This window comes from Uranotaenia lowii, chromosome 1 (assembly GCF_029784155.1).
Source record: "Uranotaenia lowii strain MFRU-FL chromosome 1, ASM2978415v1, whole genome shotgun sequence".
NCBI classification, from domain to species: domain Eukaryota; kingdom Metazoa; phylum Arthropoda; class Insecta; order Diptera; family Culicidae; genus Uranotaenia; species Uranotaenia lowii.
The window spans coordinates 105,001,639-105,072,951 of record NC_073691.1 but is presented as its reverse complement, the minus strand read 5'-3'; the positions used below and the strand labels follow the sequence as shown (position 1 = coordinate 105,072,951).

Genomic DNA, 71,313 nt, shown 5'->3' with positions numbered 1-71,313 from the left:
TACATGTTGCTTTCGGCGATTTCGGACCGTTTCCAGCTTGGCAGGTTCTTTGGGCGGATGCAGTAGAGGCACTAAAAAGAAAACAGATGCTTATTATTTATCATCAGAATTGAATTCTTTTAGCGTACGGAAGCAGCGGTGTTTTGGAGCAGCTCATATAGAACGGTGTATTCGTAGATCGGATTCCCCCGGATGTTTCATTAGGCACATTGGGTAGCTCCAATCGGGGGTATTTTTTCTCATGCAAAGCCCTTAACATATTCTGAGCACTAAACGGTGGATCCTTCCGATTTACGGGCGAGGAGCTTTTCGGAGTTGTGCGAAAACTGTGCTCTCTTTAGTGCGAAGAATGATTTCTTCCGGCGGCTGTAGAACAAAAAATTGTGTGGGCATTTTCTCTAAAAACGAACAATTACGTTTATGAATTAAGTTACATTATTGTACGTACCTTCTACGAGTTAAAATTGACGATTGCAACTTAAAAAACGATGGATAACAAAATTATCCTAACAACTTCGTAAATTTTCATGCTTTGACATCCTCTTGAAAAAGCTTTCCAACAACAACAAACTTTTTATACAGAGCTGAATAATTAAATTTTACTCTACATCTGTATATTGGTGACCCTAAACTACCCAAAATTGAATTGGGGATATACAATTTTTGAACAACAAGAGTTTAGTTTTTTTGAAGGTGTAATTGCAACACATTTCTTGAATAACTCAATTTTTCCGTGTGACTACGACGTCTGGCAGCCCGGATCGAAAAATCGGCCCAAAATCGGTAGGATTTCGGCCCGTTCAACCCGTGAATCGGTTAGAATTCTGACGAGAAATCCAACCGATTTCCGACGAATTCAGTGCCCTGGTGAAACAACTTTCCTGACGACGATAAGTTTTTGCGAGTGAGCTGTCAAAACAACCGGGTCGTTTCAAGACGGAAATCGGTTAGATTTCCTACCAAAATCAGATGGTTTTCCCATCAAAATTTGACGGTTTTCCGATCAAAATCGGACAAAAAATCCGAACGCTTTGCCCTGTTGTTTTTGTTGTTTTTCTGCCCTGATGTTTATTTTTATTCGGATTCCAAATTTTTGGAAATAAAACAAAAAAAATCTATGAATATTTTTAATAAATTTTGGATGCCATATTTTACAATACATATACAATATTACAATATTTTAAAAAACATTTTTGATGTTCGAAATTTTGATAGGATTTGCCCAATGGGGCAGATGATCGGCTGCTTAGAACACCAAAAATTCGCCATCTGTGTTTTGAGAGCCGCGGCTCAGGATCTGTAGCACATAGAGGGAAGTATTCTCGATATTTTTGCGTCCGGGGAATGGTATGAAGGTGTCAAGAATAGGCTTCGTCGATGATGTACAGAAGCAGCCTTAAGAAGTCGGATTTGCTGTTGACTTGTAGAAAGATGTGGAAACCGGGTGGGGAGTTTTCTTCACAATTGTCCCCCGCGGCAGTCCAAAACTTGCCGATGGTGACTCGGTGGCCCAAGTGCTCGATTGTTCGTCAACACATCCAGCTACTTGGTGATGTCCAGTTCCCCAAGAGATCGACGATCTTGTGAAGCAATCCATTGGCGACCAGACCATCCGTGTAAGAGGTTATACGCTGGGTTATTTCCTATGAATTTTAAAAATAATTTTGAACTCGCAATGAAGGTTTTCGTATTTTTTTATATTAGGGTAAAAGTACCCGAACTTGGCCCCTAAGGCATGGTTGACTATATTTCCCATGATTGTAGTCTCCCTGTTATATGTACCTTCAAAAGTCCTTCGACAAATATGATTGCTTACTAGCCTGAAATGTAGTAAAAATATGTCCTTGCTTTAAAGCGGTGGATAATTTGAGATAAACCTGATCAAACTATTGATTGAAATGCTCCTTATTGTGGCCCCCGTTCCGAATTGTGGCCCTTTATGAATTCCTTAAATTGGCCGCCTCTAGAAGAAATTTGCCTCACTAATACAACAACAGCCTCCACGAATTCGTTGATAATATCCTGGAAGGAAGCACAACAATGTTCTGTGTTGTTTTCAAAAAGTCGAAAGTACGAAATGTCAACCAATTTTTAGAATTGATATTTCCGTGCAGAATTATAAACTAACGTAAAAAAGTTTCACTTGTTCGTTTCAGTTTTTGGTGTGTTTAAAATTTCTATTATCAGAATGACAATCTAGAACAAATAGGTTCCAAAATATTGCATTGGTTAATATAAATTTGTTTATTAACCGTGCAAACAAATCGTTTGTTCAATTTTTTAAAATATAATCATGATAGATCTGTTTCCATTGAAGTTAACATACGATAGTGAATGTTCATATTCTTTTTATTCCACTCCCATAAAAGGAGGAAAGACATTTTAAAAACCATTATGACCGAGGCAAGAAGCAAGCTAAAGCTAAAACTCAAGTAAGCGAACGATTCTTTGAATCATACCTACATATTTAAAATGTCGCCCTTAGGAATTTTCTAGCAATCGTTTGCGTACACCCGGATAGCAAAACAAGACAAACTATCGCTCACTCCAGCCAGCCTGATTGAAATAGATTGCATCTCACTCGTTCGTTTGGGGACTGTAGCCAATGGAAGCGAACAACAAATTTACAAGCTGGGTGAAATTCAAGCTGCATCTCACTCGCACTCATGCAAAATCATCATCCAAATTCGGCAGCGCTTCCTTCGCATATTCCTTTCCTACGGAAAACAAATGCTTCACCTCTGCTGATGCACAGTGATCCATAATATAAAGCAAACTTGGTCAAAATATAATTTTTGATTTCACATGAAATTGAAAACAATAAAATTTAGCTCTGAATAACATAATTTTTCAACATTGTAATGCCATTACTTTTTTCAATAAACATAATATTTAGAATGTCATAATTTGAACTTTGTAACCATTCCTTTCAAAGCGACACATATACAGCAAATGTTCATCTCCAGCACAAATAAAATGAAATAAAAATACGTTGAACCTTATTTCCAATTGTAATTTTTTTTTGGTATGGATAAAGTTACTTCAACGTTGAGATCCAAGATATCGTTTCGGATCCGAATCCTGTTGATTTCGTGCTCAGAAGTTGAGAGGAAAAGTTCTAGAAATTTACCAAAAAAAAGGCAGCTAAACTTTCAGTATTATAATTCCAACTAAGATGCCAAATACGCTTGAGAGATAAATAAATTGATTATAGTCCGAAATACATTAATGGTATTTTTAAGTTATTTCAATCATTCTTTTTACTTTCGATCGGTTTTAAATTTCCAGACCACTGTGCACTAACGGCCGACGATTCGGCTGCCGGCTGCCAGCTACCGTCTGCTTTCTGATTTCGTTCTCACACATACATACAAATTTCAATTAGTGGAATTTCATGCCAAGATTAGGCGAAAAAAATGTTTATATTTTCTTCAATTTTAGATCAAATATTTACGTTGTTTGGAGTAGGCTAAAATTTTATATTTTTTGCCACGTTTTGCTGTAACCAACGGTATTTTTCAGTGATTTTTTCATAGGAAAGTGTGTTTTTAAAATCGATCCGAAAGTGACAGATGCACTAGCAAGGTAGGTTCATTTCAGATTTTTTCCGAAAATCGTTATTTTACTTCCAGTTCGTCATGTGAAAAAAAATTATAACGCAGTTATTTATATTCAATTGCGGACAAATGCTATGCAGAATGTAGACAGATGCGATTTTCTTTTATGTTTGATTTATTTTATATTTTTAGGCATATGTTTGACATATAAATTACCAAAATGCATTTTGGCATGCCAAGATAAGGAGCATGCCAAGTTAAGGCTCACATACCCTACCTGTGACGCATCGGTGTACCAACTGACTCCGGTTCGCGCTTGGAAAAGTTCTTTCTTGGTGGCCACAAGCGACTTCCTACCGTCATAATACACCAAACTGCGCGGCAATTCCGGGTGGTTCGGTATCTGCTGCTGGACCTTGGGCTGGGGAGTTGACTTGTGAAAATCAATTCACCATCAGGATGTTCATCTAGCGAAGGAATCGGTCCATCTCGTTGTTCTTAGTTTCTGTGAGTGTTCTACCCCGGTTGCCTTTCCAACTCGGAACTACCTTTTCGTTCTGGCATGGATTATTCCTCTCGACATGTGTGCCCAAATGAATATTATAATCTCGTCGTTAAAGTGGCTCCAAAGTTGAATCGAATTAGACCTCGGTTTTGGCCGTACACTCCATACAAACGTAGGAGGAAACATATAACGGAGCTAGAAACATCGGCTTTAAAGCATCTGTGCCTGGACCACTATATATCCACTATATATCCTCCAGCTGTAACAGAAATGGATTGCCCTCTTGCATGTTGGCTCCGCGATCAAATTGAAGACACATCCGGCCAATTTTTCAACCCACTCTGGTTTCCTCACATTTTTTACCGTTTCTTCTAGGGATTTCAAACATTTTTCGGAATTATTATAAACTTGTTCAATAGACTTCAAGACCTCAGTTTTGTCCGTATACTCCATACAAACGTAGGAGGGAACATATTCCGGAGCTATAAACATTGGCTTTAAAGCATCTGTGCCTGGACAACTGTAATAGCTGTAATAGAAATGCATGGCATTCTTGCATGTCGGCTCTGCGATAAAACTGAAAACACATCCGGTAGCAAATAACCCTTGTGGTTTGGCCTCAGCTGAAATTTGCGAAAAACAAAGTTTGTAATAAATGAATGTTAGCTGTGTTGCAGACGTAACAAACCTATCGGCAAACAGCACCGGTTCCAGGTACTCAATTCGTCATCATCATTTTAATCCAATTTTTTTGGTTTGGGGAAAACTCATCTGCTTGCCAGACGGGCATTTATAGATGTAGCTGAGATGTTTGTCGTTCAAGTGGTTTCGAAGTTGAATTATCGAGACAAATAGTACAACTGAAACATTTCACATCCTAGGGTTCTATAGATTGGTTGCTTTCAAATCAATCTGCTGCGGTACACTGGCAACTGCCGGAATTATTTGATTCGATATTTCATGCAAACAGTTATGGATGACATAGACCGTCTGCAGTCGATTCAGAACCGTTTACTCGGTGAGTATGCGATCCGAAAGCAGCTTTACTCGCATAATTTTCAGCCACGTAAAGCTCAAGTGTATTTGGTTAAACTCTAGTACGCTTACACGGGCATTCGAGACCTTCTGCTCCATGTGTCCTTTTCATTTGTCCGACAATTCTGCAACGCCAAAGCTTGAGAGTTGAATCGTTTGATAGCTCCACAGATAACAATCCCTGCGGCTGTTGGACCGACCCCTAACATCGAATGATACACAAAATCAGCAATGAACTTCCAAATCGGTCGCACCAAAGAATTCCCGGTCAGCTGGGTGCCTAAACCAGTGCCCTTGATTGCGCAAGCCATCTGTAGGCAGGATGTGAAAAACTCACGAACACGTTTGACTACGAAGATCGCTTCCAGCACTTTGGGTGGAAAATCAGAACCTTAAATGAAAAAAAAAAAACAATCAGAATACCTATTCAATTCTGAAACCGAAAAACCGCCTGCAGTTTATACCGCTCACCCAGGAAGTAAACCTCCCGTTTCAGCTCCTCCACGACCTCCAGCGACTGTCCGTGGGCCGAAGGAATACTCATCACGGCGCACTGCATGTGCTGGTTTAGCTCGTTCAACAACTCTTCGTGGGGTGTTATTTTTGCCTGAAGATTGGACACCGAAGAAATCTTCAAGATGATGGACTGATTTTCGGAAATGATTCCTCGCATCGTGTTCGTCATAGATAGCCACACATTGCGTGAGACACTTGAGGCCCTTGGCGAACATATTCAGATAACGTGTTGTTGAGCTCAAGTGGATGCTTTTGTTTTCGAATAGAATTTCCGACATGGTGTTCAGTTGAGCTCCGGCCATATAGAAGTCGGCTTCATTAGAAGATAGTTTTGGCTCAGAGTGGAACATAGCTGGAGAGCTGCACAAACCAGAGTCGTTGCTTGTCCGTTGTGATTCGGATTCCCACCGTAGGTAACAGTTAATCGAGGCGAGCGCATCTTTGTAAACCTGGTCCAAAGGCACGGTGGGCTCGCTGAGTTCCTGGGATCTGTACCCCATTAGCTCTGACAACTTGAAACCACACTCCCCGATATTAAATTCGACAATTGATAAGAGAAAGCAATGTTATTTTGCTGATCGGAACTCTGCTGATTGACGGAGTGCAGATATTGTTAATAGCTTCGTAGGACCTAAAAATTATTAAATTTTATTAAAATGGAACTGCAACTAAGTTATGCATGAACCAACCTCCTGGAACGTTTGCTGCGAATTCTGTTCAAGTAAAGTCTAGAATATTTGTAATCCTGGAAGTTTTGATCGTAATCGTTCGGATAGTACCGGATGATTCCGCCGTAATGACAAATTATGAACGTTTGTATCAACAGCAGCTACTGGTACATGTTGTCACGATTGTGGCTCCACTCGCTTTTGATCTCCGAAAAACGTATGGCCAATGTATCCCGGTTAACCTTCCGTTCCAGTTGCCGTTTTTTAAATGCTGCGTGGTGACAAAACCAAAATAAAAACCGAAAACGAAAACAAAAAAAAACCCGTCAAGAAAAACTGACAGAAATCAAATCGAAATCTTACCGATTCGAACTGATCGATTTCGATTTCTGTCATTCTTACAGATTTGCATGACAGCGGAGAAATGGTCAGAAAATCCAACAGAATTCCAATAAAAATCGAACGGATTTGAACTGACAACTAAAATTGTGACAGTTATCGGTCCGGTTGCGAATTCGTTCCGATCCGGGAGGAGACGGCGTTAACTCGTGCAATGCGCGTTAGACTGGTTCAGCTTACCTATTCGTGTTTTTTTACGAGCGATAAAAGTTTTTGCAAAAATGTTTTTTTTTTCCGGAAATCGTCGCTTTGTTATTCTAACATTTTGTTGTTGTCAAAGTTGCAATTATTTCTTAGTTAAATGTTTTTGGGTTCGAATTTTTGGGAAATGACGTAAAGGTATTCAACTAAAATTAAACTTTTCGACTTCTTTCATTCAAACTGTAATATGTCAAAAACGACAAAACATCTTTTGTTGCAAATTCACTGAGAATATATAAAAATGAAGCAAACATGAGTCAAGTTTCAAAACTTATATGGTAAGAATCAGAATATTAGCAGGTTCGATTTTGTTGGATTTTGAACGACTGTACACCCAAAATTCAGCCTCTGTGCCAATGGCGTGTAGTCAATTTCATAGCACCATTGGTACAAGAAGATAACGCGACCGGCACTGATTCGATTTGCGCCCACCGGCATTAACCTCCCAGCGCAACCGAATTGCGTATGTCTGAATGAAACAAAATAAAAACGTTTTCGCATCCCTCCCCATCGCATCACAAGCCGAAGAAGGATGGAAATAAATACCGGCCAACACCAGGCAGCCAGCGAACCGAGCACTGCGCGTGTGAATGTAGCAAAAGCAACAACAAAAACATCCTTCTAAATCAATCAACCGGCAAACACGGCTAAGCTGTGCGTGTGTATGTAGCAAAAGCAACAACAAAAACATTCCTTCAATTCACCGGCAAACAACACCGGCCAAGCTGCCCGGCTTTAGCAGCTGTGTATATGTAGCGTGTGTATGTAATAGCAGGCAGTAAGCAAAGCACAGTTCTCATTCAATGGGTTTCCCGTTTCCTTCACTCCCGTTCCCTTTCCCGTTTCCATCTTAAGACAAAGGAATGCATTGAAAGGAGGCCAAACGCCGGGAAGCCGCCGTTGTACGTTTTTTTGTGATTGATCGGTAACAGAAATCCTATCACAAATATACCTCATCCTGCATGAAGCTCGAATAGTACACTGGTTAGAATGTCGGACTGGCAAAACGATACAATTGGTGATGTGAGTTCGATTCTCACTACAGCGCTGTAGTTTTAAGTTTTATTTTCTTGTTTCTGGGATGAATTATCCAATAGGAAGGAAATCCCATAAAATGTTTTTCTTGTTTCGCTTGAATGTAGTGGTCATCATTTTGGTTGGGATCCGAGTCCTTATGCCAGTTACGGTTTTTCAAACATACCGTCTTCGGCACAGTGCACATTTCAGCGCATTATCGGCACAGAGATTTGCTAAATAGGCATTGGATTTTTGCAACCTCTTTTATGGGTGTATGTATTGTGTGTATAGCACCAAACCGAATAGCGACAGTTTTACTAGCGACACTTTTTACTAGCGAGATTCCTGTCACTCGAAGGCTTGTTGTTCTTTTTTTCAGTCCAGTAGGCGATTTTCATGTAGTACATAAACTTTGTTTATGTTATTTACTGTTTATTTTCCTTAGGCCATCAATCGCATACTCCAAGTCTCCTTGGAAACTCACTATACGTCGTTATGATTTTCAACGTCGCGACGTATGCGCCGTGTCGCTAGTAGACAAAGCTGCTATGATTATTAGCGCTCATATTTTGGTTTATATCTGCATGTATAATACAAAAATCATATGTTTTCCATGCATCGTTACAATTCAGTAGAAATCGAGGTTTTCTGTGCAGGAATTCAAATGTTTTCCTCGAGTAGTTAATATTAATTCCAATTCGAAGAATCTCTGAAAACTGGAGAAGTTTTAGTTTTAGTTTTCAAGGATCTCTCAGTGATCATTCTGTATAGAAGCGTTTGGTCGTATGTGAGATATTGTAGTTTGAATGAAAGAAGTTCAAAAAGTATTATTTTCATAGATTTGATGTGTCTTATGTTTCAAATACTTCAGAAAATGTTTAATGTCATCAGATAATAAAACCAAAAAAAACAAATCTTAAAATATAAAGTTTTAAAGAAACAATGTCATTGGAGTTGAACGTTAGATATGTGTAAAGTACACACATAATCTTTTCTCCTGTGGTCGGGACGATTTCGTCCTGTGTTTTCAACAGCTGAAATTACAGGACGATTTCAAGACAGCAAAATCGCTCAGGAAAACAACTGTCAAATTGTCCTGTACACACTTAATCTTTTCTCCTGTGGTCGGGACGATTTCGTCCTGTATTTTCAACAGCTGAAATTACAAGACGATTTCAGGACATTAAAATAGCTCAGGAAAACAACTGTCAAATTTTCCTGTAGGTTCGAAACGGTTTCCTCCTGTGGTTTTCTGTTAGCTCGAGATTCTTTCCTTCCGCGATTTACAGGGAATTCTGATTTTTCCCCAGGTTCCCAATTCCAATTTAAGATTTTTCTCGTTTATAAATAAAAACAATGTTTTATTCATTCACACATAAATTAATTTATTGTCACACTTTTGTTTTATCACACAACACAATTGTATACTTACAAAATCGATGCAATTGACTAAAAAAACGCTTTTTCCGACCCATTTTGAAAAAGAAATTGTTCAATCGGATCGACGGGAAGGCGTTAGTGATTCCTCGAAGATGTTGACAAATCGGCTGAACAAGCTGCTGTACGTGTGTGTTTAGCGGTGCTACTACTGCTTAGACATTCTGAAAAAACCCCGCGGGGCGTCTGGTGAAGAAGTCGACAGATCGATCGTTTAAGCCAAAGAAATTATCTGCGGGACACAATTTTGTAAATCATGAGTATTTATGAGCCACCAGATTACCAAAATGGAACATACCGTTTCTCATCTGGATGATGCACTCAGCACGGCCGACGGAACCGGCAGCGCTTTACGAGACTCCCGTTGGGTTTGTCGTCACTCGCAGTTTGAACAAAAAAAAACATTAAACTATTTAAAATTTGTTAAAACTGCTACGAAAAGCAAATGAAAGAAAATAACGATGAACTGAACTCTTTCGCGGGCGAACTGAACTTTTTAGTTTAAGCACGTTTAAGCAATGGTACACCCATAGAAGAGGTTGCAAAAATCCAATGCCTTTTTAGCAAATCTCTGTGCCGATAATGCTCTGAAATGTGCACTGTGCCGAAGACGGTATGTTTGAAAAACCGTAACTGGCATAAGGACTCGGATCCCAACCAAAATGATGACCACTACATTCAAGCGAAACAAGAAAAACATTTTATGGGATTTCCTTCCTATTGGATAATTCATCCCAGAAACAAGAAAATAAAAATTAAAACCACAGCGCTGTAGTGAGAATCGAACTCACATCACCAATTGTATCGTCTTGCCAGTCCGACATTCTAACCAGTGTACTATTCGAGCTTCATGCAGGATGAGGTATATTTGTCATAGGCTTTCTGTTACCGATCAATCACAAAAAACGTACAACGGCGGCTTCCCGGCGTTTGGCCTCCTTTCAATGCATTCCTTTGTCTTAAGATGGAAACGGGAAAGGGAACGGGAGTGAAGGAACGGGAAACCCATTGAATGAGAACTGTGCTTTGCTTACTGCCAGCTATTACATACACACGCTACATATACACAGCTGCTAAAGCCGGGCAGCTTGGCCGGTGTTGTTTGCCGGTGAATTGAAGGAATGTTTTAGTTGTTGCTTTTGCTACATACACACGCACAGCTTAGCCGTGTTTGCCGGTTGATTGAATTAGAAGGATGTTTTTGTTGTTGCTTTTGCTACATTCACACGCACAGTGCTCGGTTCGCTGGCTGCCTGGTGTTGGCCGGTATTTATTTCCATCCTTCTTCGGCTTGTGATGCGATGGGGAGGGATGCGAAAACGTTTTTATTTTGTTTCATTCAGACATACGCAATTCGGTTGCGCTGGGAGGTTAATGCCGGTGGGCGCAAATCGAATCAGTGCCGGTCGCGTTATCTTCTTGTACCAATGATGCTATGAAATTGACTACACGCCATTGGCACAGAGGCTGAATTTTGGGTGTAGAAAGAGAAAGAAATCCTTTTGTTTTTTTTATTACAGGAGAGTAAGAGAAAAAAAACGACAAGAAATGTGTATACAGGAATTCAGGAGAATACTGTCCTGAATTCACGGAGTTTCTTTGAGTTCCTATGCACTCGTAGGAATGTCGACCTTAATTTCAGGGGAAATGAAGTATCAGGAAATTCGGGTGGTTTCACGTACGAGTTTCGTGAAAATTGAGCAGTTCCCCTGTGGTTCGGAGAATCGAGGTTCCGAGCGGAATATATGCAATCTAAGTGTGTATGAGATATTCTTGTGTGCACCATAACGTCTATTTGCAATTATGCACGGTAAATAATTTGTAAAACACCAACCACTTTTTTACTTTTTGTTTTACTCGGTAGGTTTAAATAACAAATATAAAATCTGTTGAAAAGTTTTCTTAAATTCATTTTTTCATTTTAGTTGCTAACTGTTGTCTCAGAGAAAAGAAACCGGTTTTTCCAAGCCAATAAAACGGCTCGATCAGCAAGCCCTAACATCACTGGAAACGCTATGCGGAAACGTTTCTCCTGTAGTGTCGACGAAATTTCCCCCCATTAGATCAATCCTGACCGGATGTTTCATATACTGTTTTTTTGGAATAAGCAAAATTTCGCTGATTGAAAATAAAAAAGAAATATAAAGTGTGATATTTAAAATAACTAGTAGAAAAAATGGAATTATTAGTCAGCTTTTTTGTGTTTGCCATATCGTTTTCTAGTCACAGGCAATAATGATAAAACCTGGTAAATCTAAATCAATCAAATTAACCTTCCTAGGCCGTTCGGGTCAATATGACCCGAAGCGAACTTTAAAATCGTCATAACTCTTTTGAAAAAAATCGGAAAAATATGAAATTTGGAACATATTACTAAAACCACGAGATACATAACCTGTAGAAAAAGCAACTTCCTGTGACCACCGGAAATGCCACAACTGGCAAGCCGAAAAAAAAAGTTACACAAAAGCCGTTCGGGTCAATATGACCCGAGAGTTTGCGCGCGTTCCCCTGATGATATATGTAAACCGATTTTCATGATTTTACATTCATTAGTTAGGAAATTTTTTCTAGTTTCTGAATGTATAAAATTTCAGTTGATGTAACTTATCCGAACGTCTGAATTCTGCTCCGAATGGAAAAAACCCCCGAAAATAATGTCTTCTCAGAATTCCCATATCTTCTCATTGCTTTGACGTATTGAAATTATTTGATAAGTTTTGAAATTGTGAAAAATAAATCTTTTTAAACATATAGAAAAATTGTTGGTCATATGGAATTTTTGGTCGCTAGCGTGGAATTTCTGAAAAAAAGCTTTTTTTTATGAACTTTTGCTTTGCAGTGTTGTATCTCATTCTTAACTGAACCGATTCCCAAAATTCAAATTTTAGTTTTATTTTGATAACATGATAATCATTTTCACTGAATACACTTAGTATCTCAAATATTACTGTTATTCGTAATACGAGAATGAAAACAAGAAAAAAATCGTGATTTTCGAACCCGTCTGTTATGATGCGCACATTTCTCATTTTGTTATCGTGATTTCTTAAAACTTTTCATCAAACCTGCCCATTTTTTATATACCCAATGATAGATTTTAATCTCTACAATCGATTGATATGCTGTTTATGTGGTTTTTCAAAAATTTGTAGCAACGTTTTCCGAATTTACTAAAAGATATCGGAATTCGTCCAGATTTTCAAAAGTTTTGTAGCAAGCAAGCACAACCCCCCGAGAGAGCGTAAATCGAACAAAATCCATGGCTCTCCCAGTCGTGCTCTCGAAATCTGCCGTTCTATGGCAGACTGAAGGAATCGCCAGCATGGTTACTTAGGGTGGTTTGTGCTGATACGTATGAATATTTTTACGTACCTAATTCATAGCTAAGTCATTGTCTTCATCATTTTGATTGTTTTTCAGCTTTTCAAAGTTACAGAGACCTAGTTCAGAATTTATTTTATCTTTAATGCATAGTGTGGTTTCAAAACGACACTTAATTTAAATTATTTCGGAAGCGCGTGGATATTGTTATATGAAAAACAATCACAACCAATATTACAACGATTTAAATCTTTAAGTTTATAATACTATAAATATCGAGTTCTAATTTACATGTGAAATATAAGACAAAATGTGCATAAAAGTAATTTAAATCATAATTTGAACTCTTCGTGGTGTTATGAGAATTAAAAGAAGCTTTGAATGAACTAGTGATTGCCATATCAATTTAAAAAAAGTCGTGTTTAAAAAGGTTAAGACATTATGTTCCAGAAAATTGTCATCGACATCTTTTGTTTCAGTGATATTTTTTAAATAGACATTCTTCATTTACATAAGTGTGATTTTTATGATTTTACTCATGTTTTCTTCAAAAAGATTCATAATTTTAACTTATTATAAGGATTAAAAAAAAACTCCAAATAAATTATAAATAATTTATGATTAAAACTTCAGAAATAGTTTTATGTATTCATAATGCTGTGCTTCGAATTGTGAGACCTAAACTAGTTTTTCGGATTTTATTATTTTAATTTTTGAATTTCCAAATATGAATTTTGCAATTCAAATTAACATTTTTCTAAGAGTTCAGAATTGGAATTTATAATGAATAAATAAGTAATTGAAAACTAAGACAAAAGAATTGCTTATTCTTAATTTCAAATTCATAACCCAACAAAAATCAGAATTCAAATTTAAATTTGATAGTTTCGATTTTAGTATCATAAATATGAAACTTACAATTTTGTAGTACGAGTTTTTAATCGTGAGTTTGTTTTATTTTTTAAATAAGGGTTTAAAAAAGAATTTAAAATTGTGGACTTTTTATTCAAAATTCACCATTGGAAGCTTAGTATTGTGAACAATTTCGATTTAAGAGTTTTGAATTCAGAAAAAATAAATTGTGAACATAGAAAAATGAATCATGAATATTGAATTATTTATTCTAAAATTTTATTCTTCATTCGGATTTGAAGTTCAAATTTGTAATCTGAAATATAAACAGCAAATCTTATTTTAATACGTATTGTTTTGAAATAATTCAAAAATTAACATCGAAATCATTCACAGTTGTGTAAAAGTCTTATGTATGTATGTAAATTTTATGTTACAAATAAAAATCAAAAAAGATGCCACCGAAATTATTTTGCCAAATGAGAATTCCAAAACATTTCTGAACTTGGTCTCTGTAACTTTGAAAAGCTGAAAAACAATCAAAATGATGAAGACAATGACTAAGCTATGAATTAGGTACGTAAAAATATTCATACGTATCAGCACAAACCACCCTAAGTAACCATGCTGGCGATTCCTTCAGTCTGCCATAGTACGGCAGATTTCGAGAGCACGACTGGGAGAGCCATGGATTTTGTTCGATTTACGCTCTCCCGGGGGGTTGTGCTTGCTTGCTACAAAACTATTGAAAATCTGGACGAATTCCGATATCTTTTAGTAAATTCGGAAAACGTTGCTACAAATTTTTGAAAAACCACATAAACAGCATATCAATCGATTGTAGAGATTAAAATCTATCATTGGGTATATAAAAAATGGGCAGGTTTGATGAAAAGTTTTAAGAAATCACGATAACAAAATGAGAAATGTGCGCATCATAACAGACGGGTTCGAAAATCACGATTTTTTTCTTGTTTTCATTCTCGTATTACGAATAACAGTAATATTTGAGATACTAAGTGTATTCAGTGAAAATGATTATCATATTATCAAAATAAAACTAAAATTTAAATTTTGAAAATCGGTCCAATTATGAATGAGATACAGCACTGCTAAGAAAAAATGTTACCTCTTTTGAAAAGTGAGAATTTTTTTTTCCGGTAATTCCAAGATCGCGACCAAAACTCCCATGGGACCCTAAAATTTTTATATATGTTTAAAAAGATTTATTTTTCACAATTTCAAAACATATAAAAAAATTTTTTTACACCAACCTATACTGCAGATATAAGAATTTTAAAATGATGTCTTTTTTCTGTTCAAAGCGTTCTATAGGTCATCTGCTAAGTCAAATCGATTTAAATTTTATATATTTAAAATCTTGAATAAATTACCTAAACAATGAATCTAAATTCATAAATATCGGTTAAGATATGTGACCAGTGGAACGAAATCAATTTTCTAGTCAAAACCAGCGAAAAATAATTTGTTCAAAATTTTGCGAACGGCCTAGGAAGGTTAAATGTATTTAAAACAACCTTATTAAAATCTTACTGAACTAACTCTAACTCCTCCAACCCGTAACTTAAATCAATATGATAGATAAGTAAAAAAAAAATGCTTTCTGAGGAAAGCCGTAACAAGTTTTGAGAAAATCAAAAAAGATGAGGAAATATGAGCGTGCAAATCATGAAACGGATTTGCGATCAAAATCGGTCACTATGTCATAGATCGCAAATCGCATTGCATTTCGCTAATTTGCTCTTCCATAACAATTCGCATCGCATCGCATCGCATTCACTATGTCATCGGCCTTAGACAAAAAGGCCATCAATTCTTTGTTCATTCAAAACCATGCGTTATAAGCAATGCTGAATACATTCAAGTATTTTAATAATATAAATAGACTTTTTGCACTTATATCCCAGCGTATTAAGTTCCCAGCTTGAATGAGGTCAAATAAACAAAATTACTTGGAAATCAATTATGTTCATTCTTTATGAGTCCGACTGTGGTCAGCAAAAAATAGTAAAAATAAACCGGTCTAATTCCAATTATTGCAAAACGGTTTCCTATGCTTGTAGCAAAATTACGACAAATTATGGGATCCGAGCGATTCGATTTCAAACAAAAATTGACAAATTTACATAAATCAAGTTAGTTTGAGATAATTTTTCTAATTTTATTTCAACATTTTCCTGTTGGATTTTATGATTATGATCGTTAGCGGCATTGATAGGAAGCATTAAAGCAAAGAAACAAGAAACAATTATTGCGGTTACTGGGAAAATTTCTAATCGAGCGACGGTAGCCTTCCGTGCGGTAGGCTAGCCGGAGCAGTAAACACAGTTAAAAAATTCACTCTTACTCACTAATTTCATTGAAAAGTTAAGAAGTAAATTCTTGAATCAATCTTCAAATCATTATTTTGCAAGAGAGGACAAAACATGAAGTCATCGGAATTAAATATTATTATTCTTAGTATTCATTGAGATTGAATTAATTACGAGCGTTAAAATCCCAGACAAAACAAAAAATATTGAACACTATTGAAAACACATTTTTCCATAGCCTGAGAATTAACGAATTTGGCATGACGAAGATTTTTGATGCGATAAATGCGTCTTTGATACTTTATGTGCTGGTCGAATTCAATTATGTTGTCGTTAAAATGTAACAAATCGTATATGAGAAGTTAAAAAAAAGGAGTTGTGTACGGATAATGATCTATTATAGGTACCATTCGCATCGCAAAAAATTGGACTGCGCACTCATAACTGCGAAACTTGTGCGATCAGTCAAATCAGTATAAAATCTGTCGGTTTTCTACACGCTAACCGCTTTTCAGTTAAACCACAGATGAACAGATGTACAAGCTCGAACAAAAAATCTTCAGAAACTTGTGTAAAATTTCCAGTGCTCTATTTTAAAGAAGCCGTTAAAAAATGACGAAAAACAGTGCCATCTATTGCTAGATTTCTAACTTTTGAACGGCGCAATAGATGGCACTGTTTCTAGATAGCTCTTTTAAATGTAACAATTTTTCGAAAGGACGCAATGGTATTTGAATTCAAAAATGAATAAATTTAAATACAATAAGACGAATTATTCTATACAATTAGATTAACCACGAATAATTTTAAGCTGGGGAAAATAGCATTATCATATTTTTTTTTCACTACAGAGATTGCCGAAATAACAAACAGATGTACAAGCTTGAATTATTATATTCGTATATGATCTCGTATATAATCTCAAAAATTGATAAATTAACATCGTAGTAGAATGGACGGCTTCAATATATTCACAGCAAGGTAAATTTGCCTGTTTCATTTTATCTTCATTCTTTTTACTAAAAAAGACTAACTAAGAACTTCGGACAAGCCAGACGAAAATTAAAAATCTCATGAAACAATACCGATTCTAGGCTATTCTGAGCGAGCATTTTATCGTATCATATCTGTTTCTAATTAGTGCTTCATGCTAGTTTGAAACAATTAGAAAAACAGCTTTAAGCTAAAAAATTCCCATTACGCAAATCATAAATGTGTTGCGAATCTTCAAAACTCGTCAAATAGTAATTCGACATATTCATAACTGACTAATAGTTTGTTATTTTGTTTTGTTTACATTTCACTTTCTTCTTGACAGTTCTCTCTGGTGTCCTTGGAGACATCTGGTGGCTCAACCAAAACACATAAAATTGATTGAAAACGGTCGTTGGAACTTTACACACGTTTCAAGGCTTAGCTTGTACATCAGTTCATCAGTGGTTAAACTTTATACGGATAACTCCGACTGCAAAACATAGCACGAAATCCAACATTCAATGAATGATCGCTACCGTGTCGTCGAACTCTAAACTTATTTAAACAACTACAGCGTTTTCTTTTTTTTCGTGAATTTGTCCGCTGATTGACCCCATCGCAAACAGTTTTTTTTTATTATTCACTTTTCCGTGATTTCGACCGCTGATTGACCAAGCTCAAGGCAAACACAATTTTTTGTTTTATAAACAATAGATAATCCGATAATAATATTTGGTATACATGTTTGTTTGACAACTTTTTATTAAATCATCTTTAAATGTTTTCCGCTTGTTCATCCGATTTAATTTCAGTCGATAAATAATCCTTATGTACACACAACGAAAAAAATCTGTAAAATCACATCACATGTGATGTAAATAAAAAGAAGCATCATATATGACGGAATTTTCAGTGCTAGTTGGAAATTACACGCCAGTGAAATTTTGCAACGTGTAAAATAAAAATGATGTAAAATTTTGCAACGTGTAAAATAAAAATGATGTAAATTATAATCTCACTGAATATTGAAAGGGAAACTTTCCAATTGGAATTTATTTTGTTTTATTTTTTGTTTATATGATTCAACAATGGAATTTTCTCATCTCTTCATAAAAATTAAACCTTTTTATAACTAATTTAATTTATTTTACTTAGCGACAAACATTTTTTAGCAAACATTTTTTTTTATTAGGATTCACTTCACCCTTTTACTTTCTTCCCCGGATCCTAAGTTGATTTACGTGGAGCCGCTTCCGGAACCGCATCCCTGCTTCACGAAGATCTCCGGGAACCTCACTCGCGGGAAAACTGCTTAAACTTTGGTGCACGACTTGACTTGACACTTTGTTTACATTTGTCTATGGTCCTGTTCTTGACAGTTCATAATTTTACATGACATTATCATGTTCAGTGTTTGTCATATTGATTAAACACAAATTCAATGTCGTCATCACATTCCATGACGTGTAATTTTAAGAAATTTCTTATTCAGTGTTGTTAAGAATTGTGTATGACCAAAAACATTTGTAAAATTACATCACATATGATGTAACGAAAAAGAAGCAACACATATGATGGAATTTTCAGAGCGAGTTGAATATTACACGTCTATGAATTTCAACAGACGTGTAAAATTTGGAAGACATGTAAATATTTAAGACGTGTAATATTTAATTCGCACTGAAAATTCCGTCATTTGTGATGCTTCTTTTTATTTACATCATATGTGATGAAAATTTACATCAAATAATCGCATTCCGTGTCATGTAATATTCATGTCCTTCGAATTCAGTGCTATTATGGATTCAACTTTTTTCAATCTGTAAATTTACATCAACAAATAGCGTTCGACGTCATGTAATATTAAAGGTTTTTCAATTTCAGTGTTGTTAAGGATTCAGATTTTTTTGCTGTGTAGAACAATGCTCATTTTTTTCTTGAATACTGTAATTTTTTTTACAGTGATACCCTACGGGAGCCCAAATCAGCTATCGCAGAAATAGAAAAAAGAGTGGATCAGCAATAATTAAAGTGGAAAGTGATTTTTCGGCTCTTAAACATGCATTCATGAATTAAGACGAATCAGAGGGATACGATGGAGGTTGGTGCACCTACCCTAATAGAATTCAAAACTCTTTGGCGAGATTTATAATCATTTGACTATATTAAATCCAATTGGATACTGTATTCAACAATGCATGTTTGGGTACAAATAATTCAGTTTACTGCTTTTCAGGTACTATTAGTTATTCAGGTAAGTAATACACATTTTCGATAAATAGGTAATTAATTCATTTTCTCTTATAATTTATGTATATTTTTCCTGACTACTCTCCCTTCTAGTGCTTGCGATTTCTATCTACATTCTACGTGCAGTGCGTTGGGCCGATTGACGATTTCGAAAAACCAGCGCTTACTGTACCGAACAGCTAAAGTTTGTTTATGTTTCGGTCGTCATCTATGACCGAACCATTAAATAATGTTTTCGTATACGTTTTTAGTGCTGTTGGTTCGATTCGGTACGATTCTTAGAACGGAAGATTCAGTTTTCGGCGGGTTCAAAGCGAATTTTGTGTTATTTCGGAAGTGTTGAAAAAAAAGTGCCCCATTTAGTGATGCGCGAGCGCTCAAGAACCGCTCATTTGAACCGGTTCTTCAAAAAGAACGAACGACCCGTATCTCTTGGTGTTATAGAGCAACGTTCTCTGGCCAAAACATTAAAACGAAGAAGAAGAAGAAGAAGAAGACCCGTATCTCTTAAAAAAAAGAGCCGCGGCCAACGATGCCACATTTTGATCGGTATTATCAGTGTATCTTATTCTCACCCATAAAAGTCTCAATATAAAAGAAATCGATTCGATCGATTCGATCCGCCGTGTGATACAGACGTGTTTTCGCGCAGTTCCTTAAGTTAAAATTATTTATTTCTCCGTCATAACCGTCAAGTGCTCGAAGTGCCTTCGTCAGTTTTATTCTTTTTTCCAAAGTTGTTGTACAAAAAAAAAGTGTTATAGAAACATGCCGTGTCATATCGCCACATGTAATATCGTTGATAGCGTCCACCTTTGGACGTGTACTGGACCATGCCACCGAAGGTACCATGCTGCCTGTATTGGAGTGCAGCGGAATTGCGAAGAATCGATTAGGCGGTTCATGCTCCCGATGTGCCATGACTGCCAACTTTCAATGAACGAGCAGATTGACCATACAAGATTGATGACCCAGCAAACACAAATATTGGATCAGCTCAAATTGCAAAATACGGCACATGAGAAGTTGAGCTCTAAAGTTTCAAAATTGTCATATATTGAAACTTTGATTGAGGGTATCGATACACTCTCGAATCAAATAAGTATCCAAAAAAATGAACTCTCCTCATTGATAAAAGCCGCCATGCGACCATCTTCGTCAGCAGATAATCTAATTGACACGCTCCCATCGTATATGAAAGAGCAATACGTGTCAACTTTCGACGGACATAAAAAGAAGATGGCGCAAACCTTCGAAATGCTGGAAGAAATGATCTTAGGCCATCAAAATTGCCTTATGTCCATGGTGGAGGAGCAGCACAAAAATTGCTTCTCCAATTTAGAACAGGAGCTTACTCCGTCGCTCCAGTCCATTGCCCTGGAACTTAATGCACTAAGGGCAACAGTCCAAAACCCATCGAGTAACGTGGACCTGATTGATGAACTACGGTCAATTCACGACGCTGTTGCAGCAAAACCAGTCACCCCTTTGCCTGAACCAGGAACGTGCTTGGCCGAGGAATTGAATCAACAAATAAGTCAAAAAAATGTCTCAGGTTGGCGCCTTCTGGGTACCAGAAAGGTTTGGAAAGCCGATTGGACGGAGTACGACAATCGACAGTTGCGCCGCAAGAAGCAGCAACTAAAAGCCGATAAAGCAAAAAAAAAGACGGCAACGAAAGGCGCGTAATATTAACAACAATAATATGAACCCCTACATTAATAGCCGTTCTACCCACAACATGAATTATCCACTACCGCCTGATCGAGAGCTTCTTGCGGCGGCCAAAAACCTTTTTTCGCATCCGCCAGCCAGCCCCAGTAAACGCAGAAGCAAACGAGGTATCCAATTTATAAGGGGTGAAACTTTAAACCCTCCAAAGGACAAAGTTCGAGGAACACCAAGCCCCGTGCCCCGTTATAGGCGTCCGATAATTACTGCACCCACCGTCCCACCAAATTTGCCAACAAATTCTTCGCCTGAAGTATCACCGCGCCGTAAAAGACGTCCGAGAATTACTGTACCTGCCGTCCCACCAAATTTGCCAACGAATCATAACGGAAACATGACGCCTTCAGTGCCACCTGTCTCCCCACAAGCGACGTTTTCCTATCCGTTTCTCAATCCGTACGTCACACCGTTTGCTGCCCCATGCTGCCATCGCACTCCAACAGCTCCCACGGCGTTTGATTACCCGGTAATGTATGGGCAATATAATTTTCTGCCCCAACGACGCGTGCCAATGTAGGTACTAGATCCTCTATCGAAATTCTAGCTTATTGCCAAAATGTAAACCGTATGAGAAGCGCGGTAAAAATGAAGGAAATAAGCTTGAAACTTTTAGGCTCCTCTTATCAAATTGTTCTCTTTACTGAAACTAGCTGGGACGCTAGCGTTAACAGTGAAGAAGTTTTCGGTTCGAGGTTTAATGTGTTCCGCAGTGATAGAAATTTAGCATTGTCCAAAAAAAAGTCAGGTGGCGGCGTTCTTGTAGCTTTGGATTCTATTCTTCCCTCAGAAGAAATTGCAACGCAAACATATACTGAATTTGATTCTATCTTTGTAAAAACATTATTGGCAAAGGAAATGCACATTTTTGCTTCCGTGTACTTTCCACTTGAATATGCCACTTCACATTATTTTGAATTATTCTTCCAAATTCTTGAAAATACATTAGCTGAACAACCGGAAGCAAAATTACACATTTATGGCGATTTCAATCAACGCAACGCTGACTTTATTTTGGATGATGACAATGAAGCAATTCTACTTCCAGTCGTAGGCGAGAACGAAACGTTATAATTAATCTTCGGCAAATCTTCTATTTTGGGCTTAAACCAAGTGAATCATGTTAAAAATAGTAACAATAATTATCTTGATCTACTTTTTACTAACTGTACAGAAGACTTTTGCGTAAACGAATCGACTGATCCACTATGGAAAAACGAAGCATTTCACAAAGCGATAGAATACTCGCTCTTCATCCATAACTGTGCAATACCTCGCGACTGGGAGTACGAGGAAATGCCAGACTATCAGAACTCAAACTTCGAACTTTTGAAACTAGAACTAATTAATATAGAGTGGTCAAGTGTATTGAAGAATGAAGGAAATGTTGATACAACAGTAGAAACCTTTTATAACATAATGATTAATCTAATAAACAGTCATGTTCCTTCAAAATTTAAAAGACGGTCCTACAGCTCTAAACACCCTGTCTGGTATAACAAAGATTTGAAAAACTTACAAAATAGGAAGCAAAAAGCTCATAAAGTCTACAGAAGTGATAGAAGTGTTACAAATCATCAAAATTATATAAATTTATGCAACCAGCTTAATTCATGTATAAAAAGTTCTTTTGAAAAATACAATCAGAAAATTGAAAAAGAAATTAAGCAAAACCCAAAAGCGTTCTTTGGCTATACTAAAACGCAGATGAAAAATTCAAACTTTCCTACTCAATTGACACTTGACGGGAGCATTGGAAATAATCCACTGGAAATTTCTAACTTATTTGCAACTTTTTTTTCAAGAAGTGTAAACTTCTTTCACTGAGGCTGACCGAGATAGGGAATATTTTTCAGTCATTCCAGATTTAGCGTGTGACATTCAGGTCAATGAAATTGATTACAATAATGTTTCCGAAGGACTTAGAAAACTTGATGCTTCCAAAGGAGCAGGGCCTGATGGACTTCCCCCATGTTTCCTTAAAAACTTGGCGGTCGAATTGACAGAGCCTCTTCTGATTCTTTTTAATATGTCATTAAATTATAGTAAAGTACCCAAATTTTGGAAAAAATCTTTTTTAATTCCGATTTTCAAGTCCGGGAAAAAATCAGATGTCCGAAATTATAGAGGAATAGCTATTTTGTCTTGCATCCCAAAACTCTTTGAATCAATAATAAATGAAAAAATTTATCAACAAGTAAAAAATATTATAACGAGCAAACAATATGGTTTCTTCAAAGGACGCTCTACAGCATCAAATCTTCTCGAATTCGTTACATACGTTATCGATTCTATGAGCAAACGCGTTCATGTTGAGGCTATTTATACCGACTTTAGCAAAGCCTTTGATCGCATTGACATTCCCCTTTTAATCTTCATATTAAAAAAAATTGGCTTTCATCCAAATCTTCTCTCCTGGTTACAATCATACTTAACTGATCGAACACAAATCGTTCGTTTCCAAAACGAATTATCCTAATCTGTAGCTGTGACCTCTGGTGTGCCTCAGGGGTCTCATTTAGGACCTCTCCTTTTCATACTGTTCGTCAACGACATTTCCTTTATTCTAAAACGGATTGAATACCTAATATACGCCGACGATATTAAACTATTTCTGAAAATAAAAACAACCGAAGATGCTGAAACATTTCAAAACGAAATCAATGTTTTCTTTGAATGGTGCAACAAAGGTTTACTTCAATTGAATGTTAAAAAATGCAACTCTATATCATTTAGCAGAAAGCAAAGTTACCCTATCATTGAAACAAAATTAGGCAATCAACCAGTACAAAAATGCAAAATTGTAAGGGATCTCGGCGTCATATTGGATTCAAAACTCACGTTTGTAGAACATCAGAACAATATCATCAATAAAGCAAATTGCATGCTAGGATTTGTAAAGCGTTTCAGCAAACACTTTCAAGATCCGTACACCATAAAATCACTTTATATATCCTATGTTCGTTCGATATTGGAGTATTGTAGCATCATATGGAATCATTATTCAAATATTCACGAGCAACGTCTCGAATCAGTTCAAAAACAATTTTTGTTATATGCGCTACGTAAAATCAATTGGACCACTTTTCCTCTTCCATCGTATGAATCTCGTTGTAAGCTTATTGATATAGAACCTCTCAGTAAACGCAGAGAATTTTCCCAAATTGCATTTGTAAATGATGTTGTTACACAAAGAATAGACAGTCCTGAATTACTTTCAAAACTAAATTTTTACGCACCCTCCCGTCCATTGAGAAATAAACATTTGTTCTACATTAAACTTTACGACAAAGACTATGCAAAACATCAACCTATTAATCAAATGATGTACAAATACAATTTACAAAGTGAAATTTTAGACGTAGCGATGAACAAAACACAATTAAAAAAGGCATTCAAAAACAACTTCATAGAACAACAAAACAATAGCTTACATTCGTTTTAAGTAGTTTTAAGTATTGTAGTCTACATAGTTTGACTTAAATAAATAAATAAATAAATAAATAAATAAATGAATGAGATACACTGATAATACCGATCAAAATGTGGCATCGTTGGCCGCGGCTCAAAAATGAACCGTGACCCGCCGCTCAACACCGGTTGAAATATTTAACCGCTGCAATATACAAGAGCGAAGAGTGGAGAGCCGTCCGTTCTTTCCAAAAGAGCCGGTTCAAATAAACAGCTCTTAGTTGCTCTCCCATCACTAAACAAGCAACACAAACTGAAGAGCGGAGAACACCAGAAATCCCATGGTTGCCACATGTACAGATTTATCTAGACCGGTACAGATTTTTTAGCTCATTTTTGGTACAGAATCTGTACATACAGATGAAAGATTTTCAAAATTTGGTACAGATTTGTACAGATTTTTGACTTTAAAAAACTGAAAAAAAGTTTTCACATTTTGTTTTTATTGAGTTTATTGAAAACTTTGTAGAAAATAATTAGTCATAAGTTATGTTTTATTACTCTCACGGTAGGAGATCCTTACTGGGAATTACACGATGGAACAATAAGGTATTTCCCGACTTGTCAACCGAACAGCTGATTTCTCATGTTTACAATTTTCGGCATTTGGTGGTAGGGTAAAAATAACAACATCACTACGCATGTTCAATGGCCGAATAGTAACGAAACCAAATTGGAGGTGCAATAGTAATGGTTGCAAAATTCTTAATTTTTTTAAAGTAGATAAAATTAAAAAAAATTGCAGACATGACATACTTTGAAGGTAATGTTCATGTTATGTAATGTTAATTGGAAAAATTATATCTTTTGAAGAAATAATTAAACAGTGCTAATCTCCCAAGTTCAAAATGGCGACCAGTAGGTGTATACATTTTTCAAAACAAAAACAAACTGCTACCCTACCACCATCTGTCTCAGGAAATGCTCTATTAGATTTTCAAATTTGCTACTAATAATTAAATATCTGATTATAATCCCCCACTCGTCAGCAGTGGCTGAGCGCATTTTCTAGCAAGTAAATGCCAATAAAACCAAAGTTCGTAATCGTCTGAGTATTGACACATTGGACGTTATCCTTAGAACGAAAAGTTATTTAAGATAAAACGGCGGATCGAAAAATGTCTTATTAAATGTGACGCTCAAAAATCGTTTTAACAAAACTTTGTATAAATATCATGAACATTAGCAAGTGATTGTTATGAAAAATATTTTTTTATTGTCAGGTTTTTAAAGAGAGAAAATAAAAATGATTAAATGAGCTTCACAAAAAGTGTTAAACTAAAAATCTGTACTATGTGCAATGAAGTATCTATCTTCTTTAGGATTAAAAATAAGGAAGCAAAACCTTCACATATCAACAAATTGAATGCAGAACTTTGTTTTCTTCGGTACAGATTTTGATACAGATTGTTCGATAGCTGCACTGGTTCTGGGTAAGTCCTTAGGATGTCCACTTGCAATCGAGTACCGTTTGGGGGGATTTTATTGGGTGGGATTTTATTGTCCAGAGTTCACTTTCTTGTTAAGCAATTTTCAGTTCACAGCACAGTAAAACCAACGTATTTTAGGGAAACTAAACTGCACTGTATTTAACTGGTATTTATTGCTAACTTATGCTAATTTACAATTATCATCTACGCGGGTATCACTTCACCTTTTCTGATTTTAGTTTTATACAATTCAAGGGCTGATAACAAAGTGTTTAAAATGGTGATAAGATGCTGTCCAAGACAGTTTTTGACGCGCTTAATATCTATTATTCTGCTACCGTTAATCGAAAAAGGATGATTTCGAAGATGCTGCATGCTGGTAGCCGTTTGTTGGTAGCTGTAATCAGCCACCTATCGGTGGGGTGCTTAAGGGATTCGAGTAGTAAACGAACAGTCTCGCTCCCCTGAAACGACCGGAGTTTCTGAAGTCAATCCTGCCTCTCACCTTCTTCCGCTTCCGTCGACATCTGCACCGGTAAGATACAGATTTGGGTCACCGGTCTGGTACATGGTCCGCTGGCCGTCTTCAAGGATATGACCCTTACCACTCCGTCTGGTCCTGGATGTGCTTCGGTGATTCTACCCATCCGCCAACGCGTGGGCGGGAGATTATCGTTTCGGATTACCACCAGTTTGCCAACTTCCACCTTGACAGCAGGCTTCCACCATTTGTTGCGAGCCTGCAGTTGATTCAGGTACTCCTTCCTCCATCTCGACCAGAAATGCTTAACTCGTTGCTGCACCAGATCCCATGGGGGTAATCGGTTCGACGCACAATCCTGGAAATCCTCGTCTGGTAGGGCCTGTAGTTCTGCACCGATGAGGAAATGACCGGGTGACAACGCTCGCAAATCCTCGGGGTCGTCCTTTAGTTGGGTAAGTGGCCTCGAATTGAGGCAACATTCCACTTCTGCCAAAAGTGTCACCATGTCCTCATAGGTGGCGACGGATTCTCCCAAAACTCGTACCAGATACTGCTTCGCCGATCGAACTGCCGCCTCCCAGAGGCCGCCGAAGTGGGGAGCTCCTGGTGGGTTAAATTTCCACTGCATACCTTCGTCTGCGCACTGCCGGGCCACCTCGTCGTGAAAATCGGAACACCGCAATCTCTGCAACAACTCGGACATCTTGTTCTTCGCCCCGACAAAATTGGTGCCGTTGTCAGAGTGAAGAACAGCACACTTTCCTCGCCGCGACGTAAACCTCCTTAACGCTTGTAAAAACCTCGCCGTAGATAGATCGGTCACTATCTCCAGGTGCACCGCCTTCGAAGCGAAGCACACGAAAACTGCCACGTAAGCCTTCACTGCCGCTCTCCGAAACCCAGGTCTTACGTACAGCGGACCAAAATAATCGACGCCTGTCGTTGTAAAGGCTCGTGCTGGGGTCACCCGTGATGCAGGCAGCTCTGCCATAAACTGCTGGATCATCGCCGGCTTAGTGCGATAGCAACGCACACATTCGTGGCAAATTTTCCTGGCTAAATTTCTACCTCCCTAGGGCCAATACCTCAGTCGCACCGAATTCAAAATTAATTGTGGGCCAGCATGTAGAAGTTTAATATGGTAGTATCGTATCAGTAGTTTGGTAAAGTCGTGTTTGGATGGAAGAACAATTGGATGTTTGGTGTCATCAGACTCTTTTGGGGGACCTTTCGGTGGAGAGAAAATAGACGTCGACTTGTCTCTTTGGTAGTTGGTTTATTACTCTCTATGTACAAAGCCAGATTGGCGAACGAGTGTGGTGAACAATGCGTGTTCGATCAAAAGTGTCGATCGAGTGTCGTGTGTAGGTAGTGTGTGTGTGGTAACGATCGTTCGATCGTGTGATGTGTCGGATGATGATTGGTCGGATAATTTATAGGGTAATTCGACAATTGTTGCCACAATACTCCCCCCTTTAGTTTTTCCAATAACGGCGAGGGATTCGTACATGGCATCCGGAGCGAGTATTGTAAGGTGGTCCAACCTCCCCCCAACCCTAAGTAGCCCATCAGAACCCACAATTGGAACGAACCATCGCAGCGGTGATGATAGTGGAACATTTCTCCCCTTGGAAATCGCTCTGAGTTCGTGGTTGAACTCCTCCGCCTGGATCAGTTGGATAATTCTCGCCTCTGCTTGCCTAAGTTCCCACACTCTGAGTGGCCCACTCAGTCGGCTGCTTCCTTTCCGCAGATAATTGATGAGCCTCAACCAATACACCGTGTGACGGACCATCGTAGTATAGTTGGAGTATCGTTCCACATATTCGGTTATAAATGATTGTGCTTGAGTTGATACCAGCACAACTCGTTTCCTCTCCTCATCCTCTCCATCCGCTGTGAACGATCCGGACTTCGGCCACTTGTCCGAAGAGCAGCTCAGCCAGTCTGGCCCATGCCACCACAGGCTATTGTTTTGGATTTCTTCAGGTTGGATCCCTCTGGAAATTGCTTGCTTAACCTTCGCAAATAATTCAGCGCCCATAACTGCGCCGCATAACTCAAGCCTTGGGATTGATTTGGATTTTAGGGGAGCAACGCGCGACTTGGATGATAAAAGTGCAACCTTAATTTGTCCAGCAGAATTTTCAGTTCGGAGGTTAGCACACGTCCTATATGCTTTCTCCGATGCATCGGTGAATATATGAAATTGGGTGGAAGTTGGGTTCGATAGGGTAACAAGCCGTTCAACACGCAGATCGAGAAGCCTGGGAATTTGGGTGCCGAAACTTATCCATTCCTCTTCCACTCGTTCGGGTAAAATAGAGTCCCAAGAAAGGGGTTTGTAATTGTCGTCTACTAATCGCCACAACAGCTGCATGAAAATCTTTGCCTTAGTGATAACAGCTCCGATGAGGCCAAGGGGGTCAAAGAGGGTGGCTATTTGGGAGAGTATTTTTCGTTTGGTGAGGGGGTTGTTTGTTTGGGTGGGAATGGGAAAACCGAACCGCAGTTCATCTGTATGGGGCATCCAAATTAAACCAAGAGTTTTTACCATGGGATCGGGATCTAAGTTTATACCGGTGTTAGTTGGAATCGCTAGATCTTCTTCGGGTAACCCATCTAGAACCGAAGGGAAGTTGGAGGCAAATTTCCGAAGTTTGAAACCGGCACACATTGTCATTTGCACCATCTCAATCCGCAAGCGACGAGCTGATTCGAGATCATCTGAACCTGTGATCGTATCATCCATGTAGACGTCTTCTCTCAGGGCAACAGCAGCCAGTGGGAAACGATCACCTTCATCTATCGTCAGTTGGTGTAGAACTCTGGTGGCGAGAAACGGTGCTGGTTTGGTCCCGTAAGTCACCGTGGATAGCTCAAAACCTGCGAGTGGAACATTCGGATTTGGTCGCCATAAAATGCACTGCAGTCGTCGGTCATCTGGGCAAACTTCTATCTGCCGAAACATTTTTTCTATGTTCGGCTTCGAAGAATGATGGAGCGCAAGTCTTCTTGGATGATTGGCCCAACCAAAAGGCCATCGTTTAGGGAGAATTCGGATGGGGTTTTTGCTGACGCTTCAAATACGACCCTTAGTTTGGTTGTTGTGCTTGCCTCTTTCACAACGGGTGGTGGGGTAGGAAAATTCTATTCGGTTCATTCATTTCATCTGTGGTTAACCGACGCATATGCCCGAGCGATTCATATTCCTGAAGGAAATCGGAATATTGTTGATTGAGATTGGCATCCCTAGCCAACCTTCGTTCAATTTGGTAAAATCTCCTCTCCGCCACAGCCTTGGATCCGCTCAACCTTTCAATCACCGACTCAGTTTTGGGCAAAGATACAATATATCGACCAGATGAGGAACGTATAGTTGTGTTTACAAAGTGTACCTCACACTTCGCTTCCTCGGGAGAATAATTTTGTTTGGATTCAATTTCCTCGCATCGCCAGAACCTTTCCACTAACTCGTCTAGTCTTCCCATCGTCGCCGTGTTGCATACTGCAGATGTGATTGGAATTTTACTTGACCAGCATTGGTAGTTCGTTTCCCAAATGAATCCGATTTCCAGTAACGAAAAATTCAAAAAATGATTCTGCACCCAGTACCAAATCGACATGTTCACATTTCAGGAAATCGGGATCAGCTAACTCTATTCCCACTGGTATGTTCCACATACGGGTATCGATAGTTGCTGCTGATGTGGGGGATGATATTTTGGGCAAAACGTAAAAATCCATGGTTCGAGAGTAGTCGCAAATCCGAGAACGCAAAAGAAGTTTGACCTTGCCTTGTACCTCAGAAGATAATCCTTGAATACCAACGACCTCAACATTGCTAGACCTTCCCTTGACCTTTAATTTATTCCGCAATCGCATACTTATAAGATTGCATTCGGCGGCGCTATCCAAAAGAGCCCTAGCTTGTACCCTACGACCCGTTCCATCATCTAATAGGACAACAGCTGTAAGCAGGAGAACACCAGTGGATGGGGCTGTTGTCGCATTGCATCTGACCGGTTGCTCGGTGGTCGCCAAGTTGACCAATCTTCGGTGGGGATCTTCAACATTCGCCGCTCTCTGCTGCTGGGCATCGGGATTTTCTGGTGGCTGGTGGTCGGTGGCCTTATCCTTGAAACAGACAAGTGTGTGGTGCTTTCCACGGCATTGTCTGCACGTAAACCTTGAAGAACATTCTCTCGCTTGGTGACCTCGACGAAAACAATTTCGGCATAATGAGTGGGTTCTCAGAAGGCTATCTCTATCGGTTACGGTCATCTTCAAAAACGATGGACATTGGTATAGGAGATGACACTCAGAGCAAGCAAAACATTTGATTGATGGAGAGGATGGTTGTATATTGGTGTTGTAGACCTTGACCGTGGGGATCTTCTTGGGGAACCTGGGAGGAAAACTTTCGGGTTTGGGTTCAGTTGTTTTGCTTGGGAGGGATTCTAACACTCTGACACGTCTTTGTAGGAAATCGGTTAGGTCTTCGAGTGTATCGGTTTCGGTGGTGGAGGAGATTTCTTCCCAACCTCGGCAACCCATCTAACCGAGAGCTTAGGATGTGGAGTAGGAATGCGTCTTTGTAGTCGGCTGGTTGGATGATCTGATCTAGGGACTTGATAATTTTTTCGAACGATTCGAGCAACATATGAAGATCAGACGAACATTCCCTTTTCATTGCCGGTAAGTCAAACAATGCCTGGACTTGACGTTTTCGGAGGATTTTGGAGTTGGAATACCTTTTCGACAGCAGTTCCCATGCTATCGTAAAGTTAGCTCTAGTCAAAGGTAGAGCATCGATGACGGAGAGTGCCTCGCCTTTCAGCTGGCTACGTAGGTAGTGGAACTTTTCGATCTCTGGAAGGTCAGCTTGCCAGTGTATTAGGGAGGTGTAGAGATTGCGAAAAGTTAGCCACTCTTCAATTTTGCCGTTGAACTTGGGGAGAGATATTTGGGGCAATCGAACGTGGGGGTTTGGGGGGTTGGGGAGAGTGTTATCGAGAGTGCGCGCAGTCTGGTTCAAAACGACTTGGTCTTGGTCGTCTTTGATACGATCGAAAAGAAACGATTTTAGCTCGTAGTATTGATTTTCGAACCTTACCCGTTGTTTGGCGTACGTATCTTCATCGGTGGTGGTGTCTTCGTGTGCTTCAACTTCGTCGATAGCCTCGTTCATTCGGTCCCACATTCTATCGAGCTGCTCCAGTCTAACCTTGACCTCCGCGCATTTCGTATCCGGGCGATATTGTTGCATGAAGTCGTACAAGTTATCGAAGCACACGTGTTCCTCCGTGGCCAAAATCTTCCCTCCTGGCCAAAAGCTAAGCTGGTCCTCGGTCCTTCGAATAGCCAGTGGACTGTAGGCTGGATAGGGTACCCAATTGACCTCCTTGGTCGTTCGATTAAACGGCGATATCGGGTAAGTTTTCTCGATCGAACTTGGCAATAACAATAGCACGAATTAGATTTACACGCAATTTATTTTCTTAACAAAAACTCATTTTATTTAAAGGCTATCAACTAGAAAGTATATTAAACTATTCTCTAACATTAGTAATAAAAAATTGCCATCGATCTGTCCGCTTCGAGCACAGTTGAATTCTGATCTTGCTCAAGCCTAGCTAAATTTTGTTCTTCTAATAATGCCTTCTTTGGCGCATTTTTCGAAATCTTTAGAATGACAAAAAGGTAATAATAAAAAGTAACTAGCTTAATCTATTATTATTTTCTGGTTGCAGAACTCTCTTCTGGTTGGGTGGATTCTGGGCTATCACCCCACCTCCCCCTCATGTGTTGATCGTTTCTCACCTCCCCCTCGGATGATGATCATTCTCGGTCGCACTCTGTTGGGAGCGATTGGGATGATAATGATGATGTTGTGTTGCTCTCGTAGAGTAAAGATAGGGATGCTGTAGCCACTCTCAAGGGATCTTTCGGTTCTCTCTCTTGGTTTGCCTCAGTTGTGGATCGCAGTTTGGAAATTTGGTGACGTCATAAACCAGTGGCTCGCAACCACCGATTGCGTTCCGCAACATTCTCGCCCACACTGAAATTCTGGGGATTTCTGAAATAAAAGAACAGAACTCTCGAACAAGGTATGTGTGGAGCCAACTAATTTTGATCAGGAGATACCAAATCTTCCTCCTTGGAATCGACAGATGGAAGTATGCAAATTTTCTCCACCGGTCGCGTAGTGGAATACTCCGTACGCCATCTCTTCCAGAATTCTCGCAATTGTTTTTGAGCTGCCTGCCAGTAGTGAAGTCGGTTCATGGGAATATTTGAGAAGTCTGGATCTGGTAGTTGCTGTATTGGTTTGCCAATTATGAAGTGTCCGGGAGTCAGAGGTTCCAGGTCGTTGGGATCTTCTGGCTGCGATGTAATTGGTCGTGAGTTCAAGCATGCCTCTACTTGAATCAACAATGTGGTGAAATCTTCAGGGTTAACTGGATTGTCCCCCAAGACGCGTATCAAATGGTGTTTCGCCGATCGTACCGCCGCCTCCCATAATCCTCCAAAGTGCGGCGCGCGGGCCGGGTTGAAATGCCACTTGATTCCTTCTCCTGCGTATTCTCGTGCCATTTTCTCCTTGTGAGCTTCGCTGGTTAGTAGTTTACGAAGCTGGTTGTCGGCGCCTACAAAATTCGTCCCATTATCCGAGTAAATGTCTGAACATTTTCCTCGCCTTGCGGTGAATCTCCTTAGCGCTTGAATGAACCGTTCCGTCGACAAATCAGACACCAGCTCAAGGTGTACGGCCTTCGTAGTCATGCAGACAAAAAGGGCGACATAACCCTTAGAAACTGGTCTGCGGGGAGCAAGACGTAGATAAACCGGACCAAAGTAGTCTACACCAGTGCGACTAAAGGGTGCCGCGATGGTGACTCGGGCTGCTGGAAGTTCGCCCATGAACTGCTGGATGGCTCTCGGTTTTACTCGGAAACAACGCTGACACTGATGTACCACAATTCGGGTGATATTCCGACCTCCAAGTGGCCAGTACTTGAGCCGCACTGTTGCGAGTAGAAGTTGCGGGCTGGCGTGGAGCAAACGCTTGTGGTAGTGCTCTATAATCATTCTGGTTATCGGGTGTTTTGCAGGTAGGACTATCGGATGCTTCGTATTCTCTGCTTCGCTAGAATATCTGAGTCGACCACCAACTCGGATAAGATTGTCTTCTGAAAGCATCGGGTTGAAAAACCGTAACTGCGAGCTTCGGGGAACAGGCTGCTGCCTTTTGAGTGCTTTCCATTCTTCGCTAAGGTCTTCTTGCTGTGCGTGGCGAATGATGATGAATTCCGCTTGTTGCAGCTCTTCTGTAGTCAGAAAACCTTCTGTTTGCGTTCGTTTCTGAGTTGGTTTCAAATACCGACGCAAATACGCCGTCCTAACCATGTCGCTAAACGTTGAAAACTGCTTAACGTACCACCTTCCAAATGCTTCCTTTTCGACCGCCGAACACTGAACCGCCTCACGTCGAAATTCTTTAGTTACTTCGTCTTTATTGAACGTTACCGGTGCGTTAGACCAAGTGCTGTCGTCGTTTTTCAGCCATTGCACAGTGGTCCAGAAATGAAATTTAGCGGGAAACAATTATTTGCGCTCCCGCCTTAGGTTTAAGACATTTGGTGTCCAAGACAAAGTTATACAACTTTACAAAGCGCTACTTTTGGATGAAACAACTTTAGGGTGGTTCATAAAACTCCTTAGATACGGAAATTAATTTTTGACTGTAATGAGATAGTGCTGTATAATGTTTAGCAATTGTGTAGAACAACTTATTTGATGGAACTTTGTAGAAGACTTTGAATGTCTATCTATCACCGTTTAGGTTTTATGATGATTTTTCGTGTACAAGTTAGGGTGGTCCTATAAAAACAAGTTTTTTTGTTATAACTTTGTTGGGTAGGAACTTATTAAAATTATGTGTTCGGCAAGTTTTTAGCGAATTATTGTGCGCATCTTTTGCAGAAAACAGATATTGAAAATCTGTTTTTGATTCGCAGTTATCACGAATTTTGTGTTCAAAAATGGCCGTTTTGTATGAGCCATAACTTCAAATGGAGCAAACCAAAAAACTCAAACTTTTTTTAGTTTGAAAGAACGTGTTAAAATATACATTATATTAAAAAATTGGAGAGGTGTTTTTTGTTTAAAGCTTTTTATTTTCATTTGAACTTGACCAAAATTTACATTTTTCATATAACAAAATAAAATACTTATGTGCTGCGTCATGAAATTGCCTTCTTTGCGTTCGCAACCTTAGTCAACAAAACTAAATTTTTCACCACTACAAAAGCAGAGTTGCCTATTCAATGGCTTTTGTAAACATTTTGAATGACTAACATAGTAAAAGGGACACAAATAAAAAAAAATAAGGATTTTTGAATATTAATGTATAAAACCATAAACTAAAAAAAAATGAATGACAAACTACCAAACAAGAAAATTTTGATAATAATAATAATAAAGTACAATCACAATTGTATTTTATCATGATTGATGCGAAAGTTGTCAACGATTTAACTTGCACAAGTTCACAAGCGTGCTATATTTGCAACGGATCAGGAAAGGATTTAAATTTACCAGGCAAATCGCAAGACTTCGCTGAGCCCGAAAATTACAAATTCGAATTGTCACCGTTGCATGCACGCATACGAACGATGGGAATGTTCATGAAGGTTGCAGATCGTCTTTGTAAGAAAAACTCCACTTGAGAGTAAGGAAAACCACAGCACTGAATGCTCAGCTTTTGGAAAAGTTTTTCGCGTTTTTGACTCTTATCAACAGTAGCTCCGTTATAAACATAGAATCGTTTGAAGTATATGCTGATGAAACTCTGGTGCTTTATAACAATTTATATAGCTGGTATCCTGTTTTTCCAACCGTACACAAATTGTTAGTGCAGCAGTAATTAAATATCATATTTTACCCATAGGCATGTATTCGGAAGAAGCTGGAGAAACAAGAAACAAAAGTTTACGAAGATTTCGAGAAAACCACTCCAGAAAGTTCGACCGTGTGGTTGGTCTGGAAGATCTCACTATCCAATAGAAAATGTATAAAATATTCAAAAACCAGTCTTCCTGAATGCATCCATCATTTGATCCGTGACCCCTCATGCGTTTTTTTATTAGTTCCATTACATTCTAGCAATAAGTGTTTTTTTTTGTTTTCTATGAATTTGATGATTGTTTTCTCAAAATAATTTTTTTTTATTTTTAAAAAAGTTGTTCAGATTTGTTAACTATCGTGATATGATATAAATGTAACGATGTGTACGGTAATTCCTCACACAGTCGAACATAGTCGAAAATAATATAGAAACGTTATATGAAAAATGTAAATTATGGTCAAGTTCAAATGAAAATAAAAAGTTTTAAACAAAAAGCACCTCTCCAATTTTTTGATATAATGTAGATTTTAACACGTTCTTACAAACTAAAAAAAGTTTGAGTTTTTTGGTTTGCTCCATTTGAAGTTATGGCTCATACAAAACGGCCATTTTTGAACACAAAATTCATGATAACTGCGAATCAAAAACAGATTTTTAATGTCTGTTTCCTGCAAAAGATGCGCACAATAATTTGCTAAACACTTGCCGAACACATAATTTTAATAAGTTCATACCCAACAAAGTTATAACAAAAAAACTTGTTTTTATAGGACCACCCTAACCTGTACACGAAAAATCACCATTAAACCTAAACGGTAATAGATAGACATTCAAAGTCTTCTACAAAGTTCCATCAAATAAGTTGTTCTACATAATTGCTGAACATTGTACAGCACTATCTCATTACAGTCAAAAATTAATTTTCGTATCTAAGGAGTTTTATGAACCACCCTAAAATTGTTTCATCCAAAAGTACACTCTAATTCTCCTTGACTCAGATTTGAAGGAAAATAATTCAAAATGCGCCAAAACTGGGAAAACTCAAATTTTGATTAGAGCGGTAAAACTCAGAAATGAATTGTAGGGGTTTTCGCGAATTCTGAGTTGTTTTTGTTCAGGGTGGTTTAGGCTTGTTCATGGATCGACTGAATGAAAAAAAAATCAAAAATTTATGAAATTTCAAAGCGGTTTTGAATGGAATTTCTTATTGCAAAAAGAAAAAGACGATTGTACGGTGTATTTAGAAGATGGATGCGTGCATTTCTTTACGGTTAATTTTATTTTTACCACCAGTTAGTGCCACCGAGTCATTTGACCGCATCCAGCCGGTGGAGCTTCGTGCTGTCCCACTTGGCACGCTCACCCACCAGCACACTCTGTCTAATTTGAGCTGATCTGAAAAGACAAGAAAAAAAAAACACCATTGGTGAAAATCATTTACACTTCAAAATTATGAGAAAATTATACTTACAGTTGTGAATGATGGCTTCCGTAGAGATTGCTGGAAGAAAAGATAAAATTGTTCAATTTTGTATTTCCTTTCGACACCACTTAATTTCTAATAGAAAATAAAATTGAAACTTACCTTGATTATTTCGTTAACTGTTTCAGACCATCGCATCCAAACAATCAACAATGGTTTTTGGAACTCTCTGAGTTGTTTTCATCTATTTTGTTCGAAAACGTATGCGTCTTCGCTAAGTTCCAGGCTTTGAAAGTCAATAGATGAAAACAACTCAGAATTTTGATGGATTTCAACTCAGTTGTTTTCATCTTCATACATGATGCGACCGCTGAACCGAAATTAATCAGTCTCTGAATAATCTAAATTTACCGTGTAGCGCTTTGTGAAGTTGTAAAACTTTGTTTTGGACACCAAATGTCTTAAACCTAAGGCGGGAGCGCAAATAATTGTTTCCCGCTAAATTTCATTTCTGGACCACTGTGCATTGAGGGCCTTCCCACCATAGTTCGTTGTACAGAATATCTCCGGGTGATAAACCTCTCGATATGAGATCCGCTGGATTACAGGTTCCTGGTACATGATTCCATACATGCTGCTCCGTAATTTGTTGAATCTTGGAAACTCTGTTCCCGACGAATACCGTAAGCGTGCTGGGGATTGCCTTCAGCCATTGCAGCACGCACGATGAATCAGACCAGAAGAATACCTTGGGATTGAATTTGACTGCCTTGATGACCATTTCTGAAAGCTGTGCTCCGTGCAAGGCTCCGCAAAGTTCCAATCGAGGGATTGACTGCGTTTTCAAGGGGGCTATTTTCGATTTGGATGTAAGCAGCGATACCTTTACTCTGCCGTCTGTATCAACGCTCCTAAAATACGCGCAGGCACCATATGCGCGTTCTGAGGCATCTGTGAACACATGCAACTGAATTTCCGTAGCATTCGGTATGATAACACAGCGTGAAATCGTCAACTTATTCAGGAGTGGCAGTTTTTCGTGGAAATTACGCCAGTCTTCTGCCATCTCGTGTGGCAAAGGTTGATCCCAATCTACGCTCTTACCGTCGGCACCCTGGAGGCACCAAATCTTCTGCATGAATATCTTTGCCGACGTCACTACAGCTCCGATGAAGCCTAGAGGATCGAATAGAGCAGCGATGAACGACAACACCTTCCGCTTGGTTAAATTTTCAACGCCTTCCAAATCCGCTATGTTGAAGTGAAATTTAAGAAAATCCCTTCCTGGTAACCACGTCAACCCTAGCGTGCGAACTGCAGGATCTGGATCTAGATCAACACCAATCTCTCCTTTCAATGCCAAATTTTCTGGGGAAACATCTAGGAGAACCTCCGGAGAATTTGAAGCCCATTTTCTGAAGCAGAACCCGCCACTAATTGCGCACAGCTCAAGTTGTCTACGAAGTTCACCAACTTCCGAAACATCTGCACCTCCAGTTAAAACATCGTCCATGTAAACGTCATCCATCAACGATATTGCCGCTTGAGGAAAACGTTCTCTTTCATCCGTCACTAGTTGCTTTAGAGTTCTGGTAGCCAAAAATGGGACAGGTTTGGTCCCATACGTAACCGTTGCCAATTCATAAGTTTCCACCTCCTCGTCTGGTGAATTACGCCACAAAATACTTTGAAGCGGCATGTCGTTTGGATGAACCTTGATTTGCCGGAACATTTTTTCGATGTCGGCTACCAACATAATATGTCTCGTTCTGCTGCGAAGTATAAGTGATCGGAGATCGTCTTGGATGACCGGTCCACAAAGTAATGCGTCGTTCAGCGACCTTCCTGTGCTTGTTCGACACGACGCATCGAAAACCACGCGTACCTTGGTGGTTGTGCTGGATTGTTTTACCACTGGATGATGCGGAAGATAACACCTCTTTTTATCGTCGGCTGGATTGATGTGTACCTTATGCATGTGTCCCAATTCTCGATATTCCTGCATAAGCTTGTTGTATTCCTGATGCAACTCTGGTTCCCTCAGAAGTCTACGTTCAATACTTTGCAATCGCCGCATGGCGATGTCCCTTGACTCGCCCACCGTTTCAAACCCGTTCTTATTTTGAGGAAGTGATACCGTGTATCGACCGTCGGTGCCTCTTTTCACTGTTCGCACATAGTGCTCTTCGCATCGTAACTCTTCCGGAGAATAAATCACTGCCGATTCTATTTCCTCGCAAGCCCAGAACTGTGCCATCAACTGTTCCAAACCACCCGTTGCTACCACATTACAAGAAATTCTCGTCGCTTGATCGTACATGTTGACGGCGCCTGTCGCAATCTAACCAAATACCGTCTCGGTGAATGTGGGAAGTCCATTTCCCAATTGTATCCTTTTTCCGGCCTTGAAGAATGAGAAGAAGTGTTCAATTCCAAGCACCATGTCGACCGACCTAGTTTCGAAGAATGCTGGATCGGCTAGCTCGACGTCTGGCAATTTGCATCCATTAACGTCGACGCTCGAAGTTGGTAAATCCGCTGTGACTGTTGGAAGCACAAAGAAATCCATCCTGTATCGAGAGTTCGAAATCCTCGATTTGACGAGTAGATTGGCCTTGTGCTTCACTCTTGCTACTGCTTGCCCAATGCCTTGAACTGAGACGTCTGCCTGCCTGCGCTGAACCTGTAACAGCTGCATGAGACTTTCCGATACGAAGTTCGATTCTGATCCCGAATCCAGCAGCGCCCGCGCTGGATGGGAAACGCCGTTGTCGTCCTCCACTAGAACGACCGCTGTAGCAAGTAGAACGGAAGATGTGCGATGCCCCGAAAGATTAGCCGATGTAGTCTCCCTGATTCTAGTACCTTCTCCAGACCCATTTGGATTTCCGCCTTGTGAATTAGAGCCCTTGCTCTCAGCGTTGGATTCCGATCGATAACAAACCATGGTGTGGTGCTTGCCCTTGCAGCCTCGACAGAGAAAACGTGAAGTACAATCCGCAGCCAAATGTCCGTGCCTAAGACAGTTCCTGCACAACGAGTTGTTCCGAACTAGCTTGTCCCTGGAAGCTATCGACATTTTCCTGAACGTAGCGCATTCGTGAAGCATATGTGTACCTGAGCATGCAGCACATCGTCCCCCTGACTGATGTGATTGAGAAGAGTTGAAGTTTATCTTGGTTGGTACTTGTCGTCTCCTTGACGACTGCGGGAAATCAGCCTTCGATTCCGGCTTGACCGGAAGTGAACCCAAAACTCGAACGCGCCATGGATAAACTTCGTCAGATCCTTAAGTGTATCCTTTTCCTTGGACGACGACTGCTCCTCCCAGCCTCGGCGTGTTGTTGCATCTAATCGTGAACTCAAGATGTACAGAAGAAGCAAGTCCCTATAATCGACTCGCGTTACCAGTTGGTCGAGTGTATTCACTGCTCTTTCAAAGCTCTCTAGCAATGATTGCAGCTCCGCTCCAGATTCCTTCGCAAGGGTTGGTAGATTGAAAAGAGTTTGCACCTGTCGACGTCGAAGCAGCTTACTATCGTTATAGTGTTTCGTCATCGGGTCCCACGCAATTTGATAGTTGGCCCTGGCGATAGGAAAGGGGTCGACTAAAGCCTTTGCTTCACCTGCCAAACATCCCTTTAAGTAGTGGAATTTTTCGATTTCAGGTAGATCAGGTTTGCAGTGTATCAGCGAAGTGTACAAATCAAGGAAGCTCAGCCATTCGTCGACATTCCCATCGAAAGTCTGCAACTTGATCTGCGGCAAACGAACATGCTCCACGGTAGGGTGCTGCGAAGTTTCCAATCCAACAATCGTAGAGTTCAGAGAAATTCCGTCTTCCAACTGTCTCGCCTTATCCATCAACCTGGCCTTCGCGGTGTAGAAGCGGTCAGCAAACGTTGCTCGATCCTGGGCGTAGTCGTACTCGGCAGCATCATAGTCGTCATGAACCTCCAACTCCATAATGGCACTATTGACATTTTCCCATGATTCATCAATTCTTTCTAAACGCACTTTCACATCACTGGCAGACACAGTAGCTGAATGCAGCGATTCCACGAACTTGAAAATATTGTCGAAAATATCCTGCAAGCCTTTAAGTTTGACTTGCAGAATCTTGAACGTCACCGACTTCTTGGTACCTTGTGATGGCCCGGGCATGATGAACCGTTAAACTCCCTCGCAGTTGACAGAAATTGAATGAGAGCGTAAGTATTTGGATCTTTATGCCTAGCTTCGTGAAGGACATATACTGTAGTGCTACTAACCTACCGGAACAACCGGTGCGACTCCACTACAGGTAAATGTCTGTCGACTGCAATCGAGCTTAATTTATTGATATTATTTGCTCGCGGTCCAGGGCACCAATGTTCATGAGAGGCAATCGAAATAGTAGATGTAGTATGCAGAATATTTGAAACTTCGACTAAACATATACTGTTCTAACTAATATGAACAAAAAAATATGTTGAGCGGCAGGTTAAGAAGAACAACTGCCGAATCTCCAATTCCAAAATTAAAATCCTCGCAAAATACGATAAAATAATTTTCCAAATCGATGCGCTGTTTATGGATGTTTCCTTTTGGTTCAATAAGTTCCACAGATGTTGCTCACAGATTCATACATATGATTGTTGTTCGAGAATTCATAAAGGGTTGGATGTAGTATCGATCAAGGCCTTGCTTCGGCTAGACATATACGAGGTGTAGTTTTTTTATTTACCTTAACGGAAAACTCGTGCGGTGTCCTCGTCTCGTCTCAACCGGTCGTCAGGCTCGTGAACGTGTGTAAAAAGGTCTCCAGAGTTGTGAATTCCGTGAATCCGAATTCCGCGAATTTCCGAAAATCACAAATCGATGTTGTGATGAATGTTGTGATGAATGACAGTTTGCAGCAATTAAATGCTACTCTCAATTTGGGGCTTCCAATGACGTCGTCGTCGATGACGATGATGACGGTGAGTTTAGTGATGATGTGTGGCAGGGAAAATAGAAGTGGTGTAGTAACCGAAAAGGGTCCAAGCAACGGCTGGACATATATTTGTGTGTATTTTACCTGTGAAACCCGGAATTCCGCCTGGAATTGTCCTCCGTTGCAAGGCGATGAATTGTGCGTGAAAATCTGATCCAAATTCGTGCTAACCAGAGTGCATATGGTGTGGTGAGATGATGATCCCAACTTGTTGGTGAGATATCACTGAGTGAGTTGATGAGATCACGACCACAATGCGACAGCGAGCCTAACGATTCCTCCGTGGAATCGTTTCAACGTTGTTTATCCGGGTTGAAGGATCAAATTGTTCCTCCGTGGCCAAAATCTTCCCTCCTGGCCAAAAGCTAAGCTGGTCCTCGGTCCTTCGAATATCCAGTGGACTGTAGGGTGGATAGGGTATCCAATTGACCTCCTTGGTCGTTCGATTAAACGGCGATTTCGGGTAAGTTTTCTCGATCGAACTTGGCAATAACAATAGCACGAATTAGATTTACACGCAATTTATTTTCTTAACAAAAACTCATTTTATTTAAAGGCTATCAACTAGAAAGTATATTAAACTATTCTCTAACATTAGTAATAAAAAATTGCCATCGATCTGTTCGCTTCGAGCACAGTTGAATTCTGATCTTGCTCAAGCCTAGCTAAATTTTGTTCTTCTAATAATGCCTTCTTTGGCGCATTTTTCGAAATCTTTAGAATGACAAAAAGGTAATAATAAAAAGTAACTAGCTTAATCTATTATTATTTTCTGGTTGCAGAACTCTCTTCTGGTTGGGTGGATTCTGGGCTATCACCCCACCTCCCCCTCATGTGTTGATCGTTTCTCACCTCCCCCTCGGATGATGATCATTCTCGGTCGCACTCTGTTGGGAGCGATTGGGATGATAATGATGATGTTGTGTTGCTCTCGTAGAGTAAAGATAGGGATGCTGTAGCCACTCTCAAGGGATCTTTCGGTTCTCTCTCTTGGTTTGCCTCAGTTGTGGATCGCAGTTTGGAAATTTGGTGACGTCATAAACCAGTGACTCGCAACCACCGATTGCGTTCCGCAACAACACGTGTAGACCTCGAAGTTTGACCTGGAGTTCCTTCAGCGGTTTAGGTTTCGGCTTGGTCGGCATCGTTGAATCTCGGAAAAAAGTGATAAAAGTAGCACCGTTTGTGAGGAGTAAATTATTTGGAGAGCCAATTACCTGCTGGCTCTTAATTCGAGCCTTGTATAATCTTTAAAGATGCTCCTCGAACAAACTGCTACAATGGCGGTTATAATTGATGCTGGAGGCACGTGTTTAAGAAGGAAGTTTAATTGTGGGGAAAACGAAGTTCAATTTCGGGTGTTTTTGGGAATGCGTTTTCCGGGGATGTTTGGGTTGTTCCTCCGATGGGATGGGAAGCGCTTGGGGCCCTTGATAGTTCCTTGGTGATGATTGGGAGTTGGGGAATCGTGATCCGCTTGTACGGATGCTCCTTCGGTGAAGTGATGCGTGATGGTAGAAAGTCTCAGCGACGTCGTAGATGGAGATATCTAGTCATAGAAACCAAGAGCAGTACTTGGATAGAGGGGTAAATTTATTGGAAATGCACTCACCTGTGCATTCAGAGAGTGAATGCCTTGTATTTCAATAAATTACGCCTTCCTTGGGATAAACCGACGCCAATTCAAAATGGCGCACTGCACTTGGGGAACCTCGATTGCAATGGCGAAATTGGGAGTTTTGGATCCTTTGGCGTTCATGGCCTACCTTAGGCCTTCCTCGGGACACTTCGAATGGAAATTCCCGAAGATCCGGTTCGAAGGACCAATTGTTCGATAGCTGCACTGGTTCTGGGTAAGTCCTTAGGATGTCCACTTGCAATCGAGTACCGTTTGGGGGGATTTCATTGGGTGGGATTTTATTGTCCAGAGTTCACTTTCTTGTTAAGCAATTTTCAGTTCACAGCACAGTAAAACCAACGTATTTTAGGGAAACTAAACTGCACTGTATTTAACTGGTATTTATTGCTAACTTATGCTAATTTACAATTATCATCTACGCGGGTATCACATCACCTTTTCTGATTTTAGTTTTATACAATTCAAGGGCTGATAACAAAGTGTTTAAAATGGTGATAAGATGCTGTCCAAGACAGTTTTTGCCGCGCTTAATATCTATTATTCTGCTACCGTTAAACGAAAAAGGATGATTTCGAAGATGATGCATGCTGGTAGCCGTTTGTTGGTAGCTGTAATCAGCCACCTATCGGTGGGGTGCTTAAGGGATTCGAGTAGTAAACGAACACAGATTTTTGAGTTTTCGGTACTGATGAAAAAGATTTTTTCGATGAGCGGTACAGATTTAGAAGTGGCAATGTTGAGAAATCCGTTCGTTCGCTCTCCCGAATCAAAAGAACCGAGGTGGGTGGTGGGTGGTTAAAAAAGAGCAACAGGACGGCTCGAAAAAGTACCGAACAGAGCATGGGGGCCGAGCCGTTCATTTGATCAAATTGAACGGCTCTCCATACTCCGCTTTTGCTGTTCAGATTGTGAACCAGAGTTGAGCGAGTCACGGTTCTTTTTTGAGCCGTTTTTCGACTCTTTTTTGAACCACCTCCCATCACGGTTCCTTTTGTTCGAGAAAACGATCGAACAGCTTTCTGCTGTTCTTCGCTCCTCAGTCTATGTTGCCAGTAATTTGATGGGCTAAGAACCAAAAACTGCTTATTTGAACCAAAAAACCGTGGCTCTATTAAAAAGATCCGCGACTCGCAGATCAACACAGATTCGAATATTGAACTGCAGCTTAAAATGCTTGTGTTGAGCTGCCAGTCATTTTTTTATAATTAGATGTTGCGAACCGCAGTTAAATTTTGATTTAATGAGCCCGTTCTGATACTATTTACGTGGACAGAAAAATGCAACTGAATTTCCGTAGCATTCGGTATGATAACACAGCGTGAAATCGTCAACTTATTCAGGAGTGGCAGTTTTTCGTGGAAATTACGCCAGTCTTCTGCCATCTCGTGTGGCAAAGGTTGATCCCAATCTACGCTCTTACCGTCGGCACCCTGGAGGCACCAAATCTTCTGCATGAATATCTTTGCCGACGTCACTACAGCTCCGATGAAGCCTAGAGGATCGAATAGAGCAGCGATGAACGACCACACCTTCCGCTTGGTTAAATTTTCAACGCCTTCCAAATCCGCTATGTTGAAGTGAAATTTAAGAAAATCCCTTCCTGGTAACCACGTCAACCCTAGCGTGCGAACTGCAGGATCTGGATCTAGATCAACACCAATCTCTCCTTTCAATGCCAAATTTTCTGGGGAAACATCTAGGAGAACCTCCGGAGAATTTGAAGCCCATTTTCTGAAGCAGAACCCGCCACTAATTGCGCACAGCTCAAGTTGTCTACGAAGTTCACCAACTTCCGAAACATCTGCACCTCCAGTTAAAACATCGTCCATGTAAACGTCATCCATCAACGATATTGCCGCTTGAGGAAAACGTTCTCTTTCATCCGTCACTAGTTGCTTTAGAGTTCTGGTAGCCAAAAATGGGGCAGGTTTGGTCCCATACGTAACCGTTGCCAATTCATAAGTTTCCACCTCCTCGTCTGGTGAATTACGCCACAAAATACTTTGAAGCGGCATGTCGTTTGGATGAACCTTGATTTGCCGGAACATTTTTTCGATGTCGGCTACCAACATAATATGTCTCGTTCTGCTGCGAAGTATAAGTGATCGGAGATCGTCTTGGATGACCGGTCCACAAAGTAATGCGTCGTTCAGCGACCTTCCTGTGCTTGTTCGACACGACGCATCGAAAACCACGCGTACCTTGGTGGTTATGCTGGATTGTTTTACCACTGGATGATGCGGAAGATAACACCTCTTTTTATCGTCGGCTGGATTGATGTGTACCTTATGCATGTGTCCCAATTCTCGATATTCCTGCATAAGCTTGTTGTATTCCTGATGCAACTCTGGTTCCCTCAGAAGTCTACGTTCAATACTTTGCAATCGCCGCATGGCGATGTCCCTTGACTCGCCCACCGTTTCAAACCCGTTCTTATTTTGAGGAAGTGATACCGTGTATCGACCGTCGGTGCCTCTTTTCACTGTTCGCACATAGTGCTCTTCGCATCGTAACTCTTCCGGAGAATAAATCACTGCCGATTCTATTTCCTCGCAAGCCCAGAACTGTGCCATCAACTGTTCCAAACCACCCGTTGCTACCACATTACAAGAAATTCTCGTCGCTTGATCGTACATGTTGACGGCGCCTGTCGCAATCTAACCAAATACCGTCTCGGTGAATGTGGGAAGTCCATTTCCCAATTGTATCCTTTTTCCGGCCTTGAAGAATGAGAAGAAGTGTTCAATTCCAAGCACCATGTCGACCGACCTAGTTTCGAAGAATGCTGGATCGGCTAGCTCGACGTCTGGCAATTTGCATCCATTAACGTCGATGCTCGAAGTTGGTAAATCCGCTGTGACTGTTGGAAGCACAAAGAAATCCATCCTGTATCGAGAGTTCGAAATCCTCGATTTGACGAGTAGATTGGCCTTGTGCTTCACTCTTGCTACTGCTTGCCCAATGCCTTGAACTGAGACGTCTGCCTGCCTGCGCTGAACCTGTAACAGCTGCATGAGACTTTCCGATACGAAGTTCGATTCTGATCCCGAATCCAGCAGCGCCCGCGCTGGATGGGAAACGCCGTTGTCGTCCTCCACTAGAACGACCGCTGTAGCAAGTAGAACGGAAGATGTGCGATGCCCCGAAAGATTAGCCGATGTAGTCTCCCTGATTCTAGTACCTTCTCCAGACCCATTTGGATTTCCGCCTTGTGAATTAGAGCCCTTGCTCTCAGCGTTGGATTCCGATCGATAACAAACCATGGTGTGGTGCTTGCCCTTGCAGCCTCGACAGAGAAAACGTGAAGTACAATCCGCAGCCAAATGTCCGTGCCTAAGACAGTTCCTGCACAACGAGTTGTTCCGAACTAGCTTGTCCCTGGAAGCTATCGACATTTTCCTGAACGTAGCGCATTCGTGAAGCATATGTGTACCTGAGCATGCAGCACATCGTCCCCCTGACTGATGTGATTGAGAAGAGTTGAAGTTTATCTTGGTTGGTACTTGTCGTCTCCTTGACGACTGCGGGAAATCAGCCTTCGATTCCGGCTTGACCGGAAGTGAACCCAAAACTCGAACGCGCCATGGATAAACTTCGTCAGATCCTTAAGTGTATCCTTTTCCTTGGACGACGACTGCTCCTCCCAGCCTCGGCGTGTTGTTGCATCTAATCGTGAACTCAAGATGTACAGAAGAAGCAAGTCCCTATAATCGACTCGCGTTACCAGTTGGTCGAGTGTATTCACTGCTCTTTCAAAGCTCTCTAGCAATGATTGCAGCTCCGCTCCAGATTCCTTCGCAAGGGTTGGTAGATTGAAAAGAGTTTGCACCTGTCGACGTCGAAGCAGCTTACTATCGTTATAGTGTTTCGTCATCGGGTCCCACGCAATTTGATAGTTGGCCCTGGCGATAGGAAAGGGGTCGACTAAAGCCTTTGCTTCACCTGCCAAACATCCCTTTAAGTAGTGGAATTTTTCGATTTCAGGTAGATCAGGTTTGCAGTGTATCAGCGAAGTGTACAAATCAAGGAAGCTCAGCCATTCGTCGACATTCCCATCGAAAGTCTGCAACTTGATCTGCGGCAAACGAACATGCTCCACGGTAGGGTGCTGCGAAGTTTCCAATCCAACAATCGTAGAGTTCAGAGAAATTCTGTCTTCCAACTGTCTCGCCTTATCCATCAACCTGGCCTTCGCGGTGTAGAAGCGGTCAGCAAACGTTGCTCGATCCTGGGCGTAGTCGTACTCGGCAGCATCATAGTCGTCATGAACCTCCAACTCCATAATGGCACTATTGACATTTTCCCATGATTCATCAATTCTTTCTAAACGCACTTTCACATCACTGGCAGACACAGTAGCTGAATGCAGCGATTCCACGAACTTGAAAATATTGTCGAAAATATCCTGCAAGCCTTTAAGTTTGACTTGCAGAATCTTGAACGTCACCGACTTCTTGGTACCTTGTGATGGCCCGGGCATGATGAACCGTTAAACTCCCTCGCAGTTGACAGAAATTGAATGAGAGCGTAAGTATTTGGATCTTTATGCCTAGCTTCGTGAAGGACATATACTGTAGTGCTACTAACCTACCGGAACAACCGGTGCGACTCCACTACAGGTAAATGTCTGTCGACTGCAATCGAGCTTAATTTATTGATATTATTTGCTCGCGGTCCAGGGCACCAATGTTCATGAGAGGCAATCGAAATAGTAGATGTAGTATGCAGAATATTTCAAACTTCGACTAAACATATACTGTTCTAACTAATCTGAACAAAAAAATATGTTGAGCGGCAGGTTAAGAAGAACAACTGCCGAATCTCCAATTCCAAAATTAAAATCCTCGGAAAATACGATAAAATAATTTTCCAAATCGATGCGCTGTTTATGGATGTTTCCTTTTGGTTCAATAAGTTCCACAGATGTTGCTCACAGATTCATACATATGATTGTTGTTCGAGAATTCATAAAGGGTTGGATGTAGTATCGATCAAGGCCTTGCTTCGGCTAGACATATACGAGGTGTAGTTTTTTTATTTACCTTAACGGAAAACTCGTGCGGTGTCCTCGTCTCGTCTCAACCGGTCGTCAGGCTCGTGAACGTGTGTAAAAAGGTCTCCAGAGTTGTGAATTCCGTGAATCCGAATTCCGCGAATTTCCGAAAATCACAAATCGATGTTGTGATGAATGTTGTGATGAATGACAGTTTGCAGCAATTAAATGCTACTCTCAATTTGGGGCTTCCAATGACGTCGTCGTCGATGACGATGATGACGGTGAGTTTAGTGATGATGTGTGGCAGGGAAAATAGAAGTGGTGTAGTAACCGAAAAGGGTCCAAGCAACGGCTGGACATATATTTGTGTGTATTTTACCTGTGAAACCAGGAATTCCGCCTGGAATTGTCCTCCGTTGCAAGGCGATGAATTGTGCGTGAAAATCCGATCCAAATTCGTGCTAACCAGAGTGCATATGGTGTGGTGAGATGATGATCCCAACTTGTTGGTGAGATATCACTGAGTGAGTTGATGAGATCACGACCACAATGCGACAGCGAGCCTAACGATTCCTCCGTGGAATCGTTTCAACGTTGTTTATCCGGGTTGAAGGATCAAATTGTTCCTCCGTGGCCAAAATCTTCCCTCCTGGCCAAAAGCTAAGCTGGTCCTCGGTCCTTCGAATATCCAGTGGACTGTAGGGTGGATAGGGTACCCAATTGACCTCCTTGGTCGTTCGATTAAACGGCGATTTCGGGTAAGTTTTCTCGATCGAACTTGGCAATAACAATAGCACGAATTAGATTTACACGCAATTTATTTTCTTAACAAAAACTCATTTTATTTAAAGGCTATCAACTAGAAAGTATATTAAACTATTCTCTAACATTAATTATTAAAAAATTGCCATCGATCTGTTCGCTTCGAGCACAGTTGAATTCTGATCTTGCTCAAGCCTAGCTAAATTTTGTTCTTCTAATAATGCCTTCTTTGGCGCATTTTTCGAAATCTTTAGAATGACAAAAAGGTAATAATAAAAAGTAACTAGCTTAATCTATTATTATTTTCTGGTTGCAGAACTCTCTTCTGGTTGGGTGGATTCTGGGCTATCACCCCACCTCCCCCTCATGTGTTGATCGTTTCTCACCTCCCCCTCGGATGATGATCATTCTCGGTCGCACTCTGTTGGGAGCGATTGGGATGATAATGATGATGTTGTGTTGCTCTCGTAGAGTAAAGATAGGGATGCTGTAGCCACTCTCAAGGGATCTTTCGGTTCTCTCTCTTGGTTTGCCTCAGTTGTGGATCGCAGTTTGGAAATTTGGTGACGTCATAAACCAGTGACTCGCAACCACCGATTGCGTTCCGCAACAACACGTGTAGACCTCGAAGTTTGACCTGGAGTTCCTTCAGCGGTTTAGGTTTCGGCTTGGTCGGCATCGTTGAATCTCGGAAAAAAGTGATAAAAGTAGCACCGTTTGTGAGGAGTAAATTATTTGGAGAGCCAATTACCTGCTGGCTCTTAATTCGAGCCTTGTATAATCTTTAAAGATGCTCCTCGAACAAACTGCTACAATGGCGGTTATAATTGATGCTGGAGGCACGTGTTTAAGAAGGAAGTTTAATTGTGGGGAAAACGAAGTTCAATTTCGGGTGTTTTTGGGAATGCGTTTTCCGGGGATGTTTGGGTTGTTCCTCCGATGGGATGGGAAGCGCTTGGGGCCCTTGATAGTTCCTTGGTGATGATTGGGAGTTGGGGAATCGTGATCCGCTTGTACGGATGCTCCTTCGGTGAAGTGATGCGTGATGGTAGGAAGTCTCAGCGACGTCGTAGATGGAGATATCTAGTCATAGAAACCAAGAGCAGTACTTGGATAGAGGGGTAAATTTATTGGAAATGCACTCACCTGTGCATTCAGAGAGTGAATGCCTTGTATTTCAATAAATTACGCCTTCCTTGGGATAAACCGACGCCAATTCAAAATGGCGCACTGCACTTGGGGAACCTCGATTGCAATGGCGAAATTGGGAGTTTTGGATCCTTTGGCGTTCATGGCCTACCTTAGGCCTTCCTCGGGACACTTCGAATGGAAATTCCCGAAGATCCGGTTCGAAGGACCAATTGTTCGATAGCTGCACTGGTTCTGGGTAAGTCCTTAGGATGTCCACTTGCAATCGAGTACCGTTTGGGGGGATTTCATTGGGTGGGATTTTATTGTCCAGAGTTCACTTTCTTGTTAAGCAATTTTCAGTTTACAGCACAGTAAAACCAACGTATTTTAGGGAAACTAAACTGCACTGTATTTAACTGGTATTTATTGCTAACTTATGCTAATTTACAATTATCATCTACGCGGGTATCACTTCACCTTTTCTGATTTTAGTTTTATACAATTCAAGGGCTGATAACAAAGTGTTTAAAATGGTGATAAGATGCTGTCCAAGACAGTTTTTGCCGCGCTTAATATCTATTATTCTGCTACCGTTAAACGAAAAAGGATGATTTCGAAGATGCTGCATGCTGGTAGCCGTTTGTTGGTAGCTGTAATCAGCCACCTATCGGTGGGGTGCTTAAGGGATTCGAGTAGTAAACGAACACAGATTTTTGAGTTTTCGGTACTGATGAAAAAGATTTTTTCGATGAGCGGTACAGATTTAGATGTGGCAACGTTGAGAAATCCGTTCGTTCGCTCTCCCGAACCAAAAGAACCGAGGTGGGTGGTGGGTGGTTAAAAAAGAGCAACAGGACGGCTCGAAAAAGTACCGATCAGAGCATGGGGGCCGAGCCGTTCATTTGATCAAATTGAACGGCTCTCCATACTCCGCTTTTGCTGTTCAGATTGTGAACCAGAGTTGAGCGAGTCACGGTTCTTTTTTGAGCGGTTCTTTTTCGAGCCGTTCTTTTCCGAGCCGTTTTTCGACTCTTTTTTGAACCACCTCCCATCACGGTTCCTTTTGTTCGAGAAAACGATCGAACAGCTTTCTGCTGTTCTTCGCTCCTCAGTCTATGTTGCCAGTAATTTGATGGGCTAAGAACCAAAAACTGCTTATTTGAACCAAAAAACCGTGGCTCTATTAAAAAGATCCGCGACTCGCAGATCAACACAGATTCGAATATTGAACTGCAGCTTAAAATGCTTGTGTTGAGCTGCCAGTCATTTTTTTTATAATTAGATGTTGCGAACCGCAGTTAAATTTTGATTTAATGAGCTCGTTCTGATACTATTTACGTGGACAGAAAAATGCGATTTTTGACCAGCTCCTACGTGGACAAGAGTGAACATTTGGAAAACTCCTGTCTGTCCTGATGTCCACGTGAACAGATTCGAAATCTTTATTTTGCCTAAATCTAATCCTTTTACAGTTAGAAAACCTCAGGTTTGAAAAATGAATAAACATTTTTTATATTATATGAGAAAAATATTGAAATTTATAAATAATCATATTATTCGCTGGCTTGTTAGGTTGACCACGTGGTATGTGAACGACCCCAGTGTTGAGCTGCGTGACACGGCTCAATTTTGAGCCGCTCAAATGATCCGGCTCATTGAATTGAGCGAACGGCTCTGAGCCGCTCATTGAAATGAGACGTTTTGCCCATCTCTAGCCCCATTCAGCTCGGCTACAGTGGCAATGCCATGTCCGCCCGGGACGGCGCTTTGAAGAAAAGGTTCGGAATAAGGCATTTCCCCACTTGTCAGACGAACAGCTGATTCCTCATGTTTACATTTTCTCGGCATATCGTGGTAGGGTAAACATAACAACAACATTACGTATGTTCAATGACCAGATAGTAACGATATGATATTGGCAATGCAATTGTAGTAGTTTTGCAAGCACACCTTGGTGAGGAGCATATAAATTCGTTGATTAATGACTTGTAAATTCATAACTAGTTGAGACATGAACGTTTTTTGATGTTTTTAATTAAAGAAGTTTTTAAAAGAAAGCATTGAACAGTGCTTATCATCAAAGATCAAAATGGCGACTAGTTGGTGTTTACATTTTTCAAAACAAAAACAAAAAGCTATTCTACACGCTCATTTTCTTATAACCATTTTCGAGTTTTTATTAACCGTTTTACGGTTTTCGTCTGAAAAGTTCGATTATTGTTGTTTTTAAACCAGAATAAGGCTGGAACAAATATCAATTTCTTCTTTTGTCTCCCCCCCCCCCCTCCCTTCGAAATTTCCAAAATCCCGAAGGGGGTAATAAATAAAGTTTGAAGTATTTTAAGTAAATTTCAAATAAAAATTCAAATATCCGACAGATAACAAGACCAAGAACCAAATTTTGGAAGATGGAAGTTAATTCACATTTTGTAATTTTAATTATATTAAATTTTTCGATAAAAAAAATACTTTATTTATAGGTTTTATGCCATAATATAGTATGCAATTTGGTTGCATTCAAGTTTTCGTGCAATTTATTACAATTTATTTGTTTTTCGCATTATTTTTTATTGCCCCCCCCCTCGCGATGTTCCAACTCCGAGTGACAAAAGAAGGATTTGAAATTTGTTCCGGCCTAACTTGTTAAATTTCAATCATTCTCAAAGTACTGGTGAAAACCAAAATAATGGTTAAAAACTCAAGCGTTAAAAAAATCGAATATTGTTTCTTTTGTGAGCGTGCCGCCAATGTGTTTTTCTTCAATTCGACTCGTATGTTCAATAACTGTCCGGTTCCAGGGAATCAATTGTTGCAGTTCTGATACCAGCGTTTTTGGATAAAAAAAGTTGAAGAGGTTGTGTACGAAACACGACCGTAATACGTAGAATTACGCAAGCCTATCTTATCCACTGTATAAATCTTGACAATTGAATTGGATTTTAAAAATACATAGTTTCTCGTGAAGTATAAAATTGTGTAACGTTCACAGAAAAAGACGACAGTCCGTAAGATAGTGAAGTGATTGTCAATTTAAATGAAAATTTCCCTGTAATCAATAGTAGATGGGAGGATAAAGGCAATCATTTTGGTTCAGCAGCGTAAATAAAAAGCCTTTCTAGTACGTTTGAAATGCGTAGGCACGTAATTTTGTGTGAAAGCTGACCCACATTCATCTTTTGGTCGGACGTTTAATTGCGACCGCAAGGTATAAAACTCAATCTTAAAATGAGCTGCTGAAGGGGAAATTGCCGCCTTTTTATCAACTTTTTCCTCCTCGAACACTACGAGTTTTTGTTGTTGCTATCCCGGGGTTTTCTGAATATTCGTTCTAGCAAAATCATCGCTTACTTGGTTGGATCTAAATTTGCCATTCATCGCCTCGGCACCCGTTTTTGGAAGACGAGTGTATTTTCTTCCTGGTGTAGCAGAAAAACGGCTACTCAATTACCTTTTACTGAACTGATTTTTGATTGATCTTTCTGAACCCAGAAGACAAAAAACATTTTGATCTTATGCCACTATCCGCGCTGAAAAATCTGTAGGAACAGTGACATGGGCAGAGGCATGTTAATACATAGGCGGTAATCGGGGCTAGGATTAGAACGATGCCACAGCAGTAGCTCAAGCAGACGCTGAGGCAGCGGGGCCAAGACCGAACAGCAGCGACAGCAGAGGCAGATCCACGATTTCATAACACGTACTATGCCGCACCGCGCAGGAAAAGTCTAAGCTGCACTGCAACATGGGCAGGGGCCCGTATGAGTAAGCGAGCATTTGCTGGGCTTGGCTAGGCAGCAGTGGGTGCTGGGGATCTCGCTGGGCTGGGTAGCAGCAACACGGCTCATATGAGGAAAGGCCTAAATCAGCAGCAACTGGAAAGAAGTCGGCTTGAAGCGGCGATCTTCACTATGTGAAGACGAAATGACAAATGAAACTGCGACGGCGCATCGATAGCTCTTTTATAACTTCGGATCTAGTGCAGTTTGGGTTTTTTTTCGCTCGGGTGTTTTGCGCACCAATTTGTATTTGCGCTTTATTAGTATTGGTGTACCAACACATTGCCGACCCAAAATGATGTACGGAAAAGATGTCTGGTAAAGAGACGTTTTTCGTGACGCGAGATCCGTTCGCGAATTTCAATTTGCCCCCCTATAGTGTTGCCGTAAGACGTAATTCTACGTCAAAAGTATAGATGCTACCGGGATACCGCAGGCTAAATAGGAACTTTGAAAATGGTAGTCAAGAACAGGTAACTACATTATTTTCCTCAACTGTTTTGCGATTTTTACTAACCTCATTTTCAGTGTCGTTCCGGACAATTCCAAGGGGAGAGGTTAGAAATTATTTTCGACCGGACGTTCAGGCGGAAGCTACTTCCAGCGAATCTGAGCAACTGATTCCTGTATTCATTCTCCGGAATAAAAATACCACATTCTTTCTTCCTCCGTGGCTCAGAAACTATCGGTAAAAGATATTAGGAAAATCCAGCTGCCTCAAAAAGTAAGGTCCGGATACGAATATTGACGACCTGGATGCGGGATAATAATTTAAGGATGTTTCAGGAGCGTACAGGTACGTTATGACAGGTTAAGATTACTATCGGATTCAACTAATATGCCGCAGTTATCTTCTAATTAAGAATTGAAAGCTTGCTCACATTTCAGGAACGATGGTACTGCCAATTTGGCCCAGATTCCGTAAGACGACCTGGCAGTTTCTCATAGCAGGGATTATCGGAGAGCAATTCCGAAAAACTTTCGAATACCGAGCTGGTTTTAAAATCCCGGTTATATTGCGATGATGATCAGAAAGTTTTCACAAAACACATTGGTAGGTGCGAAGAGTACAAAATCGGTTCCAAAATGTTCGGGGTTTCATTATGACCCATGTTCAAATCCGAGTCAGCTCCAACCTGGTTGTGACAATTGCATAACGTTCAATGTATGCTGATACTTTTCCGGATGGATTTGAACAAATAATAATTATAATAAGTAAAATACTTTAAGTTTTCTAATTTCACGCAATAAAAATGAAATTCTTAGAAAAAGTACTTTTTATTCTTAAAGAAATGCATCTTTTTGATTTTTCCTTAAAAAACGGTTATTTCTCAACCGTTTTCTAGATTTGGTAAACGGTTGAAAAATAACCATAATGCAAGTTCTTCTTGAAATCTCATTTTATGAGTTTTCACTGAAAACTCATAAAACGAGTTAACCCAGGAAAACTTCGATTCTGGTTATTTTTCAGGCATTAATGGTTTAACATATTCGAGCGTGTACCACAATTTGTCTCAGGAAATACTCTATAGTCCTATTCGCCGCTGGTAGTGTTCGTGATATTGTGCTGGTTGTTTCACCAACATTTTTCAGTATTGGGACAATCAACCTCAAAAACTACCATGTGCGTCGGCCGGCTGCCCGTTTTTTGTACCGAGAGTTTTTGAGGTTAATTGTCCCGTCTCATCTGTACACGCTCAGCAAGTGTGCGTAAGAAATGTCAAAAACAACTCTATAGCGGGATTGAGAACGACTCACCATCCTATGAAAAGTAAACTTTCGCTTTTTAACACCTCCTCCGCCAATGGATGCTGTAGATCACACGCTCTCTTCATCAAAGCTCACACTCAACGCTTTCTTCGTTTTTCCATAAACCCAATAATGAACAATCTCCACTTGATTACTCCAACTCTTTGTTGGAAACTTTTCTTGTAGGGTTTGCTAAAATCACCTGATTTTGTCACTCCGCTAGTAACAACCATCGGCGAGCTCATTCACATCATTTAGGCAGAATTATACACCGGTAATTTAACCGATCAATGCATCTCCGCTCAATTCCCCAACTAAATACTTCTTATATATAAAAATAGAGGCGTTTTCTTTGTAACAACATCACGTATGAATGGTCAAGTTGAAAATTTTGCGTGATTCAAAAAATTCAAGGTTTTTCGCACGACCCCCGACTAGAAAAAATCGAAAAAAATGATTTTTTCCCGAAAAATTTTCAAGTTAAAAATTTTGCGTGATTCAAAAAATTCAAGGTTTTTCGCCCGACCCCCGACCAGGAAAAATCGAAAAAAATGATTTTTTTTTCCGAAAAATTTTCAAGTTGAAAATTTTGCGTGATTAAAAAAATTCAAGGTTTTTCGCACGACCCCCGACCAGAAAAAATCGAAAAAAATGATTTTTTCCCGAAAAATTTTCAAGTTGAAAATTTTGCGTGATTCAAAAAATTCAAGTTTTTTCGCACGACCCACAGTGGGCCAGGAACCACACTTTGCGGTCAAAATTGACTGCAGGCCAGAGGCTTCGTTGTAGCTCATCGATATCTTCGACAAAGTTACTTGACTATATTTGCGCTATCTATTGATGGATTTGAACTAGTTCAATTTTTCTCCGCAAGGTGGCGCCAAAATCTAACTTTTTACAGAAGCAAGATACAGGCATGGTTTCATCTACAAAGTTGTTTATTATACCTTCAACATCAACTTTGTAGAACATTGTTAAGCTCTATGTTGTGAACTTACCTTGCAAAAATAATAATATAAGAAAACCTTGCAAAAAATTGGTTTTTGCACCTATTTTTGTTTTTAGCTATACATTACCTCAATTTTCCTCAGAACTCGATTGGAATAGACTCAAATGAAATATTATAGTGGAAAACTTTTTCCTTTCGCAGATTTTTTCTGTCAAAATAGCAAAAAATAGGTTAAAATTATACATTTTTCAAATTGCAATAACTTGCTTGCGAGCAGTTTGGCGCACCTCATTTTTTGAGAAGTGACAGTTGTAATTATGATCTAAATGCATGTAAAAAATGGCGGTGGGTTCTCGTGGGTTCCTTCAGAAAAGGGGTAGGCTTGATAGCGGCACGTTATCCAAACAAACGGGAAAATTGTGCCTAGCCTTTTTTTTTTACAGATTTCATCATATACCTGAGAAACCTGAAAACCATAAAAGGATTAGAAAATAAATAAATATTTAGAGTATAAAGCCGATCCACATAGGGATTTTGAAGCAGTGAAGCTTGTAGCCACATTGGGTGAAAAATGACAGATTGTTATTTTAGTTTAAATTCTTAGAATTAGATACCCTTATAACAGGATAGGCGAGAGTACATAAAAGCTTTCTAGCAAACGAAAAACAGGCATATATGAGCTAAAAAGAATCATATATTATTGATTCACAACTACAAAATTCAGGAGATTTGAGTTTACAATGATCAGAAAATGTTCTAACCAGGATGCTACAATGAGGGCAAATAAACGATTTTATAATGGCAAAGTTGGCATTTAGCCTATCCAAATTGGGATTTTTAAGCAATTGTTAGGTATCAGATCGAGCTATGACTGTGCCATAAAATAATAATTTGCGTTTTTGTGCTTTCCTTTTTACTTCCGTGCCACCATAATTATTGTACCAACCTAACGATCATCATTAAGATAGAATACAAGCAAGATGTCAGAAGACGATCACGCGCTTTTACTTCGCTCCCGAAAAATACTTTAAATAAGTAATTTAACCCGTGTATTTATCCCCCGAAATCGGCGCAAGTGCCTTTTAAGCGTTTTGTGGACGATCCAATAGTGGATTTACCGTCACCCGTTCGTCAAAGTGGACATTTACCCGTGAGATACCATTTGCCCATACTTGGTGCTCCCGACTATTATTGGCTCCCACTTGAAGTGCGATCATCTGCCCGCCCCGCAATTCAAGTGATAAGCAGACCCCGAATGCCCATCCCGAAAACCCGCAAACCCATAAACCCGTCCCGAACATTGGTGCCGTGACCAGGATCACGACCCGTCCCGCTGCGAAACCGCGTGTCATCATCATAACCTCACAATTGAGGTTGGCAAAATACTTTTGCCATTCGTTCCGGATTATTTTATTAAAACCAAAGGCCTCATTTGTAGAGGTACCAGGTGAGTACCTCTCCAATCCAATACCATCGCCTTTTGCGGTACTTCTTGGTCTTTTTTCGACCTTTTTAGTTGACCAGCTCCGAATCAACTTTCCTGCTACCGGATAATCGTCGGCAGAATGGTTGACGACAAGAAGCTGAAGTCCAGGAAGCTGAAAAGGGCGAATATCATTGCCGGAATCAACCGTATGGAACAGTTCCTGCATCAATACGTCGAGGACCAACACCAAGGGGAAGTGCGATACCGCTTGGAGCGTCTCGAAAAACTGTGGGAATCGTTCGACGAAGTGCAGACGGACTGCGAGGAGCTTGACGAGGAGGAGGATGCGGAAACTAAAAACCTAGAGATTCGAAGCAAAACCGAATCTATTTATTTCCGGGTCAAAGCTGGTCTAGCGTCCAAGATCCCGGAATCGTTTGGGCCCACTGCATCGACATCCTATGCTGCAAATGAAACATCCGCCCCCGCCCATCTTGCGAACATTAAACTCCCGACGATCACGCTACCCGAATTTGATGGCGATTTCAATCCATGGCTGACGTTTCACGACACGTTCGTGTCGATGATACATTCGTCGACGGAAATTTCATGCGTCCAGAAATTTCACTACCTTCGCGCTGCCCTCAAGGGTGAGGCAGCTAATTTAATCCAGTCGATTACCATCACCGCCAACAACTACTCTGTTGCGTGGGAGGCATTGGTAACCCGTTACTCGAACACGACTTTTCTGCGAAAAAAGCACATCCGAGCCCTGCTCAAGTATCCCAAAATCCCGAACAACTCGGTGGATGCGCTTCATCGAATCGTCGACGAATTCCAGAGGCACACGAAGATTCTGGAGCAACTCGGAGAACCCGTGATCTATTTTAGCTCGATCCTTATGGAGCTTTTGGAGGATAAGCTGGATGACGCATCGCTCACCGCCTGGGAGGAATCCATTGCCGGTGATCCCCATCCAACCTACAACAACATGATCGAATTTTTGCAGAAGAGAACCCGAATCATGGAGACGATCATGATCAATCGGCCAACGTCTAGCCAAACGAAACCCGTCGCTCAAAATTTTCCTCAGCGCGAACCAGGATCGCGCTTGAGTTCGAATGCCGTTTCCGAAAGTTACCCGAAAAGCTACCCGATGTGCCCAGCTTGTGAGAAAGAAAGGCACAGCATTTACAACTGCCCGGTTTTCAACAGCTTGGACCCGAAAGGCCGGACTAAAATAGTGACCGAAAAGAAACTGTGTGCCAACTGCTTCCGAAGTGATCATTTCGCCCGATCGTGCCCGTCGAAATTTTCTTGCAAGCATTGCTCAATGCGCCACCATTCGATGATTCACTTCGGTCAAGCTGAATCCACCCGTCCCGCCCCGAGAATGTCAACTCACTTGCCGTCGCAATCACCCCGCAACCTACTGTGTCATCGAATCCCGTCGTGAGACCATCCCGTGAGAGTGTGCTGCTACCCACAGTAGTGCTAATCGTCGTCGACGCCTATGGTCATCAACACTTAGCCCGTGCTTTGCTGGACACAGGTTCTCAACCGAACGTCATCAGCGAGAGACTGTGTCAGCAACTGCGTTTGTCCCGTAAGGTGGTTAACATCGACGTGCGAGGTGTAGATGGTACCTCAACAAGTGCAAAATTTGAAATTCAAGCCGAAATAAGATCTCGGGTGAGCGATTTCTCCGAGATGTTAGATTTTCTCGTCTTCCGGAAAGTAACCAGTGACGCCCCCGCAATTCCCTTCTCGGTTGCCCAATGGAAAATCCCCAAAAATCTCGCTCTCGCCGATCCAGATTTTGGCACACCGCGCAAAATAGACATGATTATCGGTGCTGCTAATTTCTATGCCTATCTGAAGCCAGGTCGCTTCCAGCTTGTAGCAGATGGCCCATTGCTGGCCGAAACAGTGTTCGGTTGGCTGGCAACTGGAAAGTTCAACATGAAAGCCGAACAAGCCAATCAAAAATCTACGCAACTTGTCATGTGGCGACAGTTGTTCCCGTAGAAGAACTACTTTCCCGGTTTTGGAAGATAGAGGATGTTGGTGGATCCGACTATTCTATCGATGAGCAGAACTGCGAGAACTACTACCGATATACAACCGATCGTGACTCTTCTGGGCGCTACATTGTGCGCGTCCCGAAACACCCCGAATTCGAGCAGATGGTGGGAGAATCGAAAGGTGCTGCTCTCCGTCGGTTTACCTGGCTCGAGCGACGGCTGGAGAAGGACGCCGATCTCAAGAGTCAGTATCACGACTTCATGAGAGAATACATCGATCTTGGCCATATGGATCTGGTTCCCCTCGAATCGGAAAATGTAAAATCCTGCTATCTCCCTCACCACCCCGTCGTGAAGGAGTCCAGTTCGACGACAAAAGTTCGAGTCGTGTTCGACGGCTTAGCCAAAACCAGCACCGGCCACTCGCTGAACGACTCTCTTCTTGTTGGCCCAGTCGTGCAAGACGAGCTGCTGACGATCATCATCCGATTCCGAAAATACCCGATAGCGTTGGTGGCGGACATAGCCAAAATGTATCGCCAAATTGTGGTGCACCCATCGGACCGATGCTTTCAGCGCATTCTGTGGCGCTTCAATCCCGACGAACCCGTCCGATCGTACAAGTTCCGCACCGTCACCTACGGTCTCGACCCATCTTCGTTTTTGGCAACAAGAACTTTGTTGCAGTTGGTGGAAGATGAAGGCCGTCACTTCCCGAACGCCTCCGCTGCTGTGCGAAAAAGTGTGTATGTGGATGATTTGATTGCGGGCGCCAGCAGCGTCGAGGCCGCCGTCGCTCTCCGCACTGAGCTCGATCAATTGATGCTTCGTGGTGGATTTTGTTTCCGTAAGTGGTGTTCAAACTCTCTGAAAGTTCTCGCCGATGTTCCATCAGAGCTACTGGGCACACAATCATCGCTGAAGCTCGATCCTGAAGACACGATCAAAACTCTCGGCATATGCTGGGAGCCCGAAGCCGATATTTTCCGACTCGACGTCAACGTTTCCCCGAGTGATCAACCCCCGACAAAGAGAAACATTGGTAGCGGACAACAAACTATTCGTTCCCACTTGGCGTTTCGATCCCGTATCAACTTGGCGAAAACAGTCCCTACCCGTTGTGCTTCCCCCGAAGAAATCGAACAAAAAACGACGACCATTCTGAGTGCTGTGGTTGCGCCGCACAACATGTTCGATAAGTTTTCGTCGTATCAAGAGCTGCTGCGCAAGGTTGCCTACTGTTTGCGCTGTTTCAACAATGCCCATCCCCGAAAGCAGCCCGTTCCCGATTCAGTCCCCGCCGTGTGTGAGCTCCAACGAGCAAAGCTTTCTCCAACAAAGCTCGTTCAAGCTGCCGCTTTTCCCGAAGAACTTCAAGCATTGAGAAAGGGGCAGCCAGTCCAAGCAAAATCTCAACTTCGTTTGCTTTCACCCTTTCTCGATTCCGAAGGCCTGATTCGCGTTGGTGGCCGGCTGAGGCTTTCCGATGCACCGTACGATGTCAAGCAGTCAATGATCTGCAACCGCTTCGCCCGCGCACTTTTTGGTGCGTAAATAGATATGCCCGCTTCCCGAACCCGATGTGCGTGACAACCCGAAAACTCAACGCAACTATCACCAGCTGTTGAAACAATATTGGCAGAGAAATCCAGACGGCGCGATGAGTACCTGAAGCCTAGCAGTGTGTTAAGCAGGAGATTCAATTAGTTTGAAATATCTTTATTTCAAAGGTGGCCGGTATGTTAGGTATCAAATCGAGCTATGACTGTGCCATAAAATAATAATTTGCGTTTTTGTGCTTTCCTTTTTACTTCCGTGCCACCATAATTATTGTACCAACCTAACGATCATCATTAAGATAGAATACAAGCAAGATGTCAGAAGACGATCACGCGCTTTTACTTCGCTCCCGAAAAATACTTTAAATAAGTAATTTAACCCGTGTATTTATCCCCCGAAATCGGCGCAAGTGCCTTTTAAGCGTTTTGTGGACGATCCAATAGTGGATTTACCGTCACCCGTTCGTCAAAGTGGACATTTACCCGTGAGATACCATTTGCCCATACTTGGTGCTCCCGACTATTATTGGCTCCCACTTGAAGTGCGATCATCTGCCGCCCCGCAATCCAAGTGATAAGCAGACCCCGAATGCCCATCCCGAAAACCCGCAAACCCATAAACCCGTCCCGAACACAATGAAGCTTTGTTTTAATCATAGTATTGGAAATTAGAACTTTTTTTTAAACTTTCTTTGTTAAATTCTGACATACATTAAAAAAAAAATGAAGTCGGGCAAAAGAGGGACATGTACACACTAAGTGGAAGGTAAATATAGGTAAATATTTATACAATAGTACCTCTGAATCAAAGCTTAACCATTTAGGAGATTCAGAGCACAAGGTCTTGATTTTATATATTTTTATTTAACTGACCAGTTAGCGCTCTGGTTAGACGACTACAATGAGCTTCTGTGACGCCAAATTTGAACCAAACTGCACGAAGCTGTATCAGTGGATTCCAGAACCAGGATTGACGTATGATACGAAATATCAGAGTACGATATTTAAGGAGCTTTGACTCTTCTTAACACTATAACCATTCTAAAGCTAAGGGAACATGTGTCAATACAAGAGAAGTGACATATATTAGATGAAACAGATATGACTGTCGACATGCGATACAAGTTTTGATCAAAAACTTGATTTAATAGGGAATATTGAAGCATTTTGGCAACCTAAAAAATATATTTTTTTTTGAAATTTTTTCCACGGAAACGATATTTGTACGGCTTGAATGATCGAATAACCATGACGCAATTTTCACAATTGAATATCTTTATATGAAAGGACATTTACCTCCAGAAATTCTGTTACCAATCCAAAGATAGAAGGGACTGAATACTGGTCCATTAAAAGGAAAATACATTAATTTTGCGCTTGACGTAACAGATATAACTGATGTTATTTAGATCATATTCTTTTATGATTTCAAATCCGTTAATATTAACAGATAGCCAAAAGCAATGGGACCGTAAGCGATGCGTTTGCGATTCACATTTGAACACTTGTGAAGAGATTTTATTGAACGGAGTTACTAGGAGAGCAAAGAGATTAGTTAAATGAAAAATCATATTTCAAATTGGTAAAACGAGAAAATATGGAAGAATACAGCTTGTGCAAATGCATGTACTACATATGCACTATTGGCATATCCTTCTCGAGAGAAAATACGTACAAAGGTTAAAAAAATACTAGCAAGAATTTAAAACTGATTCAGATTCAAAACATTTTCTACCAATGTTTTGAACTTGAAAAACTTCTGAACTCTGCATGCAATAATTGACCTTGACCTATTTTCTCCCCCGCCCAGATACAGCCTCATTGATTTCCAATAGACAGAAATATGAGATAAACATATCTGGGAAGTACTGGATAAGTCGCCTTGTACGACATGGACCAGTATCCCAGTGGCAGTATTCTTTAGGCCGCTGCCACACGACCCCCGACCAGGAAAAATCGAAAAAAATAATTTTTTTTTCCGAAAAATTTTCAAGTTGAAAACTTTGCGTGATTCAAAAAATTCAAGGTTTTTCGCACGACCCCCGACCAGAAAAAATCGAAAAAAATGATTTTTTCCCGAAAAATTTTCAAGTTGAAAATTTTGCGTGATTCAAAAAATTCAAGTTTTTTCGCACGACCCCCGACCAGAAAAAATCGAAAAAAATGATTTTTTCCCGGAAAATTTTCAAGTTGAAAACTTTGCGTGATTCAAAAAATTCAAGTTTTTTCGCACGACCCACAGTGGGCCAGGAACCACACTTTTGCGGTCAAAATTGACTGCAGGCCAGAGGCTTCGTTGTAGCTCATCGATATCTTCGACAAAGTTACTTGACTATATTTGCGCTATCTATTGATGGATTTGAACTAGTTCAATTTTTCTCCGCAAGATGGCGCCAAAATCTAACTTTTTACAGAAGCAAGATACAGGCATGGTTTCATCTACAAAGTTGTTTATTATACCTTCAACATCAACTTTGTAGAACATTGTTAAGCTCTATGTTGTGAACTTACCTTGCAAAAATAATAATATAAGAAAACCTTGCAAAAAATTGGTTTTTGCACCTATTTTTGTTTTTAGCTATACAATACCTCAAATTTCCTCAGAATTCGATTGGAATCGACTCAAATGAAATATTATAGTGGAAAACTTTTTCCTTTCGCAGATTTTTTCTGTCAAAATCGCAAAAAATAGGTTAAAATTATACATTTTTCAAATTGCAATAACTTGCTTGCGAGCAGTTTGGCGCACCTCATTTTTTGAGAAGTGACAGTTGTAATTATGATCTAATTGCATGTAAAAAATGGCGGTGGGTTCTCGTGGGTTCCTTGCCAAATGATTTAATATATTTGGTTGATTTTCTATACAAATTCTCATATTTAAAGACCTTTTTCAAAGAAAACTTCCGCATTTCTCGTAGGAAAGTCGAATTTTTATCGTTTAGTTATTGGATGAATCTATTGCTTGTTGAGTCGATGCTTGAATAAATAATTCAGCACATTTTTCGCGCATTTAATCAAATTTGTAAAAATAATATTTTTCAAACTTATTTAAAAAAAACAGTTTTAAATTTCTTTATATTTCGATAAATTTGACCAAATGTGCTCAATCGCTTAAATAAGCATCGCGATGGACTAAAGCAATAATGAAACGACAAAATTCTACGAGAAATGCGGAAGTTTTTCTTTGAAAAAGGTCTTAAAATGTGTGAATTTGTATTGAAAATCACCCAACTATATTGAATCATTTGGCAAGGAACCCACGAGAACCCACCGACATTTTTTACATGCAGTGAGATCATAATTACAACTGTCACTTCTCAAAAAATGAATTGCGCCAAACTGCTCGCAAGCAAGTTATTGCAATTTGAAAAATGTATAATTTTAACCTATTTTTTGGGATTTTGACAGAAAAATTCTGCGAAAGGAAAAAGTTTTCCACTATAATATCTCATTTGAGTCTATTCCAATCGAATTCTGAGGAAATTTGAGGTATTGTATAGCTAAAAACAAAAATAGGTGCAAAAACCAATTTTTTGCAAGGTTTTCTTATATTATTATTTTTGCAAGGTAAGTTCACAACATAGAGCTTAACAATGTTCTACAAAGTTGATGTTGAAGGTATAATAAACAACTTTGTAGATGAAACCATGCCTGTATCTTGCTTCTGTAAAAAGTTAAATTTTGGCGCCACATTGCGGAGAAAAATTGAACTAGTTCAAATCCATCAATAGATAGCGAAAATGCCGGCCTGCAGTCAATTTTGACCGCAAAAGTGTGGTTCCTGGCCTACTGTGCGACCCCTGACCAGAAAAAATAAAAAAAAACTGATTTTTTCCCGAAAAATTTTCAAGTTGAAAATTTTGCGTGATTCAAAAACTTCAAGTTTTTTCGCACGACCCCTGACCAGAAAAAATTGAAAAAAATGATTTTTTCCCAAAAAATTTTCAAGTTGATAATTTTGCATGATTCAAAAAATTCAAGGTTTTTCGCACGACCCCCGACCAGAAAAAATCGAAAAAAATGATTTTTTCCCGAAAAATTTTTAAGTTGAAAATTTTGCGTGATTCAAAAAATTCAAGGTTTTTCGCTCGACCCCCGACCAGAAAAAATCGAAAAAAATTAATTTTTCCCGAAAAATTTTCAAGTTGAAAATTTTGCGTGATTCAAAAAATTCAAGTTTTTTCGCACGACCCCCGACCAGAAAAAATCGAAAAAAATGATTTTTTCCCGAAAAATTTTCAAGTTGAAAATTTTGCGTGATTCAAAAAATTCAAGTTTTTTCGCACGACCCCCGACCAGAAAAAATCGAAAAAAATGATTTTTTCCCGAAAAATTTTCAAGTTGAACAATTTGCGAGATTCAAAAAATTCAAGGTTTTTTGCACGACCCCCGACCAGAAAAAATCGAAAAAAATGATTTTTTCCCGAAAAATTTTCAAGTTGAAAATTTTGGGTGATTAAAAAAATTTAAGTTTTTTCGCACGACCCCCGACCAGAAAAAATCGAAAAAAATGATTTTTTCCCGTAAAATTTTCAAGTTGAAAATTTTGCGTGATTCAAAAAATTAAATTTTTTCGCACGACCCCCGACCAGAAAAAATCGAAAAAAATGATTTTTTCCCGAAAAATTTTCAAGTTGAAAATTTTGCGTGATTCAAAAAATTCAAGGTTTTTCGCACGACCCCCGACCAAAAAAAAAATCGAAAAAAAATGATTTTTTCCAGAAAAATCTTCAAGTTGAAAATTTTGCGTGATTCAAAAAATTCAAGTTTTTTCGCACGACCCCCGACCAGAAAAAATCGAAAAAAAATTATTTTTTCCCGAAAAATTTTCAAGTTGAAAATTGTGCGTGATTCAAAAAAATCAAGTTTTTTCGCACGACCCCCGACCAGAAAAAAATGTTTTTTTCCCGAAAAATTTTCAAGTTGAAAATTTTGCGTGATTAAAAACATTCAAGGTTTTTCGCACGACTCCCGACCAGAAAAAATCGAAAAAAATGATTTTTTCCCGAAAAATTTTCAAGTTGAAAATTTTGCGTGATTCAAAAAACTCAAGTTTTTTCGCACGACCCCCGACCAGAAAAATCGAAAATAATATTTTTTCCCGAAAAATTTTCAAGTTGAAAATTTTGCGTGATTCAAAAAAATTTAAGTTTTCTCGCACGACCCCCGACCAGAAAAAATCGAAAAGAATGATTTTTTCCCGAAAAAATTTCAAGTTGAAAATTTTGCGTGATTCAAAAAATTCAAGTTTTTTCGCACGACCCCCGACCAGAAAAAATCGAAAAAATGATTTTTTCCCGAAAAATTTTCAAGTTGAAAATTTTGCGTGATTCAAAAAATTCAAGGTTTTTCGCACGACCCCCGACCAGAAAAAATCGAAAAAAATGATTTTTTCCCGAAAAATTTTCAAGTTGAAAATTTTGCGTGATTCAAAAAATTCAAGGTTTTTCGCACGACCCCCGACCAGAAAAAATCGAAAAAAATGATTTTTTCCCGAAAAATTTTCAAGTTGAAAATTTTGCGTGATTCAAAAAATTCAAGGTTTTTCGCACGACCCCCAACCAGAAAAAATCGAAAAAAATGATTTTTGCCCAAAACATTTAAAGTTGAAAATTTTGCGTGATTCAAAAAATTCAAGGTTTTTCGCACGACCCCTGACCAGAAAAAATAAAAAAAAAAATTATTTTTTCCCGAAAAATTTTCAAGTTGAAAATTTTGCGTGATTCAAAAAAATCAAGTTTTTTCGCACGACCCCCGACCAGAAAAAATCGAAAAAAATGATTTTTTCCCGAAAAAATTTCAAGTTGAAAATTTTGCGTGATTCAAAAAATTCAAGGTTTTTCGCACGACCCCCGACCAGAAAAAATCGAAAAAAATGATTTTTTCCCGAAAAATTTTCAAGTTGAAAATTTTGCGTGATTCAAAAACTTCAAGTTTTTTCGCACGACCCCCGACCAGAAAAAATCGAAAAAAATGATTTTTTCCCAAAAAATTTTCAAGTTGAAAATTTTGCATGATTCAAAAAATTCAAGGTTTTACGCACGAACCCCGACCAGAAAAAATCGAAAAAAATGATTTTTTCCCGAAAAATTTTCAAGTTGAAAATTTTGCGTGATTCAAAAAATTCAAGTTTTTTCGCACGACCCCCGACCAGAAAAAATCGAAAAAAAAAGATTTTTTCCCGAAAAATTTTCAAGTTGAAAATTTTGCGTGATTCAAAAAATTCAAGGTTTTTCGCACGACCCCCGACCAGAAAAAATCGAAAAAAAAAGATTTTTTCCCGAAAAATTTTCAAGTTGAAAATTTTGCGTGATTAAAAAAATTCAAGGTTTTTCGCACGACCCCCGACCTGTAAAAATCGAAAAAAAAAAATGATTTTTTCCCAAATAATTTTCAAGTTGAAAATTTTGCGTGATTCAAAAAATTCAAGGTTTTTCGCACGACCTCCGACCAGAAAAAAATCGAAAAAAATGAGTTTTCCCGAAAAATTATCAAGTTGAAAATTTTGCGTGATTCAAAAAATTCAAGGTTTTTCGCACGACCCCCGACCAGAAAAAATCGAAAAAAATTATTTTTTCCCGAAAAATTTTCAAATTGAAAATTGTGCGTGATACAAAAAATTCAAGGTTTTTCGCACGACCCCCGACCAGAAAAAATCGAAAAAAATTATTTTTTCCCGAAAAAAATTCAAGTTGAAAATTTTGCGTGATTCAAAAAATTCAAGGTTTTTCGCACGACCCCCGACCAGAAAAAATCGAAAAAAAATGACTTTTTCCCGAAAAATTTTCAAGTTGAAAATTTTGCGTGATTAAAAAAAATTCAATGTTTTTCGCACGACCCCGGACCAGAAAAATCGAAAAAAAATATTATTTCCCGATAAATTTTCAAGGTTTTTCGCACGAACCAGAAAAAACCGAAAAAAATGATTTTTTCCCGAAAAATTTTCAATTTGAAAATTTTGCGTGATTAAAAAAATTCAAGGTTTTTCGCACGACCCCCGACCAGAAAAAATCGAAAAAAACTATTTTTCCCGAAAAAATTTCAAGTTGAAAATTTTGCGTGATTCAAAAAATTCAAGGTTTTTCGCACGACCCCTACCAGAAAAAATCGGAAAAAAACGATTTTTTCCCGAAAAATTTTCAATTTGGTCGGGAGGAACAGAAAAAATCGAAAAAAATGATTTTTTCCCGAAAAATTTTCAAGTTGAAAATTTTGCGTGATTCAAAAAACTCAAGTTTTTTCGCACGACCCCCGACCAGAAAAAATCGAAAAAAATGATTTTTTCCCGAAAAATTTTCAAGTTGAAAATTTTGCGTGATTCAAAAAATTCAAGTTTTTTCGCACGACCCCCGACCAGAAAAAATCGAAAATAATGATTTTTTCCCGAAAAATTTTCAAGTTGAAAATTTTGCGTGATTCAAAAAAATCAAGGTTTTTCGCACGACCCCCGACCAGAAAAAATCGAAAAAAATGATTTTTTCCCGAAAAATTTTCAAATTGAAAATTTTGCGTGATTCAAACAATTCAAGTTTTTTCGCACGACCCCCGACCAGAAAAAATCTAAAAAAAATGATTTTTTCCCGAAAAATTTTCAAGTTGAAAATTTTGCGTGATTCAAAAAATTCAAGTTTTTTTGCACGACCCCCGACCAGAAAAAATCGAAAAAAATGATTTTTTCCCGAAAACTTTCAAGTTGAAAATTTTGCGTGATTCAAAACATTCAAGGTTTTTCGCACGACCCCCGACCAGAAAAAAATCGAAAAAAATGATTTTTTCCCGAAAAATTTTCAAGTTGAAAATTTTGCGTGATTCAAAAAATTCAAGTTTTTTCACGACCCCCGACCAGAAAAAATCGAAAAAAATGATTTTTTCCCGAAAAAATTTAAAGTTGAAAATTTTGCGTGATTCAAAAAAATCAAGGTTTTTCGCACGACTCCCGACCAGAAAAAATCGAAAAAAATGATTTTTTCCCGAAAAATTTTCAAATTGAAAATTTTGCGTGATTCAAACAATTCAAGTTTTTTCGCACGACCCCCGACCAGAAAAAAATCGAAAAAAATGATTTTTTCCCGAAAACTTTTCAAGTTGAAAATTTTGCGTGATTAAAAAAATTCAAGTTTTTTTGCACGACCCCCGACCAGAAAAAATCGAAAAAAATGATTTTTTCCCGAAAACTTTCAAGTTGAAAATTTTGCGTGATTCAAAACATTCAAGGTTTTTCGCACGACCCCCGACCAGAAAAAAATCGAAAAATATGATTTTTTCCCGAAAAATTTTCAAGTTGAAAATTTTGCGTGATTCAAAAAATTCAAGTTTTTTCACGACCCCCGACCAGAAAAAATCGAAAAAAATGATTTTTTCCCGAAAAATTTTCAAGTTGAAAATTTTGCGTGATTCAAAAAAATCAAGTTTTTTCGCACGACCCCCGACCAGAAAAAATCGAAAAAAAATGATTTTTTCCCGAAAAATTTTCAAGTTAAAAATTTTGCGTGATTCAAAAAATTCAAGGTTTTTCGCACGACCCCCGACCAGAAAAAATCGTAAAAAATGATTTATTCCCGCAAAATTTTCAAGTTGAAAATTTTGCGTGATTCAAACAATTCAAGTTTTTTCGCACGACCCCCGACCAGAAAAAATCTAAAAAAATGATTTTTTCCCGAAAAATTTTCAAGTTGAAAATTTTGCGTGATTCAAAAAATTCATGTTTTTTTGCACGACTCCCGACCAGAAAAAATCGAAAAAAATGATTTTTTCCCAAAACATTTTCAAGTTGAAAATTTTGCGTGATTCAAAAAATTCAAGTTTTTTCGCACGACCCCCGACCAGAAAAAATCGAAAAAAATGATTTTTTCCCAAAACATTTTCAAGTTGAAAATTTTGCGTGATTCAAAAAATTCAAGGTTTTTCGCACGACCCCCGACCAGAAAAAATCGAAAAAAATGATTTTTTCCCAAAAAATGTTCAAGTTGAAAATTTTGCGTGATTCAAAAAATTTAAGGTTTTTCGCACGACCCCCGACCAGAAAAAATCGAAAAAAATGATATTTTCCCGAAAAATTTTCAAGTTGAAAATTTTGCGTGATCTAAAAAATTCAAGGTTTTTCGCACGACCCCCGACCAGAAAAAATCGAAAAATATGATTTTTTCCCGAAAAATTTTCAAGTTGAAAATTTTGCGTGATTCAAAAAATTCAAGGTTTTTCGCACGACCCCCGACCAGAAAAAATCGAAAAAAATGATTTTTTCCCAAAAAATGATTTTTTCCCAAAAAATGTTCAAGTTGAAATTTTGCGTGATTCAATAAATTCTAGTTTTTTCGCACGACCTCCGACCAGAAAAAATCGAAAAATATGATTTTTTCCCGAAAAATTTTCAAGTTGAAAATTTTGCGTGATTCAAAAAATTCAAGTTTTTTCGCACGACCCCCGACCAGAAAAAAATCGAAAAATATGATTTTTTCCCGAAAAATTTTCAAGTTGAAAATTTTGCGTGATTCAGAAAATTCAAGTTTTTTCGCACGACTCCCGACCAGAAAAAATCGAAAAAAAATGATTTTTTCCCGAAAAATTTTCAAGTTGAAATTTTGCGTGATTCAATAAATTCTAGTTTTTTCGCACGACCTCCGACCAGAAAAAATCGAAAAAAATGATTTTTTCCCGAAAAATTTTCAAGTTGAAAATTATGCGTGATTCAAAAAATTCAAGGTTTTTCGCACGACCCCCGACCAGAAAAAATCGAAAAAAATGATTTTTTCCCGAAAAATTTTCAAGTTGAAAATTTTGCGTGATTAAAAAAATTCAAGGTTTTTCGCAC

At 39.7% G+C, this 71,313-nt stretch overlaps 7 protein-coding genes across 7 annotated transcripts; 1 reads left to right on the top strand and 6 right to left on the bottom strand.

Moving 5' to 3' along the window:
* Positions 1–26,186: 26,186 nt before the first annotated feature.
* Positions 26,187–27,188, bottom strand: LOC129737741 (uncharacterized). The gene has a single exon (XM_055728901.1). The coding sequence runs from the start codon at positions 27,186–27,188 to the stop codon at positions 26,187–26,189; it is 1,002 nt and encodes a 333-aa protein (XP_055584876.1).
* Positions 27,189–27,334: 146 nt separating this feature from the next.
* LOC129737740 (uncharacterized) lies at positions 27,335–29,153 on the bottom strand. Its single transcript, XM_055728899.1, has 2 exons — positions 27,762–29,153; positions 27,335–27,409 (listed from the first exon to the last, which is right to left on the bottom strand). The coding sequence occupies exons 1-2, from the start codon at positions 29,151–29,153 to the stop codon at positions 27,335–27,337; spliced, it is 1,467 nt and encodes a 488-aa protein (XP_055584874.1).
* Positions 29,154–36,400: 7,247 nt separating this feature from the next.
* On the bottom strand, positions 36,401–38,836 carry LOC129737739 (uncharacterized). Its single transcript, XM_055728898.1, has 3 exons — positions 37,059–38,836; positions 36,565–36,594; positions 36,401–36,488 (listed from the first exon to the last, which is right to left on the bottom strand). The coding sequence occupies exons 1-3, from the start codon at positions 38,834–38,836 to the stop codon at positions 36,401–36,403; spliced, it is 1,896 nt and encodes a 631-aa protein (XP_055584873.1).
* Positions 38,837–39,687: 851 nt separating this feature from the next.
* On the bottom strand, positions 39,688–40,680 carry LOC129737738 (uncharacterized). The gene has a single exon (XM_055728897.1). It carries the CDS (start codon positions 40,678–40,680, stop codon positions 39,688–39,690), a length of 993 nt encoding a protein of 330 aa, XP_055584872.1.
* Positions 40,681–42,839: 2,159 nt separating this feature from the next.
* LOC129737737 (uncharacterized) lies at positions 42,840–45,766 on the bottom strand. Its single transcript, XM_055728896.1, has 2 exons — positions 44,396–45,766; positions 42,840–43,040 (listed from the first exon to the last, which is right to left on the bottom strand). The coding sequence occupies exons 1-2, from the start codon at positions 45,764–45,766 to the stop codon at positions 42,840–42,842; spliced, it is 1,572 nt and encodes a 523-aa protein (XP_055584871.1).
* Positions 45,767–46,617: 851 nt separating this feature from the next.
* LOC129737736 (uncharacterized) lies at positions 46,618–47,610 on the bottom strand. The gene has a single exon (XM_055728895.1). It carries the CDS (start codon positions 47,608–47,610, stop codon positions 46,618–46,620), a length of 993 nt encoding a protein of 330 aa, XP_055584870.1.
* A 10,448-nt stretch (positions 47,611–58,058) lies between these two features.
* LOC129737735 (uncharacterized) lies at positions 58,059–61,497 on the top strand. Its single transcript, XM_055728894.1, has 3 exons — positions 58,059–59,199; positions 59,472–59,855; positions 59,936–61,497. Exons 1-3 carry the CDS (start codon positions 58,059–58,061, stop codon positions 61,495–61,497), a joined length of 3,087 nt encoding a protein of 1,028 aa, XP_055584869.1.
* Positions 61,498–71,313: the final 9,816 nt, after the last annotated feature.

Coding starts and splice junctions, on each gene's coding strand:
- LOC129737741 (XM_055728901.1), bottom strand. CDS start 27,188: ATGATCCAGCAGTTTATGGCAGAGCTGCCTGCATCACGGGTGACCCCA.
- LOC129737738 (XM_055728897.1), bottom strand. CDS start 40,680: ATGCCCGGGCCATCACAAGGTACCAAGAAGTCGGTGACGTTCAAGATT.
- LOC129737737 (XM_055728896.1), bottom strand. CDS start 45,766: ATGTACGATCAAGCGACGAGAATTTCTTGTAATGTGGTAGCAACGGGT. Junction 43,041..44,395: donor AGTTGCATTTTTCTGTCCAC/GTAAATAGTATC, acceptor TTCTATGACTAG/ATATCTCCATCTACGACGTC.
- LOC129737736 (XM_055728895.1), bottom strand. CDS start 47,610: ATGCCCGGGCCATCACAAGGTACCAAGAAGTCGGTGACGTTCAAGATT.
- LOC129737739 (XM_055728898.1), bottom strand. CDS start 38,836: ATGTACGATCAAGCGACGAGAATTTCTTGTAATGTGGTAGCAACGGGT. Junction 36,595..37,058: donor ATTCTGTACAACGAACTATG/GTGGGAAGGCCC, acceptor CTTTTCTTCCAG/CAATCTCTACGGAAGCCATC. Junction 36,489..36,564: donor GGAAGCCATCATTCACAACT/GTAAGTATAATT, acceptor TTGTCTTTTCAG/ATCAGCTCAAATTAGACAGA.
- LOC129737740 (XM_055728899.1), bottom strand. CDS start 29,153: ATGTTTCGGCAGATAGAAGTTTGCCCAGATGACCGACGACTGCAGTGC. Junction 27,410..27,761: donor TGCGATGGTTCGTTCCAATT/GTGGGTTCTGAT, acceptor CTCCACCGAAAG/GTCCCCCAAAAGAGTCTGAT.
- LOC129737735 (XM_055728894.1), top strand. CDS start 58,059: ATGGTTGACGACAAGAAGCTGAAGTCCAGGAAGCTGAAAAGGGCGAAT. Junction 59,200..59,471: donor GTGTGCCAACTGCTTCCGAA/GTGATCATTTCG, acceptor TGCTGGACACAG/GTTCTCAACCGAACGTCATC. Junction 59,856..59,935: donor GCTGGCCGAAACAGTGTTCG/GTTGGCTGGCAA, acceptor ATGTGGCGACAG/TTGTTCCCGTAGAAGAACTA.